We start from the raw sequence: 72,089 nt of genomic DNA on the forward strand, positions 1-72,089 counted from the left end.
AAAGCCAAAAATGGAATAAAAGACACACTTAATTGTATGATCATGATATATTGTATTTTGATTGGGGCTTGTACAAAACATGCATGAGCATATATTATTAATTTATCTTTTGTTTGGCATTGATGTAACATTTGAATAAGGAAAATAAGAGTTTGGGTAATTCGAATAAGATAGTTTCAAATCCAACGTATCAAACGGATTACCCATTTACTAAAGTCTAAAACCCAAAAACTCAAACATGTTCTAATACCATACAAATGCATGAGGTTTTAGCAAATTATTATCTCATATGAATTACCATTGATTATGTGTGATTAATTATTAAGAAGGTGAAAAGGTTTGGGGGTTTCAAATACATGAGGTTTTAGCAAATTATTGTTGGGGGTTTCAAATGCATGAAATTCAAGGGAAAATGCAAGTTTTATAAGTATGTAAGATTCACATCCCTTGGTCAATCTCATAGTCCCAACCGACTAATATGACTTGTTTGATAACTTATGTTCAATGAGATGCAAAAACTTCATAATAAAGTCAAATATTTGCATCGTAACTAAGGGTGTGTTTGGGAGTGCTTTTGGTAAAAGTGTTTATCGGCTTATGGTTTTTTGAAAAAGAAGTTTTGAAAAAGTGTTTGGGTTAGATTTTATGGTGAGAAAAATTAAAAAGTCAATAAGTTGGTTTTAAAAAGTGTTTGACTTAAATTTTTAGAGGTAAAAAGCTAAAAAGCCATCAAAAAGCTAGAATTTTATAGTTTTTTTGAAACTTTCTTATTTTGCCAATCGAATAAGATGTTTGAAAAGCACTTTGGAACAACCCATAACACTTTTTTTAGCTTATTAGCTTTTTGAAAAGCTAATAAGCTAATTTGAGAAACAATCTCAAACACTCACTAAGACATTATGGTTTAGAAAAATACTATGATAATCAATATATAAAATGGTAATATAGCCTCTTGATGCGTTTTATAGGTAAAGCTTTTTTTTCATACACATAATTAATCTCTCTCTCACCTTTCTTTTTCTATTGATGGAGTTTGCTACTCATTTTCTAGATATAAGAAGAGGGTATCGGGAAGGAAGAATGAGAACAAAAGGGTACAAGAGGGCGTCGTTTGCTAATGTGAGTTTTGAGTGGCAAGCACTGTTGATCGGTGGAGAGACGTAGTAGTTTTTTTTACGGGTCCACCACCCCCACCCATTACCACCGTACCACATCCATCTTTTTGGAGTGTGATTTGTAGGAGAAATAAAAGGATGAGGTTAAAGGGGGAATTGACGCAGAACGAAACCAAAGAATATGGAGAAACTCAAATTATTTTATTATCAAAAATCAAGATGCCTCAAAAAGGCTTACAATAACCCTTTATAAAGGGTGATGCTAAATTTGGCAGGTACGGCCAAATTTGGAAAACTGAAATTGACAATAAATTCTAATAAATAACCTTGTAAATAGGAAAGGGATATTCAAAAAATAAGTAAAACGGATATTTTGTAATTAAAACAGAATAAAATAAAAAGGGAAATTGTTCGAAAATTATGGAAAACTGATATGTAGGGGCCAAAACAGTGGAATTTGAGGGTCGACTGTGGGGCAGGTCGACTTCGTCCACCTGTGAGGAGCTCCGGATCGTCGATACTTTTCCGTCGATGTATTACATGCTTCAAAATTCGTTACAGATCAAAAGTTATGATCATTGTTTGGTCTCTTTTGGTCATGCTTGTTAGGAGTGAGTATTTGGACCAGGCCGACTCTTGGACCGGACCGGTTTCTGAGAATATTGTGGACCGTAGACCGGACCAAATGAGATTTATCGGGTCTAGGTCCATGTCCGAGTCCAGGACCAGGTTTTCTGGTTCTTGGACCTGTTTGGACAGGTACAACTTTATATGCATACGGTACAACTTGTTAAAACGCGTTTTTGGGTTTGATACAACTCGTTAAAACAAATATGTTGTTGGGTTTGATACGTTACAACTCATTAAAATGAATACTTTTTTGGGTTTGATACGGTACAACTCGTAAAAGTGAATATTTTTTTGTTTATTGTGCCATTTGGACCGGTCAAACTTTGATTATTTATACTTTATATCATTTGTTTGAAGGATTGTAACTCATTAAATATAACACCAAAAACAACAAAATTATAGTCTAAAATTATTTACAAACTCTAAATTACACGTTGGAAAAAAATACATATCCAAATGTTCGGTTCGGTTCGGTTCGGTCCGGTCTGGTCTGGTCCAAAAAATTGGTTCGGTTCGGTTCGGTCCGGTCTGGTCCACAAGTCCAAATGTTCACCCCTGCTTGTGTTTCTCCCATTTTGTCCATAAAGGTTTCAGCCAAATAATCTATGTGCTCCGTATCAGGATATATATATATATATATATATATATATATATATATATATATATATATATATATATATATATATATATATATATTACCAAAAAGTTAATTTACTAGCTTTCTAATAACGAGTTCAATATGTTATAGTATTATTTAACGTACCTAAACTTAAAAGTTAGAATGATGTAATTTATGAAAAAAATGATTTATTAACGGTTTCCTACCACAATAAGCTAAGTTTAAATGTTTGGCTAAGAATCTTTAAAAATCAGTTTATTGTGGTAGAAATAAGCTAAATAAACTGATTTTAATAAACATCTCCCCCCTGCTTATTGCTTTTTCCCACCACAAACACTTTTGCAAAAACTGTTTATTCTCACCGCAATAAGCTAATAAGATAAAAACTAATTTATTCAAAAACCCACTTAAACACCTGAAAATAATGTAGCGGGGGTTTTTTTTTTGTTAACAAAAATTAACCCGGTGAATCTTTTTATAATTGGCCTACAAATGAGAAGGATTTTCTACATTTTGCCAAAAAAATAAATTTGCTAGTTACATCAATAGTATAGAACTAGTTGTGAGACCCGTATATTATACAGGTTGATTAAAACATAATGTTAAATAGGAGCGATTAAATGAGAAGTTTATTTGAATTTGAAATATGAAATAAATGAAAATTATGAGAAAAAAAAACATGCAAAAAATAAATTAATTAAAATTATGTGTTTAATTGTCAGATCCGTGTACTAAACGAGTTATTATAACAAAATGTTAAATACAAAGGTTTGAAGTGTAAATTTATTTGAAATTGAAATTTCAAATTTCAAATTAATAGTCAGGTTTAATTTATGGAAACTAAATTAATGATATATTGGAAATGAATAATGAAGTAATGACAATTGGAAAATAAATATATCTCAAAATTATGACAAAATGACATGTGGCCAATTGAATGAGAGAATGACAAATGGCAATAAGATTTTCATTTATTATGGTAGATTATAGATATTTTTATGTATATAGACAACGTGGACATGTTATTTTTAAACGGAATATCCAAAAGGGAAAACAACATATACTCGAGTTATTACATGTTTGTTAAATCACCCCTTATCCCAAATATCCAAATTCAAGTATTCAAACGTACTCTTTATTTTAATTTTTTTCATACATCATAATTTAACAAAAATGATAATTTGAGTCGGTAGATAATAGAATTTTGGTAAGAAACAAACGTTAAGGATGTCATGTAGATAATGTGTTGGTTGTTAAAAGACATTATTAATAATTTTGAGGATTAATATCACTAATATTTTACGAACTCAGTCATTGTACCTTTAGGCACAAGTCATCCTCGTATTGTGATTGGACCATGTCTCTCGTTGGTTTTTTATTTTTATTTATTTATTTATTATTTTTTTTGTAGTCTAGGGGTTTAAATTCCAATTTTAAGTGTTAAAAAAATCATTTTAAGAAATACAAAGAGGTCACCAGGTAAATTCTTGCCTAGTCAACAAGTTTGATTGTCATGCCATTAACACTAATCGACAATGTGACTACCATGTCGATGAGTTGATTGGCATATTCATACACCCATGTCATCAATGAGCTTTCACCGCATATCATGTCATCAACATCACCTTCATATCATCTCCATCTCCATCTCCATACACCATTATCATGTTCATCATCATCATTTCCATACACCTATGTTTGTTCATCATCTTCTCCACAATATTTGCTCATAGACTTCACCCATGTTGATGAGTTGAGTGTCATATTCATACACTCATCGATTGTCATATTCATACACATGTGTCATCAATGAGCCTCACCACATCTCATGTCATCAACATCACCTTCACATCATCTTTATCTTTATCTCCATCTCCATCTCCATACACCATTGTCATGTTCATCATCATCATCATCTCCATGCACCATTGTTATGTTCACCATCTTCTTCATAATATATGTTCATCAGCTTTACCCACCTCCAACTAGACACCATTTACACACCTTTGTTCTTCGATTACAATTTCTTGTTACCAACCTGGTAATCAATTGAGAGAGGGAAATGAGAGCCTACACAAACCTAAACGACTTGAAATGGGGGATCGATTTTGAAGGATAGCCTAAGAAAAAAATATACACATCGAAAAAAGAAGAGGATAGTTTGGTGCGATTTTGGAAAGGAAAGAAATAAAAAAAGACTTGTGCTTTTCCTTATTGGTGCTCGAAATGTTGCACGCACAAAAAAAAAGACAAGAGTATGTCTCTTGAATAGGTTTTTGAGGAAGACACTCTTAATCGTATATGTTTTTTTTACAAAAACTTTGGTTTACTGAAATAAGGACATGGTATTCGATTAAGAGTGGTGAGCCCCTGTTTTTCAATTTCTTTGTGACCTGGTGGTCTATTAAGGGAAAAGGGGGGATTGTTCTTTTGCCTTGTTGTAATTTTTCTTGGAGGATTGTCAGACACACACACAAACACACCTAAAGAAGATGTTAGAGGAGGCGATGTGGAGTCTACATGTAACGCCCCGATTCTCAAGTATTAATTTATGGTTTTTATTTTTAGAATTCAAGGTCTACTCGGCGGGTTGGATGCCTGACTCGTCGAGTAGCAGCGGGTTGGGCCACGTGTTTAAGTGACCTACTCGCCGAGTCCAAGATAGGACTCGACGAGTAGGAGCTGTAAGATGAAACCCTAATTTCCGGGGTTTTGCACACTATTTAAAGGATTATATGCCTCCTTCAGCCCCCTTGCACCCTCTTGAGAGTCCAACAAACTCTAATCCGTGTGTGTGCTTCTTCCTTGCGTGTTTTAAGCTTTGGAAGGTGAATTTTTGTAAGAAGAGCTTGGAGAGCAAGTGGCTAGAAGCAAGGAACGTGTGGAGATCTGATATCTACCTCAGTTAGCATCTTTTGGAAGGTATTAAGTCGTTACCTTGACCTCATTTCATTCTATATCTCATTTGGTTAAAGATTAGGGTTTTTCTAGCATATTATGAAGCTATTCTTGGGTATGAGCTCAGATCCGAAGTTGTAACTTCAGATCTGAACTCTCTTTGGTCTCTAAGTTCATAAAGCTCTCATCTTTGGCAAGTATGAACCCCCTCCTTAAGTGTAAAACTCCATTGCAAGCTTGGTTTTGTCATTATAAGACTTTAGAGCCTTGCATGCACATAAAGTTTGCAACTTTACGTGATAAACATGCCTTGGGAAGCTGGATCTGCAATATGGAACCATATGATGGCTTAATAAGCATCTGTTTGGATATGGACTGAAGGGACTCGACGAGTTGGATGGTCAACTCGGCGAGTCCGATGAAGATTGTCGTAGACTCGGCGAGTCAGTAGGGTGACTCGGTGAGTCAGCTAGGGTTTTCCCGACTTTGGACACGTATGAACTCGACGAGTTGCAAGGAAACTCGACGAGTCAGTGGGGGGATTTCATGACTACTCGAGTTCTGGAAGGACTCGACGAGTCGGTGACTGCACTCGACGAGTCCGGTCAACATGGACTGTTGACCTTGACCGATGACTTTGACTTTGACCAGGGGTTGACTAGTTGACTTCTGGGGGCATTTTGGGAAAATTGGAAACTTACGAATATGGTTCTCTGGTGAATATAGGTGGTGAAGTTTATGGCGGTGATCCGAGAGTTTTGAGCTTATCCTTTCGAGTCGACAGTGGAGAGGTGAGTTATCCTCACTATATCAATAGGGTCTAAGGCACCAAGGCCGGCCCTTTGTGGATTCGTATCCGGATTATGGCATGATATGTTTATTGTTTACATCCTGGTAGTTAGGATGGTGATATGCTTATGCTTAGTGACCTGGTTAGGTTAGTGTCCTGGTTATAGGATGATGTTATGTTAGTGACCGGCTAGGTCTGTATCCCGGTTATTGGGATGTTGCTATGATTAGTGATCTGTTAGATCGGTTTGACTGTTATATGATATGAGCTAGCGTATGATATTTATGTGCACATGGTTGTTTGATTGGGGGTTGGGTTGAGGCGGTCATGCTTTGTGCTATAGGCCAACATACCCGGTGAGCGGTCCGGATAGGCTGTAGGCCCTGTGAGGCGGTCCAGTCATGCCGAAGGCTCGGGAGCCGTCCAGATAGGTTGTAGGCCCTGTGAGGCGGTTCAGTCCGGCTGAAGGCTCATTATGCATGTTGTTCTGTATTTGTTGATATGATATGATTATGGTTATATGAGGTTGGTATTTTGGGGGTAACTCACTAAGCCTTCGAGCTTACAGTTTCAGTTTATTGTTTCAGGTTCAGCGGATGACCGCGGGAAGGCGAAGGCATGACCGTACACTTCCTCGATTGATGATTGTGATTTCTGGGAACTCTGATGTTTAAACTATTTTGAAAACAAATTGTAATAACTGAATGATTTAAAATGATTTAAAAAGTTTTAAATTTGCTCGAATTTTATGAATGTTACACTACAGTGACACTAAAATATTAAATATGTTATAATGGGCTAAGTGACCTTAGTAACAGATGAAAACGAACTTTAAGTCCCTAGACTACAAAAAAATTAGGGACCTTTTATAACAAAATGACAGAGTTTGTAGGGTCTGAGTGATATTATCCCATAATATGTGGCTCCTCTCTCTCTCTCTCTCTCTATATATATATATATATATATATATATATATATATATATATATATATATATATATATATATATATATATGCTAAAGGAATAAACAAAAAAATAACAGTTTGATATAGTTGAAATTCTAACAACCATCTGGATTGACTTGTGTAGATACAATCTAGTTTGATTATAATCTCATAAGCTTCAAGGGTTTGAAGGTCTAGCAACCATTTGTAATAACCCCGAGAGGTCTCGTCGGCTCGAGTTCAAGCCTCATTCCCATTGTTCTTTGAATTTCTTTTCATATGAAGTTACATGTCATGCTACTTCAACAAAATTTCTAATTAGCGTGAACCTGAAAAAATGTAAAATAAAAAAGTTGTATAAAAATATTGGGTAATCTGGAAAAAAATATATACTTAGCATAAAACTATAAAAACTTTGTAACTTGAAGGTTTTATTGAAAATTTCACTTTAAAAAAAGGGGAGATGGTGAACAAAATAGAACTAGAAATTTGAATGAAAATTATAGGATTAAAAAAAAAAAAATACTGTAACAATAAAAAAAATTAAAGGAATTCTCGACATTATCCAGTAAATTATACAAAATATAAGAATCCTTTTCGAACCAAATTTAAGAGAATCTTCGTAACTTTTTTTATAACTTAATATTGTTAATGTTTTGTATTTGATCATTCAATCTTATTAAAACATATATCTTGTTTTTTTTTTTTAATTGACCATACAATATATATTGAATGGTCAACATAATTATATGTTTTGTATATTTAACCATTCATCTTCTAATCAGACTTCATTTAACTCCTTAATTATATTTTAGTTTTAAATATTTTTTTATTTATTTACTAATTAATTAATTTAATCAAATATTTAATTAAATTTAATAATTGAAATATAATTTTATATAACTATTTTTATAACTATGACTTATTAGACTTTTCGTCTTAATTTTTTCTAAATTGTAATATATAAGCTCTTTTTAAACAACATATAGTAAGATTTCTAATAATTTGAAGTATGATTTATGTTTAAGAAATAACTAATTAAATGAAAGAGAGGTGGGGGGGGGGGTATTACATATTAAATATTAAAGATTAAAATTAATAGAATAATAAAATAATAATAATAATTCTAAGTTAGTGTATAGTTTTAATACTATAACTAGCAAATAAATCGCAGCTACGCCGCTTTTGGGGTAATATGGGGAAAATCGGCAAACTTTAAAAAATATGTGCTGAAAGTGTAAATCACCATAAATAGGAGAGAAAGTCGACAACCCCTAAAATTAGATGTCAAAAGTGTAGAACAACCAAAGGAAGAGACACTGGCGGAGAAAATCTAAAAATGTTGTGGCAATAATGTGAAAGTTGCCAAAGTTGGGAAAATATGGTGACAAAATTCTAAAGGAGGTTTTTTGTGTTTTTTATGTCAAAATGTAGAAGTTTTGACTATAATGACGAAAAGTGTGACATTCATTAAAGATTTGTGTCAAAAACATCAAAATATAAAACTTTTCACTGCAAGGACGAAAAGTGTCAAAGTTACTAAAGATTTGTGGCAAAACCCTAAAAGCACAAAAACTTAATTAAAACACAAAAATATAAAAAATTTGACTTTAAGACTAAAAGTGTCAAATTCACTAAACATTTGTGACAAAAACCTAAGGACATAAAAGTTACTATTGCTAACTTCCTTTAGATTTAATATATAGTATATAATTACGGTTGAAAGACTACCATGAAAACTAAAACCTGACCAAAACTAAACCAAGGTCCAAAAAGCCTCAAACAAACAAACATCATTTTAGATCATCATCATCATTATCATATGAGTTGGTCACATCATCAATCATGCCATGCCATCCACTTGAACTCTTGAGGCCATGAATTAGGCCGTGTCACTACTCACTAACGATCTTCTTTTTGTTTATTTTCGAAAATCTTGAATTCGGCTGCCGCATGAATATTTGTGTACAAAACTATCCAAATTGGCATTGTTAAATAAATTTAAAAGATATCTTGTGGATAATAAATACTTTTAAAAAGGCATTTTGGTCGTTTTTCAACTGTTATAGATATTTGTTTTCTAAAATTCGGTACAAATGTACCATCTTATCTTCTTTTTTCGTTCGATTTTGTACCACTTTTCATGTTATTTTGTTTCGATTTGTTTTTTGTCTATATTTTCATTTTTATATCGATTTCATATCTTCAGTATTATTTTTTAAGATATTTGGTTTCAGTTTTGATTTGTTTTTTATTTGTGTTTCATACCCATTTCTTTTGTATTTTGATTAAGCGTAATATTACATTTTTTTTTATAATAGAGAAAAACAAATAAAATAGAGATATATACAAGAGAGTCAATTTAACTACAGGACAAACAACTTCATCTAAAAAGCATAAATACGTGGACGGCTGAGATTGTTCCAATTGACAAGCATTGGTAGGTTACTTCTCCCATCAGTTTCCTACCTTCTCGCTGGTGGTCCACGTTTACCCTGTGTGGCCCTACACACAAGGCCCGATATTATCAATATATATAATATATATTCTTTATTTGAATGTCAAATTTTAGCTTTAAACGCTAATTACATTCACTACAATTAAAAGGGAATTAAAACTATTTGTCTTTTAAATTACTTTATGTATATTTTAATATACTTACTTCTTACTTTTTTTTTTGTTTAAAAGAAAATAAACAAGTACAAAATATAAATTTAAAGTGGTTGTTTAAAAATATAAAATCTAAATACGAAACCAAAGAGTGTTTGGACATACATTTCACTCAATAATATAATATCAGGATTTGTCATTATTTTTCATAAAAGACGTAAATTTTTACAATTTTTTTTTAAGCTCATAGTTTATCAAACATTCAAACGAATATTTTATAATTATGTATAATTTTAATCAATATAAATACATCTACATTATACTCTACAATATCTTTTATTGTAATGTATTCCAGGATTTTAGCTATTAAATATCAGATGACATATAATATTGTTTTTAAAATTGAAACAATCAAACAAATAATAACCAGATGGCTATAATACACTGGTAATAGGATAAGATATTAACATATACTAATTTTCTCTACATCCCTTATGTTTGACTTATATAATGAAGCAAATTACAAAAATTGACTAAAAATTAAAAACGCATACCATTAAAAGATCAACACAAATAAAAATATAATTTTCAAAATAAGTAATTAAAGCATTATGTTTGACTTATATAACGAAGCAAATTATACAAAAATTGACTGAAAATTAAAAACACATACCATTAAAAGGCAAACACAAATAAAAATATAATTTTCAAAACAAGTAATTAACGCTTTTGTTCTGTACGATTCTACTACTAATTTGATCGATTGAGGTAACTTTTGATTATTCTTAGGGGTGTTAAAAGAAAACCGAAACTGAATAACTAACCGAACCCAATATAAGGTTTGGGTTATTCGGTTCAGGCTTATTTGTTTTGGTCAACTGAATAAGGAAAACCTTATTTGGTTCGGATTCAGTTATTTTTCTATCTATACAGGGTTAACCGGATAATCTGAATACGATATTAAAATATTACATTAAAAATATATATATCTATATTTTAAGACTAAAAATCATTAGTTAAATAATTCAAAAAAAAGTTCAACTATGTTTAATTAGGTCTTTTTTTTTATTTTTTTTTAATCTTTAACTATCACTTTTTAGTTATCTGATAAAAGTTTTATACAAAATAAAGTATTTATCTTTTTTAGGCTTGTTATTTGTTTTATTTTTAAAAACGTTAAAAAGGAAAATTAACTGTCTGGTTTTTGAATTTTATTCAAAAACAATTAATGTTTTCTGGACTATAAATTGTTTTTTGTCATATTTTTTATTTTATAACTATTAAAATGATTTATGTTTTATTTGGCAAGCCACATGGGATAGCTATTTCTCACATTTTAAAAGCATGAAGCTTGAAGTAGACTTAATTTTTTTAGATTATTTGAAAATTTTGATTTTGAATGGACTTAGGATGATTTTGAACCAAATTATCTGATATTAGAATTATCCAAATTACCCGATACCCAATATCTGAATTACATAAACCCTAACAACCCAAAAACCGAATACCCGAACCTTAGATGGTTCAGTCTCGGTTTGTTTATGCATACCCCAAAAAATTACCCAAACCCAAAAACCGATTATCATGTAATACTTCAAAGTCGGAATTTCATTAAAACTTATATATTTTAAATCTATAATACTCAATAAATAAATAACAATGAATAAACATATTATAACGATTATTCATTAGTAAAATATTATATATTTTCTTCATGATAAAGATGGCTTTAGTTTTTTAAGATTATCAAGATTAAGTATGGAGAATTGGAGATGAACCATAAAGATATACTGAATTAAAAGAAGGTAAAGATAATCTCCCATCCCTTCTATAATTAGAAAGTAAAACACACGGGGCACTTGTCGGCTCCATTAACCCGCACCAAGATTCTTTATTAGGCACAAAAAAGTTCACTGAATCACGGACCCTTCAACTGACCACTCCTAATCAGGCGCGCACACACACACAACCCCTCCCTCCCTCACTCCCAAACGTTTTCTGTTTCATAATTCATACTGTTCATTCAACAACCAATTCAGGTAATTTTTACATTTCCTTCCTCTTTCATTTATTCTTCCACTGTTTCCGGACATGATTTTAACAATTTCCTTTTTCTGATTACTCCAAGTTCAATGAACTTGGTTGTTTTCTTTCGTTTTCTCACGTTATCTTATCGAATTCCCAGTTCTTCAAGTCATTTCACCTTCGGAATCGGGTGAAATCATGTCTTTTTTTATTTGGGTAGATTTGATGTTGCAATTGTAATTCAAAATTAGGGTTTTTGTAAACATACCGATCGTCAAAAGCTTTTTAGAATATAGTGGAAGTAAATTGCAATTTTGCTAGTATGATTTGTTGTTGGTGAGAAAGTCAATTTGATTTACAGGTTGTTTAATTTGACTTATTTTTGTTGAAACAGTAAGCTTTAACTAGCTTTCATACCGATTCCGATTCCAGAGTTTTTACGAGAGAATTATGAACTTCAAAAACTTGGGAAACCAGACGGCGGAGGTGGGGAACGGAAGACCACCAGGAGGCTTCCATTTAGCAAGACAAGGCTCGATATATTCGTTAACTTTCGATGAGCTACAAAACACCATGGGAGGTAGCATAGGAAAGGATTTCGGGTCTCTGAACATGGATGAATTACTAAAAAGCATTTGGAACGCCGAGGAAGTTCAAACAACCGGAACAAACACCGGCGTACAAGAACCCGCCGGTGATGGCGGAGCAAATATACAGCGCCAAGGATCATTAACTCTACCACGAACGTTGAGCCAAAAAACAGTTGATGAAGTCTGGAAAGGTATCTCCAAAGAATTCAACGGATTTGGCCAACCAAATTTACCTCAAAGGCAACAGACTTTGGGGGAGATGACTCTCGAGGAGTTTTTAGTCAAAGCCGGAGTCGTAAGAGAAGAACCTCCGCAATTACCTTCTAAACAAAACGACAATGGTTTGTTTCCTAATTTAACAAATCCCCAAAACAATTCCGGTTTTGGTGCTATCGGATTCCAACAAGCTCCAGCTCGGAATAGTAACCAGATTGCATTCCAGCCAGCTAATTTACCATTGAATGTCAATGGAGTCAGATCAAACCCGCAACAACAACTTTTCCCGAAGCAACCCAAGCTTTCTTATGGAGTTCCCATGGCGACGATTCCACCCAGCAAGCAGTTGGGTAGGAATGGAATCGTGGGTCTTTCCGATCCGGCGATGAACGGTAATCTTGTTTCAAATGGAATGATGGGGGCAATGGTTGCTGTAGGATCTCCGGCAGTTTCATCAGATGGAATTGGGAAGACAAATGGAGATACATCATCGGTGTCACCTGTTCCTTATGAATTTAGTGGAGCTATGAGGGGGAGGAAAAGTGGTGCAGTGGAGAAGGTCGTAGAAAGGAGACAGAGACGAATGATCAAGAACAGAGAGTCGGCTGCTAGATCACGTGCTCGTAAACAGGTTAGTGTCTTTTTTTTTTGCTCTTTTTCTTTTTAAATATATTTTTGGGAATTTATGTTATTTAGGAATTTTAGTAAAGTTTCTTTCTTTCTTTCTTTCTTTTCGGGTATTTAAATTTCTAGGCATACACCATGGAACTGGAAGCAGAGGTTTCAAAACTGAAAGAGCAGAATCAAGAATTGAAACGGAAGGTAAATGTTGCATCTTGATAATTTTATTTGAAAGATAAAGTTACAAAACAGAAATTATGTGAAGAATCTTAAATCTTAAAAAATCAGGCTTTTTATGGAATGGAGGTATCATATATATCGAGATCTTTGAGTTGACATAAGTTACATTTTTTGCAGGCTGAGATGATGGAAATGCAACAGAATCAGGTATTCAAATCATTTTTATGAGTGTTGTATGTATAACTAATGTTTAAAAAAATATTTGTAAAAATGATAGACATATTTAGGAAAAATGGAAAGGAAAAAATAGTTAAAGACTTTATTTCAATGACTTTTTGTGTTAAGTTTTTCTTTTTGTATGATAATAGCAGGTTATGGAGATGATGAACACGCAGCCTGGAGCAAAACGACGCTATATAAGAAGGACACAGTCGGGTCCATGGTAAAGGTGTGAAAAGTCTGATTTAACCCTAGTTGACCAAGGTTTGTTGGCGTTCAACAAGGGCAAAGAGGGAAGTCTTTTTTATTTGTACATATTTGGTAGAAACGGGGTTTAGCGTTTAGAATTAAGAGAGTGAGTCATATATTTGTGTAAGATCGATATCAAGCTTTTTTAAAATCCATTGTCACATGAATCAGGATCAAAAGAAATACAAGGTTAGGTTTACATATTTTTATAGGCAAAAATCTGTTTGTCATGCGTGTTGTGTTTTCTCTATGATATTTGGTATTTGATTGCAAACTCTAACCATTGTTGTGACAATATCAAAAGATTGTACACAATTTTATATTTAAATGCCAAAGAGATTTTGTGTTGATTATTGAAAAGACAAATGGGAAAGAAAATATTTAAGTTTGACAAAATATGCCAAATTTATAAAAGAACTAACTCAATCATTTTTCTGAAACAAAGGCCTGTCGGTGTACATGTTTGTATGTAGTATAAGAGTTGCCATCATAACTTGTAATACAACATAACATCGTATCCTCCTGTTTTGACCATCATTGACTTTCGTTGACCAACAACTTTAGGTGAAGAGAAAATGGCCATTCCAGTCATTTTGTATATAAATTTGTTTTGGTGGATTAACCACCCAATACAAGATTTCTTTAAAATTTGAGGTAATTAACTCATTTCTAACCTCATTTGTAAGAAAATATGGTATCATATGATTGTAACTAAAAGTCCATTGCATATCTGGTCCTTCAAAAGAATATTAGATAATTTTCTCTTTTTCTCTTGTAAATTTATGGTATCCATGTTAAAGTTTAATAGATGTAAAACAATCAAAAAGTTTGCATTAAAAATAGTAACTTTAAAAGTAGGTTGCTATTAATGGTATATAATGGGACACTTGAAAAACAAAAATCATATTTAGGTGATTAATATGTGTTTAAAACACTAATAAATTCGTTGTAAAGTGATAAGCATGAAAATTGGTTATTATTTGATAAGTTTGGAGAATCGTCGAGTATTGAATAAGCATAATTGACATTTAGGTGTATTAGGTTCGAAAATTGTCATGTTTTGAAATTATGCATGTCTTAGAATTAAAATGTGAATTTTACACTTGAGATAAAAACATGTAATTAGTAATAATCTGATCAGTGGATGACAAATACAATGTTGCACAACCGGCATTCAACAAACTTTAGTCCTGTTCTATTCTTTATTGGTTTGACTACACGAATATTCGTATGTTTTTTCATTCAATACAAACATATAATTAAGATATTGCAAAACATATTATTAAAAATAATTATTTTGTGTTTATTAACTTTGAAATAATAAATTTTTTTATATTAAGTTATTATAAGACATTGTAATTATTTTAAACATACAATAAAATAAAACATATTTAATCACATCATCTCGATAACTTTTTTCCTTTGATTAAACATGAAAATAAAAATAATTTTAATTTTAGATTTTTTTTAACTATCATGATGTTTTAGACATATTTGTTTATCACTAATCAACCAATTTATAACCAATCTTAGAATAAAATTGAAAAGTCATATGGTGAAAGAAAAAATACATCTATTATAATATATATATATATATATATATATATATATATATATATATATATATATATATATATATATATAGAGAGAGAGAGAGAGAGAGAGAGAGAGAGGTTCAAATGAGAACCACAAAAGATTAAGAACCCTAAGAACCCTCATTTCATAAGTAATATGTATTGTGACTAGTAAACATGTTAAAATCCTGTTTTTTTTTTTTTTTTTTTTTTGGTAAGAAAATGGCAAAATCGTAATTTTTTAGTCTAATATTTTCATTTATATGTTGAATTATATTTTAACACAAAATTTATATAAAATACAACTTTATAGAGTCCATTTACATTTTAATACATAAAATTCACAACTTAATACAATTTATTTTACACTAATTCACAAATTTAGAGAAGTGAAACTCAAACTCTACCACCGCTACCAAATGCCGCCACTAACCATCTGTGACACCGTTGCAACCATCCTCATTTCAAATCAAATCTGTATATAAAATCATGCAATGACAAGTTAAATACTACATTCATAGTTTAATAAACTTATTAGTTCACTCATTTTAAATTTAACACAAAACAGTTATAAAAAACAATGCATTCTTACGTACTTGTACAACATAAAAAATAAAAATATTCACAAGAACATTAATACAAAAATTCATACATAAATCATTCATATTTTACCATAATATTTATAAAAATTCACAGCAAAATGCAGTCAATTCACAACTTAATATAGTCAATTACCGTTTAATACATAAAATTCACAGCTTAATATAATAAATTAACAATTTAATACAAATAATGACATATTTTTAACTTAAAACTAACATTTATATCTTCATATATGGAGGCTAGTGCTTCTTTCAAAGTTTAATTTACACAAAACTCTTAGTTTAAATTTTATATAATTTATTTAAAATTAGAGAAAATCGTATGTATAATGCTTATTCTTCTCATATTTCATATTAACACACAAAATTCAGAAAAAAAAGTACGAAGCTTAATATAGTCAATTCACAGTTTAATATACAAAATTCATAGTTTAATAAAATAAATTCACAGTTTAATACACAACAATTATATATTCGTAGCCATATTTTCAACTTAAAACTTACATTTATATGTTCATATCTCGAGGCATTTCTATGTAATAAATTGTGAATTTATTATATTAAGCTGTCAATAAAATTACAGCTTAATACATAAGGTTCACAGTTTAATACAGTATATTCACAACTCATTTATAAATATAATTACATATTTCAGCGTATTAAACAACTCATTCACAATTTAATACATATATAAATTATCTCATATTTTATAAGCAAGCATCAAAAGAAAACATATACATGTATCATAAAAGATGATATAACTTATCTGAAATCAATGAAGAAGATGAGTGAGAAATAGAACAACCATCAACCATAGCCACCACCAACATCTTTCCCTCAAAAATCAGATCTGGATAAAAAAATCAGAATTCACAGTTTAATACCACATTTAAGACGCTAATTCACAACTTAGTTTAATACTTTAGACACTATTTCACAACTTAGCGCATAAAAAAATACACATTCACAGCTTAATAAGTTACATATTCACTAATTATATGTAAAAGGAAAAATAATGATTTAACTGAAGAAATGATAAATTTCAGTTGCTCTGATACCAATTGAAAAAAGTGAGAAAATCCAGTGAACCTTAGACTAAAAGAGTCCAAATGTTGAAAATACCGAAACAGAGTTTCAGAATCGTCAAGTGGCAAGTAATGCGGAAAATAAAAAGTTGTGAATCAACCAGTTAATGAAAAAACGTTTCTTATGCTCAAGATCAATGATTTAAAAGTGTCTCATATTCATAAAGATTCATGTTGAGAGAAAAACTTTTGAGAAACACTTGAACAAACGTTAGTACAAGTTATATATATTGTGGAATGAAGTTAATCTCAAAGGATCATAAAGCTCAACAATAATAAGTTAGAGTTGTTAGAGTTGTTAGATGCGTAAATGTAATTGCGGAAAAGTAAAGGAAATGTAAATGACAACAAGTTATATATCAAGTAAACACTAAGCTAATTCTTAACAAGGTTTGCAATCAAACCAAGTTAGTATATGTGATCAGCTTAAAGTGAATGAAGTCACAAGGACTTGCTCCGATGTAACGCCCGTGTTTCTGGGCTAAGCATTAAAGACAATGTAATAGCCTAGGTCAACTATTGTAACGTGTTTTGAAGTAATAAGAATGAATTATGTGAATTTATGTGTCTTATATTTAATTATGATGATATAATAAATTAAGGATAAAAATAAGCGTCGAAAGTAAAATGTTAGATAAAGCCGATATCTATGAAGAAAGTTTTAGTGGTCGAAACAAGGATTCCGGAGATATAAAGAATACCGAAATCCGAGTTATAACGAAGAAGTAATGACCTGTCGAAGTTTCGCGACAGAACCGACATAACGCTGTGTGACGTAAAAAGTGAATTTACAATAAAGTGCTTTTTAGCCTTATCGATCTAAATGAAAGTCGTAGTATACGTTAAACCGAGAGCGTGCATAAAAAGAATGTCCAAATCTGACTTCGTATGAGGAAGTTATGAATTTTCTAAGATTTGGTATAACAGTATGTAGCCCGGAATTCGAATTATAGATCGAGCGATTTTTAGCCGACACAACCTAAACGAGAATTGAAGATCTCTTCGATAGTAGTTTAACGGTAAAAAGACAGACGAAAACGGACGTCGGATGAAGAAGTTATGAATTTTTAACGAACTCTTTCTGTCCCGGCCTGTTAAAAATATAACTTTAAATTGGATATAAAGAACGCCAAAAACGGAGTTCGTATGCGAAAGTTACGGATTTTTGAAGTTTGAAAAATTGTAGAGAACGGTCTCACCTACGCGTCTCACCTACGCGTGGATATAAAGAACGCCAAAAACGGAGTTCGTATGCGAAAGTTACGAATTTTTGAAGTTTAAAAAATTGGAGTACGCCCAGCGTACTCGTGTACACGGTCTGAAGTTTGCCACGTCGCCTATTCTCTCGCATGCAACACCTATCTCGCACATTTGACACATCCGAAGCCACGTATCACTGTACGCCCAGCGTACTCGGTCTACGCCCAGCGTAGAGCCTCGCAAGGCAGTACGCCCCGCGTACATGAAGATTACGCCCAACATAACCTGAGGCTTCGGCCACTATAAATAGAAGTGCGAGGCTGCCCGATCTATGTTTACAAAATTTACACTTTTACACCCTAAACTTTCTTCTAAGCTATCCTAACACCCCCCAAAGTCTAGGGAACCACCCTAACACCCGAAGCAAGCCCCGGAACATCCGAAGACCCCGAGAAAAGAGTTTTTCGAGTCGAAACTCTGGCCGCGCAGAGCCCGGTTTTTGAGAAAACATCCCGGTTTCATAAAAAAAAAGATTGTTTTAAGGGATGAAGTGATGTCGAACCGCCGTCTTATCAGGTGAGTGTATAGTCACTTTCATCTTACACGTAAATATGAAATATTTTATATAAAATACGTGCTATGTGTATATATGTTGTTTGTTTATTTGAGATGAATGTTGAATGAATGTTTTATACATGTTTAGAATGATTTAAACTGTATATATGTAACTTTTTTTATCTACAAATATGTTGGGTATAACATGGGTAGATGAAATAGTTGATGTATGATGAAATAAAATGATGAGAGGTCTCGATGTTGACGATGTTCCAGTCATCTAGCAGAATATAGACTTCGACCACGAACTTTTCTAGACAGTCCAGTGGAACATTAACAGGCTCGTAACCTGTAGGTGTTTTTGAACTATGTGTTCATCTGGTATTTTTGAACTAGGTGTTCATTAGGTATTTTTGAACTGAGTGTTCACTGGGTGTTTTTGAACTAGGTGTTCATTAGGTATTTTTGAATGGAGTGTTCACCAGGTATTTTGATTTAAGTGTTCAGCAATTGTAATCTAAATATCATGGCAGTTGCGACTAATGGATAATATTGGCAGTTGTGCCTAATAGATACAACATAATCCTGGCAGCTGCGCCTAAAGGATAATATCGGCAGTTGCGCCTAATAGAGAACGACATAATCCCGACAGCTGCGCCTAGATGATAATATTGGAAGTCGCGCCTAAAATATAACATTGGCAGTTGCACCTAATAGATGATATTGGCAGTTGCGCCTGGTTGAGAACAACACAATCCTGGCAGCTACGCCTAAAGGATAGCATTGGCAGTTGTGACTAATAGAGAACATTGGCAGCTGTGCTATTGGCAACGATGGACTTTGTGCCTATTCCTTAGGACAATCCTTTGGAATTAATGAGTGAATGATAGAGGATTCTTAGGTTGGAACCTTAAGAAACTGCAGAAGTATCCCTTAAGCAGTGTTGTTAGCCCGATGATGATCCTTAAGCTAGGTCCCTTTTATTAGATGTTTAGGGACAGAAAGTGAGGATAACAAGAACGGGTAATCAGGGTTATTGTTGATTGATGAAATTAATAAATTTATTGTTAGTTGATGAAATTAATAAATTTATTGTTGGTTGATAAAATTAATAAATTTATTTATTGTGGGTTGAAAACCCTATATGCTCACCAGGCTCTCAAGTCTGACCCACTCAGCTTTTATATTACAGGTAGTGGAACAAGAGCATAGTTGGATGATGACGATGGATTTTGGATTATAGGCCAGTAGATGTAAATAACTGTTGTAAGGCCTATATCGTACTGTTTATGCTTTTGGTCTGTATTGGAACATGACATCCCGAGGTTTTGTAAAAAGCATAAACGAAAGATTACTCTGATTTTATTTTAAAAAGCATAAACGAAATCAGTCTTTTCTGGCTGTGAAAATGGGGATGTCACATCCGAAGGAGATATGAGAGTTTGATCTTAATATCTTTGAGAGTAAGTTCAGAAAGATCTTGAGATTAAGAAGATAGAGAGAAGTTCAGATAAAGAGAGAATAGAGATGTAATTGAGAGATAAGAGAGATGTGTTCATTCAGAATAAGAGAACTCTATTTATAGAGTCTCGAGAAAGTACATGGAGAATAAACAACTACTAAATTTCTGATAAAGTGTCCATGCAAGGCACACTGGACAATACACTGTAAACAGATAAGTTAAAGAAACAAAATAACTAGTCGTAATTGCGGATAAGGTTGTTGCGGATGTCATCTTCACTTGAGGTTGCGGTAGCAAAAGATCCATTGTGGTAGAGACGTAGACTTCGGATAATAAGTTTAAGAGGGTCACTTTCTTGATTCAACAATTCCCCCCTAAGTGGCTTCTTCAACTTCACTACTTGTTAAGCTTCAAAAACTTGATCAACAACCACCAAAACTTCCTTACTTTACCCAACCATGTGATCCTCCTTGTAATTTCAAATTTTACTTCATCAGTTCTGTGCTTCGTCCTCTGAACCGAAGTCAAGGTGACTTCCAGTTTCCTGCGGGTTAGACGGTGCATAGTAGTGATGGGGATGAAGTATTTGACGTTGCTGTTAACTCTCTTGAACACAACTCCCAATTCTAGAAAGTTGGTTGCACCTAAGGATCGATCTTGATATCTTTCGGTGAAGAAAGGAGCTGGATCAAGTGCAGGAAGGTTGAATTTTTGAGCAAAGGCCAGATGAATGTCTGCATCAATCTTTGCAAAGTCACACACTGTGGATTTCAGGTACTCACACGCCTTCTCATACGCAATCTTCATCTTGGGATGTTTCTCCGACTTGATCTGAAACACCCTGGCAATCAGAAATACCTCCTCCGGATTCATGCAGGGAAAGTCTGCTTGAGTTCTGACATAATCGTCACCTCTTCTTGTCAGTGTGTACGCCCAGCATACAACCCTCCTCCCAAAAAATATAATATTATTACTCAAATAAGCAACATAAGGAAATACCTGGCAACTTGGGCATTACAAAACATGTCGGGAAATCGAGTATTACATTTACTCTACTAAAAGTCTAGATCTAATCAAAATACAAGTCCAAGCTCTAGAGTTTTCCAAACTCCAAGTATAACACATCAAAGGGAGCAAAAATGACTAAGAATGACCTAAAATCCTCTAGCAATTAGTGTTGGATTAGGTGTCTAAGCCCATAACTATAATTGGTTAAACTTGAATTGATGGTAGCACAATCCTTTTGGGTTGCTCTCAAACCTAGCAATTGGACAAGATTATTTTGGAGAGAGAAATTGATTTATTATTTGAATAATAAATTGAAATAAATGATTTGTTAATATATTATGGAAATAATATATTAATCAGAAGTAGTAATATTTAATTGATATTTAATAAGAAATTAATTGGAATAAATTTGGAGATTATAGGAATTAATTAAAAGTGCAGGGACTGAAGTGCATTTGTTTAATAATTGAGCAAGAGGCATTCTAGAACCATCCATGAGGCTTGGACAGTTTTAGGAGCCTTAGGGTTTCTAGAATTATCCATGGTGGATAATTAGGATGCTGGATAATTACCCGGTTCAAGATAATATTATTATATTGGGTTTGTGCTTATCTAAGGTTTCCTGACTGCACTATAAATAGGCCCCTAGGGCTATGAATTTCGACACTCCTTTCCCTAGAAGACATTTGGCCAAAATTCTTTTCCTCCCTCTCAATAATCCTTAGTTGCTAGTCTTGGGTGTGAACCATCAGAGGCACGACGCTTGTGGTGCTAGGTGCCAAAAGATTTGAAGAAGGATTCAAGGTTGTATACAATAACAATCTTCAAAGTAAGTTTCTTAACCTATTGAATTAGTTTTCATTAGAAAAGTTTTATAGGATGATAGTGATGGGTTTTGAGTGAAACATACAATCATATGTGTGCATGCAACCCTAATTGAAGATCTATGTTTTCTCTAATGTACATACAATAATGAACAACAAAGCATAAACCCTAGATCTATGGATAATAATCAAAAATCACATAATAGGGATGTCATACATACCTTTAAGATTGTTATTGTAAACAATCTTGAATCCTTGCTTGAAAGACCTTTGGTAGCAAGCGCCACAAGTGTCGCGCCTCTAATGGTTCACAAACAAACTCAAGCAACCAAGGAAAACTATAGATAGAGAGAGTAATAGAAGAGAAATTTTGGCCCTTTGGCTCTTAGAAGAGTCATAACCGAAATTTAACCCTAAGGAGGGTTTATATAGGTGTTAGGAAGGTATTGGATAAGACAGGTGTATCCAAGATAACCCTAATCCCTTAACTTCCTCCCTAAGGCATCCAAGGCACCCTTAAAGCCCAAGGAAACCCTAGAGATGCTCTAGATTTTGTTCCCCCCTCATTAAGGAGGTTCTAAAATTGTCCAATGCCCAACTATTGAACATTGTCACCTTTAGTCCCTACAGTTTTAATTAATTCCTTTAATCCCGAAATTAATTCCAAATTAATTTCTGATTAAATATTAATTAAACAATATGATTTCTAATTAATATATTATTTCCATAATACATTAATAAATCATTTATTTTGATTTCTAATTAATTTATTAACCAAGTAATAAATTAATAAATCATTCTTCTCTCTCTAACAGTCATCCTATTCAATTGTCAGGTTTGAAGGCAACCCAAAAGGACAGTGCTACTAACAATTCAAGTTTATACCAATTATAGTTATGGGCTTAGACACCTAATCCAACAGTCTCCCACTTGGATAAGTCTAATAACTATAACTGCCAGTATAACTACCAAATTGATCAGCAAATTGTAGCTACAAAAAGCCGCTGTCGAACTCTGATCCAGTCAGTGACGTGTCCTTAGATAAGTGATCAAATATTCCTCCGTTCTACAAGATATTGTATGGACATGAGACATGGATTATAATCATTCTCTCTGTCCAAGATTTGTTTCCTGATTTCTGATTTATGATGCCTGGTTCAGACTACTAATTGAACACATCAATTCAGTCCAGGCTTGGCCAAGCGCTTCAGATGTCATCATCAAATCACCGAGGGGCCCAAATATATCGCTTTTCCCGTTAGGGCAAAAGGAACGGATAAACTTCGACTTATATGCTTGTACTATTTACTCATCAAATCATACAAAACAACACGTTTTATAACATCAAGTTACTGATGCGTTTACATATTATCAATGCGCAACTGACTCGTAAAAAACAACTCATATATCTCATTTTTCAAGAAGTTAAGATATTATCGTCTCAAAATTACTCGTGATAAAATCGATGAAGTAATTCTTTGAGTGTGGGTTTATCCAATACTTAAATCCCCATTTCAAAAGTACTCATGAATACTACAACAAACCATTGCTATGTCTAACCTCTTAGACAATCTACAGTCTGATTCATGACAGTCTTAATTCACTACTTACTTCCAAAAGTATGATCGACTGTGGACGTTTGAATAATCCAATTATTCGGGAAGTAAAACATGCAAAGTGAAAAACAATAATAACCTAATTAACTATGGTCTCAAAACCATTAAATATAAATAAAACACTTATTATTTAATCACCATATTAATTAGACTTTATTAATTGTATAATGTTTCAATCAACTACACACTTGAATTAAACATCAGTCATGTCATGTTATAAACATGCATACTATGTCACTCTATGGTCCTTCCTTTGTGAACATATCAATTGGACATAATTCCAATGATGCTCATATCACAATTCCAAATCCTTATTACAAGTGTAAGAATTCCAAATTGTTGCCACCACTAAATGTGTTAGAGTCTAACCTTGCATGCAGTACCCTTTTGTGATGATGCGGCGTCAAAGTCACCGAGACTTAGCCAACGATCTCACAAAATTCTCCATTGAAGCTTTGTTACTAAAACAATTTCATGGCGATGAAGTATCAAATTCAAGATACACTCCTTGAACACCTTCCTTGCATTAAGGTTTGTAAATCATATGTAGATTTCAACAACTCCCATTATGGAAACCTTTCCATATTCCCACATGACCGTCAATTCTGAACAAGAGTCACCTTAATCCAAAACATGTCAATATGGTCCTTCCAAACAATATCATACTTCCAACTGTCCACAAGCAACCAATATTTTGGTAAACCTCAGACTGTTCTTGACAGTTGTTTAACAACTTTAGTCACATCTTGTTCTAGTCCTTTTTCCCTCTCAATGCCCTAGGCATTTGGAAAAATCAGAACAAGTGAATATTATAGCATATGTAATCAATCCAATATCCAAGACATATGGGATTCGACACATAATGTCTCACATAAAGACATGATACTTGATCAGTCTCTTGCTATAATATTTTTCATATATATTGAATTTCCTATGTTGTATCATTTCAACATGATATTCATATATCCCCATGACCAAGTTCTTTCAAATCCTTTCAATATAAACTTTTAGATTTGAAATGAAGTATGAGTGCCCTCTCCCCTAAGTCATTTTTTAGCGAAACAATTCCCAAACTTTGCAACTTGCAAATTTGTAAACTTTGTTTCCTACAAATAGTATTGCAAACTTGCAACACTTATCATAACAATTACGCTTCTACTAGCATAAGAATAATAATAATGCTCCCACTAGCTTTGACATGTACCCAAAAATCAATTGGACTTCTAGAAATAAGTATTATTGACTTTCTTACTAAAGTGCACATTTCGGATACGTGATGTTTTGATAAGTCTTCAACTAGACTTCTCAAGCTCATACTCCTTCATTAGATAACATATGTGTGTGTTCAAACTATTTCTTGCCATTTCTCACATTTCGAACTATGAAAAGGGATGTCGCAATCATATGCGAATTTGAGAACGCAATCATCACAACTGCTAACCATAATGATACTAATCAGATTTAAAATCTACTAGCGAAAGTGTTTCCTCGTAATCATTTTTCATAAATTAGAGCAAAACCTTTTACCACCTAGATTTTATGGTGTATGCGTTCCTATCCATGTGAATTTATCAATTCCAACCTACAATCATAAGATAAGGTTGAGCACAAAACCAAAATCAATTTTAGTTTTTTTTTTCTTTCATGGATTGAACTTGCTTGTTCTTAATTTCTTGCCCTCTGGTAGCACGAGAACCTACCAATGTTTCCGTGTTATCAAGCAGCTCACTTTCATTGACCAATGTACCATCACTGACCAATGTGCTCTGCATTTTGCAGTCAAATGAGAACCATAGAACTCATAAGCATTGCCAACTCAACTGGAAGATGCACAGAAACAAGAATGCGTCAACTTAACACGATAGGTTATCATCCTTAAGTCATGTGCTAGTGATAACTAAAAGGTTTATTCTCAATTGACTTCTGAAAATCTTCAGTATAAATAAGACTCCCTCTGACTTCTTGACATATAAGTTTCTCTCTCAAGGAGCATTCCTTGACAGGCAAAACAAATATTCAAAAGTTAGTGTGGATTCTTGTCAAGAAAACACTTCATTGAATTGTCTTAATTTATCCTTTGTTTTACCCAAAACTTCACAACTACCAATTTCAAATGTGCCAAAGTAAGAAAAAATTACTACTCCACATTTCATGAGGTGTTATAAACCTACTTAGTTTGAAATAAGCTTCAAGATACGATATGTAGTTACTAGAGTATGACTCTAAAACTTGATTGGAAAATGAAGTATGACTCATCTCTTGATTAAACCATTTCACCAATATATGATTTCTCTTCTTAGTCATATTAATGCACTAAGATGTTCTTCAAGGATCAATTTGTGATATAGTTTCATAATCATTAAAATGATCATAAAACATGATACTAAAGTACTCTCCTTTCCTTTCAGATTGGAAAAACCTTTATCTTTCTGCCTAATAGATTCTTCTTATTCGTTCTATTACACTTTGAAAACTTTTCAAGGTGTTAGAATTATGCTTAATCTTATAAACACAACCATATCTACTGAACTATCAGTAAATCATGACGAATAGACTTATCGTCCTTTGTGGTGGATCTAAATAGTCAACATCAATGTGTAATAGATCCTTTGGTCCTTCACTTGACTCACATAAACATGTGATCAACGAATTAGTCATGATCTTCCAACGATCAAGATTCTCATACATCACACAATTTGAATTGTATGACTCCGAGTTTCTATCCAATTGAAACTTGGGTGATGAGAATTCCTTTTCACTTGGTCAATCATGACATGACCACAAACGATATAGTTAAGAACCAAATTCACTTTAACATTGCTAATAATAGAAATATAACCACCAATTTTCATAAATGCCATTGCAAGTAAATACAAAGTAAATAAATCAAAATTTCACTTTATTGATGATATGCGGAAAAAATCATCCTTACAATGCAAATATATGAAAACTATGTTTCTAGATATTTCTTAGGCAATCTATTAATCTATATAACTCCTATGATGCAGCATCCAAAATCTGATCATCGAACCATGCGACCGAAATCCATCTCTCACGATCAGATTCAGCTTGCTCTTCTCAAGCTTCCTTCTTTCTCTTAGATCCTCCAAAAACATCAAAATGTGACTATCACATCATGTATTAAGAATCTACGAATAGGAACTTAATAAAACAGACTTAGATAGTGGATGTACCTGAAGTAGAGTCATACGACTTGACTTTACCATCTTTGATATCTTTTAGGTATTCCGGGAAACTTCGTATCCAATGTCCCTTCAATTGGCAATAGAAACATATGGACTTTTCAGGAATAGCACATGAGACTATCTCGGGATTAGCCTTTCTCTTCACCATGTGGTCAAACGGATTGACCTTGGCCGGTCCCTTTCCATTGGGAAGAGAAACCTTTTATCGACTACCAATGTTGCCATTTTCAATGTCCATGGAAACTTGGGAGACAGATCCTTCAAACATATTCGATTGATTTGTGCTCTTAAGCATTTCTGCTTCAGCAGCAATCAATATATATGTCAGATCAATTAGGGTCACATCGTGGTCCCTTTCATAGAAGTCTTTAATGAACTGACTATATGAGTCAGAAAGCCAAAATAAAACCAAATCAATGGACAGATCCCTTGGGAAAACGACACCCAACATCCCTAATCTGTCAATGTGCGATTTCATATTAAGAATATGTGCACACACAGACTTTCCATCTTGATGTTTGCTTGCCAATAAGGCTTGAGTGACTTCGTATTTTTCAACTTGAAGAAGACTAGACTTAGGGAGAGTCACTAGAGGAGGTGGAGGAAGATTTGGAGAAGCATGACTTCCATTTCTACCATTGCTTGAAGAAGGGAACATTCTTTCAACTTAATCAACATGTAGAAGATCATCTTCAGAAGGAAAAACATTTCCAGAAGGACGAGGAAGACCATTGTTTTCTGCTCGACATCTATAAACGGAGAATAGAGAATTCAAGTTAATTGATTTTAATCCTTAATTATTAACCCAAAAATTTAAATTAAGGCTAGGATCCATTTTTTCAATTCGAATTCTGAAGAGGGATGCCGTAATCAAATTCGAATCTATTTTAGGTAGGTAAGGCATTTACCAATTTCAATCTTATGAAACTCCTAGATCTTTTCAGATTCATTAAACTATTCAATGACATGTTAAATCTCGATTATGCTACCACTTTGTGATTGTGATGCCGAGGATCACAAACGAGATGTGAATAACTATGCAAATTAGTTTGGTACTCTCGATATCATTTATCATTTGAAATTAACATGCCGGTTAACCACACGCGCTGCATTAAGTCAATGATAATTTATGAGACACCCATTACCAACAATATTAGTCTCATATTAGTGTGTCGGTTAACCGCACACGCTCCACTAATGACCAATAAGGTGCAATGTGAAATTTCATGGGTTACCATCAAATTCATATTTTTCCTAAAGTAACTAAGAGTGAGATTTTAGAAAATAGCTTAGTTACTTTATATCATTATACTTTTAATGAAGTTATGTCCTATCAAACATGTTCGGCTAACGACCCTCCACTATACAAGAGAGCGGTGAGTAAGAATGGATACCCAATGACGGTCATTTTACAGGCTGCTTCCTTAAACTCTCATTATAGTATGGCTTCATGAATGAGGCACACTAGCGGTTCGACTAACTTTTCTTATACATATAATATATTAAACTCTTAATTTTATATATACACACACACACACACACACACACACACATATATATATATATATATATATATATATATATATATATATATAGTATAAAGAGCATTTTAAAACATTTTATAATAGCAAATGTTTAATCTTTTAATAATTTAAACTTTTAATTTAGTTAAATTTAAACCATATATGGATTTATTAATTATCCTTTAATTAATAATTAAATTATCAATAAAATCCATAAGAATGTAATTTAGGGTTTACATTTTAAATTTCAAAAATTAAACCTTTTAATTTAAATCTTAAACAACCTAAAATTAACATTAATTATTAAGTAACCAATTATGGATATATTAATAATCCTTTAATTAAACAGTTAATTAAATTATTAATCATATCCATAAGGATAACTATAATCAAATAAAATCAACATTATCCAATTCATAATTATCTCATAACATTTAGGTTTTATTTATTTATCTAATATTACCAAAAATAAGATTATGACAGATTTAATAAAAGATAATTACCAAATATTAACCAAATAAATCAAGTTAGGAAAGAAAATCCAAAACCTGGATCTGACGCATAAACTCGCCGAGTTGTAGTCCAACACGCCGAGTCTAAAGAAACAACTCGACGAGTTCGAAGAACAGAATGACGATTCTGTTTTCTCCTCCTTGTTGAAGTTCATATTAGTATCAATTTAATAGAAAACTAAACCTAGGTTCTGATACCACTGATAAGTTTTGAGCAAAACATACAATCCTATGTGTGCATGCAACCCTAATTGAAGATCTATATTTTCTCTAATTGAACATACAATAATGAACAACAAAGCATAAACCCTAGATCTATGGATAATAATCAAAAATCACATAATAGGGTTGTAATACATACCTTTAAGATTGTTATTGTAAACAATCTTGAATCCTTGCTTGAAAGACCTTTGGTAGCAAGTGTCACTCTAATGGTTCACAAACAAACTCAAGCAACCAAGGAAAACTAGAGAGAGAGTAATGGAAGAGAAATTCCGGCCCTTTGGCTCTTAGAAGAGGCATAACCGAAATTTAACCCTAAGGAGGGTTTATATAGGTGTTAGGAAGGTATTGGATAAGGCAGGTGTATCCAAGATAACCCTAATCCCTTAACTTCCTCCCTAAGGCATCCAAGACACCTTTAGAGCCCAATGAAACCTTAGAGATGCTCTAGATTTCGTTCCCCCCTCATTAAGGAGGTTCTATAATTGTCCAATGCTCAACTATTAAACATTGTCACCTTTAGTCCCTGCAATTTTAATTAATTCCTTTAATCCCAAAATTAATTCCAAATTAATTTCTGATTAAATATTAATTAAAAAATATGATTTCTAATTAATATATTATTTCCATAATACATTAATAAATCATTTATTTTGATTTCTAATTAAATTATTAACCAAGTCTTAAATTAATAAATCATTCTTCTCTCTCTAACAGTCATCATATTCAATTGACAGGTTTGGAGGCAACCCAAAAGGATTATGATACTATCAATTCAAGTATATACCAATTATAGTTATGGGCTTAGACACCTAATCCAACAGATAGTTCATAGTATGTTGCCTATATATGAAAGACAAAGATCCTCAATAGGTTGCATGTGCCCTAATCATTTGAATTGTTTGAATGTTTTCCGCTTAGTGCATAGAATTTTTGTAACCTATGTTTTCCATAAGTGGTATCAGATACTTATGGCTATCTTTCATGTATTTGCACATTAGTGAATTGATCAATCAAAAGAAACTAATTTTTTTGAAAAATCCATGCTCACGACGTGAGCTCAGTCAGATCCGAAAAATCTTATCCTTATCTTCCTAATCTGATTTCATATGATAATTATCTACTATATTGACTTGCCAAATCCTATTTTACTGAATATATCATGATAATATGAATGCCTAGAAATTAGGAGATAAGTATTTGACTTGATTAATTATTTGTTGATTAATATGATTGATTTTTTAAGTGTTTAAATAATTAATTTGGATATTAATTGAACTTAATAATTAATGTCAAATATTATTAGGTTTATTTTTAAATTTAAATTAAATGTTTAATTTTCTAAATTTACAATATAAACTAGTATTTTTGAAAAAGTTTAAAATACACCTTATACTATATGTAGAATTAAATGTTTAATTATTACTATACGTATAAGACTAAGTCAGTCGAACCGCTAGTACGCCTCATTCACGAAGCCGATCTATAAGGGGGTATAAGGAAATTGCATATAAAATGGCGGTTGGATGGGTGTCCACTCTCACCCACCGCTTCCTTGATTGGTGGAGGGTCGTTAGCCGAACGTGTTTGATAGGACAAACTAATTCTCATTAATAAGTATAATGAATTAAAAAGTAACTAAATCTTTTTATTAAAATTCTCAATCTTAGTTACTTTAGGAAAAATGTGAATTTGTATGCTAACCCATGAAATTGCACATTGCACTTTATAAGTCGTTAGTGGAGCGTGTGTGGTTAACCGACACACTAATAGAGACTAATAAAGAGTGAAAATGGGTGTCTCGAAAATTATCATTGATTAATGGAGCGTGTGTGGTTAACTGACACATTAAAATGAGATGATAAATGACATCGAGAGTACCAAGCTAATTTTCATGGTTATTCACATCTTGTTTATGATCCTCGGTATCCCAGTCACAAATGGAAGATCATAATCGAGATTAAACATGCCATTGAAGAGTTTCAATGAATATCAAAAGATCTAGGAATTTCATTAAAAACCTAATTCGTTCAAATTTCGTTTTCTTGTGGTGAAATTGGTAAATCGTCGTTTACCTACCTTTATGTAATTTACAATTAGATTACGACGTCCTATTTCTAAGTTGTGAATTATTTAGTTGGATCCTAGCCTTGATATTTCATTTCTGGGTGTCATATTAAGGATTATTCTTATCTAACTAAAACTATCTTTCTTTTATAGATGTCTACTCCAACTGATGCTTTGGGTTCCTCCTCCTCCTCCAACAACAACTTCTTCTTGTTGAACATATGCTCAAAGGTGCAGTTGGATGGCACCGACTATAACGATTGGATGCGCAACATAAAAATGGCCCTTTGTTTTGCGAACAAGGAGTATGTACTTGAGAGACCATTGGATGAGATCGAAGAAGAAAAGGCCACTCCTGAAGAAATGGTCACCTACAAGAAACACTATAATGATGCGACAAAAGTTGCTTGCATCATGGTGGCCACAATGACTCCAAAATTGCAGAGACACTATGCAGATTATTGGCCGTACGAGATGAACAAGGACCTTATGGAGAAATATCATAATCGAGCTCGTCAGGAAAAGTACGAGGTGGTAAAGTCCCTCATTGCTAGCAAGATGAAGGAGGGATAGTCTTTTAGTAGCCACGTTTAGAGAATGCAACGATACGTGGACAGACTCATTAAGCTGAATGTGAATTTTGATGAAGAGTTGGCAATCGACATAGTGTTGAACTCTTTGCCAAGTTGTTATGATCAGTTCATATTAACCTATCATTTGAAAAACAATGAAACTACTTTGTCTCAATTGCACAACCTCCTGCGAACAGCTGAAGCAGGAATGAAGGGAAAAGTATTGTCTTCACTCCTGCTAGTGCTCCTGTTCTGGCCATTGGTCAAGGGAAGAGGAAAAAGAGGAAAGGTCCTCCCAAACAAAACTAGAAGGGAAAGTCCCAAGTTGGGTCATCAAGCACAGGACCCAAAGGAAAATCTAGTTATATAGCTCCCCCTGTCTTTGACCCCAAACATGCCACTTGATTCTATTGCAATAACAAAGGGCATTGGAAATGAAGTTGTCCGAAATACTTGCAGGATATCAAGGATGGAAAGGTGAAGCCAACCTCGGCAGGTATTTACACTATTTTATCTAATAACTCATCATATTCTCATTCTTGGGTCCTTGATACATGATGTGGATTTTACATTTATTCTGATTTGCAGGGGCTAAGAAGAAGTGAGGATGTGGAGCATGGAAGGATGAACTTAATCATGGGGAATAGACGATCTTCACATGTAACCAAGAGTGGAGTTTATGGCTTGGTTCTTAGTAGTAGGCTAGGATTAGATTTAATAAATTGTTGTCACTCGTCAGAAATGACATGAAACATAATTTCTTTTCATGCATTGTTTAAACAGGATTTTAGATATTCTTTTTATGATGAGAATGGTTCTATTTCTACTTATAAAAATAAGATTTTTTATTTTGAAGCTTTACATTGTGATGGTGTGTATGAAACTGTGATGATTGTAGACAATTTAGGTAATAATGTTTTTCAAATTGATTCGTCTAATGGTATAGACAAAGCATGTTTGTGGCATTGTCGTCTTGGACACGTTAACAAGAAAGGTATCGCCCAACTCCAAAAGGATGGAGCTTTGAAATCATTTGACTTTAGGTCAGATGATACATGTGAATCTTGTCTATTGGGTAAGGTGACAAAATCACCTTTCACTAGTTCTTGTGAAAGAGGTGAAGGATTGTTGGATCTCATACACACAGATGTGTGTGGGCCCTTCATATCTACCATAAGAGATGCAAATCGATTCTATGTGACTTTTACTGATGATTATAACAGATATGGCTATATCTACTTAATCAAGCATAAGTTAGAAACCTTTGAAAAGTTCAAAGAGTTTAAACATGAAGTCGAGAATCAATTGGGCAGGAAGATAAAGATGCCTAGATCTGATAGAGGCGGCGAGTATCTTAGTATCGAGTTTCACGACTACCTCAAGGAATGTGGAATAGTTTCACAATTGACACCTCCTAGGACAACACAACTTAATGGTGTGGCTGAGAGGCGCAATCGAACCTTGTTAGACATTGTTCGTTCCATGATGAGTGGAGCTTCTCTTCCAATTTCATTCTGGGGGTATGCCTTAGAGACTGTCGCCCACATTCTTAATCTTGTCCCAACTAAGAAGGTTGCTAAAACATCTAACGAGATATGGACATGGAAGGTTCCCTCGTTAGCACATATCAAAGTTTGGGGAGCTTTCGTTAGACAAGAGACTCACGAAAACCTTGAACATTGTAGTGAGAGATGTATTTTCATCGGGTATCCACAGAAGTCCTTTGGATATTTGTTCTACAGACCTAGTGAGAACGTGGTCTTTGTAGCACGAAGGGGAGTTTTTCGTGAGAGAGAGCTCATATGCAAAGAGGATAGTGGGATTACCATTGATCTTGAATAGATTCAAGAGTCAAACAATGAAGGAACCTCTGAAGACGTTAGGGTTCAACCAGAGGAAGAGATTCCAGTTGAACCAATTGACGAATCATTACCTCTAGGCGTTCCAGTAGAGTTAGAATGCCACCTGAGTTCTATGGTTTCCATATTACTACAGTTGGTGATACGTTTATTAGTGATAGTACATTAGTAAATTTAGATGAACCTTCTAACTACATAGGTCGCACCGAGCCACTCCATCTCTCGTGTTGCGACCCACAGAAACCCCCAAAACTTGATAAATCCAACTTAATAACCAAAAACATGTCGGGAAATCGAGTATTACTTTTACTTTACTAAAAGTCTAGATCTAATCAAATACAAGTCCAAGCTCTAGAGTTTTCCAAACTCCAAGTATAACACATCAAAGGGAGCAAAAATGACTAAGAGTGACCTAAAATCCTGTAGCACTTAGATCACTATATCAAACACTATAAAGGTTGGAACTTTGGCACTTACAAAGGTCCAAATGACACTTAGAAGGTTAGATCTTCACTAGGGATTGCTTTCTTGCATCAAGATTTCATTCATTCTTCTCCAAAACTCATTCACAAATCTTCCAAGATCAAGAACACTCAAATGGGAAATGGTAAGTTGCTCTCACGGTTTCTGGAGGTAGAGGTTGCACATAATGAGAAACCCTAGAAGTTAGTGCCCATAAATAGGTCCTAAATCTCGAGAAACTAGGGTTAGACATGTCAGCTACGACATGTCGTGTTGGACATGTGCCTCATGCGCCACGCCACAAATCTCACACACCACGCCTAGCGGGTTTTCACCCTTTTACCTTGACGAAAATTCCAATAATCGACAAGTAGGAACATGTTGAAAACCAGGCGTTACAATTAGGGATGAGCGTAGGGCGGGTGACCGCCCTAATTATCTAGAACCAGAACCAGAATCGACGGTTCCAAAAATGTTAGAACTAGAACCGGCGGGTAGCAGTTCCAATACCGGGTACCCGGTTCATTAAATTTGTTGAATTTTTAAAACTTATAAAGCTATATCTACTGTAAACTTACAAAAAAGTTATCCATAACTTCAATACGTATTAAAAATGCAGATTAGAAAATATAATTAGCTTGAATTACATGACGAAAAAATATGTGCAGGGTTCTTAAAACCTATAAATAAACTCCACTGATTTCATGTATCTTAAATTCATACTTTTGATATAAAAATTTCAAAGAATTGAAGTCCATAACTAAACGAATATTTCTATTAGTTAGAATTTAACATGAACATAATAGTACATTATGTCTATTATCTACAAATTCATTTTGAATCGTGAATATTTTACATTCAAAGTGAAAATTATACATGGACATTTAAATATTCAAAACAAATTACGTAAATGTATGTTTGTGTAAATTACATGAATGAAGCTTCCGGTATAGGTTAATTTGTGTGGTTGGTCTCTAACAAATTTTGTTACTCGGATAGTCCTTATAATTTGATTTTATTGCTTCTTTGGTCCCTAATCGACTTAAAATGTCAATTCTACCCTTAATGGTATTTTTTATAGTTCTATTTTATTATTATATAAATTAAATCATTAAATAAAATCTACCCACCCCTACCAAACCCCATCGCTCACCCTCCTTTTGCCTTTCACCCCCTATTCATGTTTGTAGTCTATGTTACTTCCTTTCCTCCTTAAAAGCCTTCATCAGTCTCATTCATCACCACCAATATTGGCATATCGCCACCGTAGGTGACCACCTCTTACTGATTGGTTTCGTCTCCAACCATCCATCATCACCTCTTTATTCCGCCTTTCCCTTTTATCCACCTCTTACTCTAGCTGCGAATTGACGGTGGATTGTCATTTCAGAGAGATATTATCCATGCACACGTATTATCCAAGCACACGAAGGAAACAAAATGGTGGTAGTGGTTCACCAAAGGTGAAGGACCATAATAAAAAGGGTGTTGAAGCGAATCTAGAACTATCAAATTTTATGAAACAAGTTATGGTTTCCTTAAGAATTCCATTTTTAACATGTGGTTGCTTCGAGATGATTTGTTTTAGCAAACATGGCAAAATGGGGTTCTTCAATTCGAACATATTGCTCCCGCTCGACATCATCCAAGCATATGACGCCCTCTGTCCCTAATGTCACCATGGTGGTCGACCGTCTGTCAAGATATGTGGAAGATAGGCCATTTTTTGGCTAGTTTAACCAAATCATCGCGATGCCATTGACAATCAGCGTATCAGATAAAAAAAATTAGATGAAGAAGAGCAAAATGATGTCGACAATCGTTGAATTTCTTGGTTCCAACTTTAGGGTTCTATCATGGGATGAGAGAAGATAGAGGTATATGTGGGAGCTATTAAAATTTTTAAATATATAATAAATAAATAAATAAATAACAAAAAAAATTAAAGGCATTATAGTCATTTTAGGTATGGTAGGAACTAAGTCTGAAATAAAACCAAATGTCTAAGTGGGGATTAAGCACCCTAGGTGTCGCTTAGTTGGCTACCAACCATGAACTGCCTGTCACCTAGTCATGATATTTAAACACCGCATATATAAGAAAAAACGTTATTAGGTAATCATACCAATCCCTGCATAGGCCCCATTTTAAATGCATTAGTGAAACCCTATATCGATGTGTATGAAATATTATATTTTGTTTGGTGCGTTGCAAGATTTCAAGCTAAGGAAAAGAGAAACATTAGAGCTTCAATTTATATAGCAGTAATATGAATTCGTTTTGAGAAAACGACATGCACACCAACTTAGGGGCCGTTTGATAGTTGTTGTTTGGAAAAATGTTGTCTAAGAAAGTGTTGTTTGGGAAAGTTTATTGACCGGGAAAGAAACCATGTTGTTTGATTGTACATCTGATTGACTGTGTTGAATGATGAAAATAACCATATTACCCTGTTGTTCTATACTTGTTGTTCTATACTGTGATGGATGAAGTTGTTGAATAATTATAAAAACATACAAATTGCTATACAAAAATCAAAATTACACAATAACCATTTAAAAATCCAAATACAAATTGTCATACAAAATCAAAAATTACACAAAAATGTATGTTAGAAACAAAATTTTTGATTGAAACTTTATATATATAAAATGGTCCTCCAAAATACTATGCTCGAAAATCAGAAGAAAAAAGAAAGTTCGTGCCTAATACTCTCCAATAAGAAGAAACAAATCAGAAAAAATAAATTAGAGATCGGATGATTACATATGAGGTGGAGCTGGTGGTTGTAGCACTCAGGCGGGGGAAGGCTAGTTGGCGACGAAGTAGAGAGCTTGGCAAAGAGAAGAAAGAGAGAGACGAAGTTTGAAGCATAATTGTCTTTTCCGGCCCATTCAACGAAACAGATATGGTTTTGGGGCTTTATGGAAAAAAACTCATTTCATTGTGCAAATCAAATAGTTTTTCTGACCCATTCAACCAAAAAGATCCATTTGCACTTGGAAAGATGTCTATCAAATAAGGTATTAGAGTCTTTTTCTTTATTTATTGGGTTGATTTATCGTTGTGTTCTAATATTTCACCCACAACCCGAATAAAAGGATTTTAACTCTAAAATATCCATTATGGTTTTTAACTCCTTAAACTTCTACACATTGGTAATGACGTTATTCATTGCGATTATAGTTGTAGAATAACAGCTAATGAAGCATAAATTTAATCTAAATATCAGTTCAAAGAGAAGTGGGTGAGATACATACAGACATAAACATCTTTTGGAAGATAAGTATTTAACATACTGTATTCATGCAGAAGATCATCCAAAGTGGCGTGTCAAGTATAGTTATTGGTGTTGTATTACGAATATAAAAACATTTCCAGACATTAAAACATCAGCGATTTGAAGATTAATCAGGTTCAACATAAATGACATGACAAAACAATTACATAATCATGGGTATGGCTAGCAAGGGAAACCAGGGGTGCAACCATTGTGCTTCCAAGAGATGATTTTCCTATGGTCCCTTCCCCTATAACTTCTTGCAACTAGCCTCCCATTAACCGGTTTACACAACCCAACATCCACCACACTAGTAGTAGTACACCTTCCCTTTTCACTTTCACCCAATAAACCTCCTCCTCCATCATTCATATAAAAATCAAACAGCATTGCTAGACAACAGACCTGATGCCCCAATACATGATTTTCTTCCTCCCATGGTATCATATTTACCACCTCAATATTCACCTAAAACATACATACAAACCAAAATTCAGTTAAAATGCAAGAAACATCATCCTACTTTAAAAGTAAAATTTCATAATACAAAAAGTCTCAATTACTTACCTCGGCTTCCATGGCACGAAGTTCATTAAACCACTCATTAGCCTCAGTCTCAGTCTGAGTCTCAGTCTCTAAATTGGCGGCTCTAAAAAGATTCAAGGAAAAAAATGGCGGCCTGAGGGGATACTCCATGCTGACCGCTATCTGCAATAACAAAATTTTCAAACATGACTTAAGAGTGTTAACATGTTGTAAAATTACGATTATGCCCTTACTCCATGTTACTTCATTTTTATATATACCTTGGCTTCTAGTTTCATGTACCCATCACCGTTGTTCACTTTTCTTGTTAGAAGAAGACGATATTCCCGGGTCCCACATGCAATCCACGTGTCATCAATTACCTTTATACCCCTGGGTCCCGTTACTTCATCGGTCTCTGGCTCGGTTTGTGGAGGCTCATCCACCTCACTGTCGGAAACCATCAAATCCAACTCTTCATCAAGCCTTCTGAAACTTGGTGATTTCCCTTTGCTCATTGGAGAAGCCATGGATTTAGTAATCAAAGAGAGACGTTTCGAGTGCTCGATTCCTGATCCTTTCAAGGGCGTAATCGTAATTTGACTAATTTCGTTCGCAATGGTTGCGGGATTTAGAGATGGAAGCTCCCCGTCTTCCCTTATGTTCTCTGTCTCTGGTTTTGAAGTATCGGGTTCACCAACTGTCTCCACTTGTTGTGGAGCTTGAATTTGTTCTTCAATGGCTGCAGCAGAAGGGTTGGCCAAGGGCTTAATTGTCCAACTCTGCAAATTGCAAACACGTGCATGTGAAAACCAGGGTACGGTTTGACAAGTCAAACCAGGCCATTTAAGCTTTGTTAACAGCTCAATCTGCTCCCTGTAAGTCAACCAAAGATTTCCAACTTTTCAATATAACTCAAAACATAAAATTTAATAACTTTATTGAAATCTATTCTATAAGGCTGCATCTATACAAAAGGGTATTCACGTCTTTTTGTCCTACCTTTTTGGGTAGGACAAAAAGTTGCAAATCTTGTGTAACAAACCGGGCCCACAAGACACAAACTCAAAATCCAACAGAAATGCAGATTAAACATTCAAAGAAACAATAAAATTCATTCATTTCAAGAATTCTAACAAGTCAAGATTCGGTCAAATCAAATGATGTGCAACATGTTGGATTGAATCAACTACATTTGAAACCCTAGATCCATAGCTCTAAAAATCTAAAAAACATACAGTGTAAAGACTCACGCAAGGGCCAGCTGTGCCTTCTTTCTAGCACGAATCCTTTGGACAACTGTCTGTACACGGTTTTGCTGGCGATATACTGATAATCCAGATATGACAGCAGATTGTTTTGTTGTTTCACCATTAATGGATTCGCCACCTGGCGTAAGGAGAGGTGAAACCTCTGGTAAAAAATCAATTCCAGCTAAATGTTGTGCCCATTTATATGGACGTGAAGATCTTTTTTCATCAAATATCGAGCTATCACCACTCCAAAGCTTAGCTGACTGCATGAATCATGATATCAAATATATATAGTCTAACAAAACAATATAAAAAATATAGGAAAATGAATGAAAACCTGATGAGGAAGCTCGAGTCCTGTGTCATTTGGGAAGAGGTTGCATAAGATATTACTTTCTGGACCTTCATTTGATCCTTCAATGCCAACACAAACCACATTTAACTTCAGCAAATACTCAAATTTCAATACGATAAGCTTTGTAGACTTTGGATCAGAAGCCTCATCATCATGTATTTGGAGGGTGAGTTTAAGAGGGTGGGTTTGATATATTCTTGCAGGGTCAAGACTGTCTTTTACTTGGATTTTCTTTGGACGCTTTCTCCTTCTTTGACCATCATCTTCTTCATCAACCACATCATCTTCTATCTTGGAAGTCTCTATACTAGGAGATATGCCTGTAGGGGTAAAATGGGAAATGAAAAAAATAAGATCTTGCAACAGATGGAATGACACCCACGAAAGAAAGAATAAGATATTGTAAATGGTTGCCAATTACCGTTGTCTTTATTGGCTTGCTGTCTGGCAAAAGTATGAGCATCTTTCATGCTTCCCATGATTTCAAGATCAATACTCTCACCAAATGCTTCTTTATGAGCCAATAACTGAGAGTATATTACATAAAGAGGAGGTGGAAGCAACTCTGCAGACTGGTGTTGTTTTAGCTTCTTTGTGTGAAGAATTCCCAATTGGTTTTGTACTGGAAGAGATGCCTTCTTGAGAGACTTAAGATGAGAAGGAAGACTTGATAGAAACTTCTTCCTGTTAGCAATTGTGTCTTGAAGGACTTTCTTTTGCTCTTCCAACTTCTCATGGAGTTTGGACAATTCTTTGCGCTAACAAGAGATGCATACAAGTTATGAAAATGTTATAATTTATAACAAACATCAAGGATTAATATTTGCTTTTTCAATAAACGCAATATACCTGGAATAGCTCAAAGTTGAGCCTTTTAAGCATCAGATCATGGGCACTGTCATTTGACTGTACAGAGTTCTTAATGTCTTCTGGTGCATCTCTGAAAAATTCTTCCTCAGGAACAAGTTCGATATCTGGATACTTAGACTTAAAGTCTTTGCAGGCTTTTATTGCTTTCACATAATGATTTTTCTCATACATAAGGTTGTGGAGTTGCAGTGTTGTGAAGTCTACAGGTGCTTTTGCATGTTCTGTCTCTGATTTTACAAGATCTTCTTCAAGCAATATGGAACGATTTGCCTGCAAGAAAACACAATAAACTGAGGAAGCCGGAACGCATTATCTGATAACTATTGACTAACTCATGTTAACTTGGAATAGTAGATTTTTAAGTCAGGTAAACAAAACGCTGAATATCACATTCCCCTAATATCTTGCCAAATCTTCTTCTCAGAAACCCTAATACCTCTACTCATCGGTTTCAACAATTGAAATACACACACATGGATACTGTCTGAAATGGGAATTCCATGAACATTAAGATATATGTTAATGTAAATGATAAACTTGAAGAGATTAGGTCATTTTACAAAAGAAGGAAACCTACTTCGGATAAAAAAAATAAGTTTTGTAACGTAAACAGTAACTACCAAAAGAGGGACTGAATCACAATCCCGCAGCAGATGCATCAACTGAACTTCACATTCACTACAAAATTTAAAATTTCATTTTTTTTCCACAATCGCTGTCTGATTAGGGCAGATAACACAAATAAATAACTATAGATGCAGATAGGATAAAATAAGGGACCTTCCGAAGGTTCACAAAGTTGAGGAGCATTTGCGTCACGAGCTCGGGGAGTTGTGATTTGGTACTATCACCTCCTCCTCCTCCTTCTTTCTTAATGAAAAGCATCTGTGCAACTATATCCTCCACGGAGGTCTTAGTCGTTTGAAGCAAATCGTACGCCGATGTATCTATCTTCCGATCTGGTAGAATCTCGCCGGGTTCCGCCATATTCAAGTCCATTCTTCGAAACGCCCTCTCCAAGACTCCAAGTCTCCAAACTTCGCCGGTCCGTCGATGAGTTTCAAAGTTTCAGTGAAGTTGTTATGGCGTCCGTTAGCGGTTAGCCTACTAATTGGGCTCACTTCTGTGGAGTGTAGTTGGGCTCATTACTTTTATTGGCCCAGTTATACTTGTTAAGATGCTTGGCCCAAAATAGTTTCGCCAAAACATATGTTGTTTTTTTGGTCGACCGGATTGTTGGCCAACAAAAAGTTTATTTTATTTGGTTTTTTAATATTTTTTGTGCATTTGAAATGATCAAACTTGTATTTGATTTTTTAAATGAATGTTTGGTGGAAAGCGTGATTTTGCTTATATGACATGGATTATTTGTGTCACGACTGTGTATTAACCCTTATTAAATTACAAGCTGACTATCCCTTCATACGATCAAATCTTTTTTCGTTCCCTTTTATTAACACCCATGTTTATAGAATCCTTACAAAACAATGAATATATCTTCACAAATCAGTCAAGGACAAACAACTATTTTACATATTTGGAACCCCAACTGCGAGGGGTATCCCTCTTTCCTTGTGCCCTCGGCCAACCTTAATTCTGGATGGCAGTTGTTATAGATGATCCAATTGGAAAATATGTATTTTAGTTATTGGGATATCTTCATGTTAGGGGTGAGTGTGTTTATCGAGTTATTAAACACTTTCATATCCCTTTACATGTTACTAAGGGGTGAGCAAGACTACCGAAATTTCTGACTCAAATTGGTATCGAATCGGTACCATTTATGTTAATATGGGATAGTACTCGCTACTCTAAAATCATAAAATTCAGGATTTGGTACCATCGATACTGATGCTAGTACCGAAAACCGGTATCATACCTGGTACTGATAATGTTAGTTCGGTTTAATACTTTTTTTAAACGACGATTTTATAAAAAACGAACCCCCTGCCTAAGAGAAAAAAGGCAGGAGAAAACAAAACAAACAAAATTACAGAGTCTTAAACGGACAACATAACTAATCTGACCAATTACAAATACCAAAATTACCACTATTCTTGACCCAATTGAAAACTATAGAGATGATGGTATCCGCCGTTTTGGAAGGGGAGCATTGCACGTTGCTAAAAAGTTTGTCATCCTCACTTTCCACACGCTCCATAAAAGATCGTACACAATCGCCACAAAAATGGTTCTCTTCTTAGGGCAGCGACCCCAATTAGCCACGTAGTCGATGACTTCTTTAGTAGTGTTGAAACCCGGAAGAGGGATGTCTCACCATTTAAAAACCCAGAATAGGACCTCGCGAGTAAACGAGCAACTTGCCATGATGTGATCAATGGAATCGAAGCCAATGGAGCAAAGATAACAGGATGTCGAAGGGATATTAACACCACGATGAATAAGAGTGTTAGCGGTAGGGATGCGATCGAGACTCGCTCTCCATATAAAGCACAAGACTTTGAGGGGAACAAGATTAATCCAAGAGTCTGGAATTCTACACGTGAGGTTGGAGTCAATAATGTACCGGAGGTTGCTCACATAGAAATCACCATTGACATTAAGTTTGGAGTTCCAGACATCATTTGCATCAGTAAGGTTGTCGGTGGAGGTAAGATTGTTTAGTTGATCAAGTTCCAACGATTCAGGCGGTCTTCGAGGTATTCTTTTCCAGCTCTAAGTGGGGACTGAGGTTGACATTCTATCTGAAATAAGGCATGAATTTTTGGTGTCCAGTTTACGAAGATGAGGAAATCTTGAACCAAAGGAACCTCCGCCACACCAATCTTTGAGCCAAAAAAGGGTTTGGTTCCCACTTCCAACCTGGCAATTCAGAATCTGATTAAATTGGATACCAAGGTGTTCTAGGTCCTTGATGATTTTGACAATATTCCCCCAAGTACCGAGGCGACACAAATTTTAGCAAGCTTCGTTACCGATTTTCTCTTGAGATTGTGTATGTTGTTGATAACTTGACTCCATAAATATGTGTCTTTATTCTTGAATCGCCATATCCATTTAAAAAGGAGGGCAATATTCTTGAATCGGTAATTGATATCATTTTTTCAACCATTTGAATACTTAAGATTCTCTTCCTTGTTATAATTTCATTTCTTCTAAACTTGTTCCCTACAAATAGCTTATCATGTAAGCTATAATTTTTGGTTTTAACAATATCTTTCATTCATCACATTTAGGCATTTTGTGTACTATTTTCATTACAATCATAAAAGGGGGCTTTTGTGCATTACTTTCATTGTAGTTCATATAATGAGTCTCTTGTTTATTAATTCACCAAAGACACAAAGGGGTCCCTTTGTGCACAATTTCCATCAAAGTGACACAATGGGTCTCTTGTGCATTATTTCCATCAAACTGCACAGAATGCGTCTTTTGTACACTGTTTTTCATCAAAGTGCATATATTGGGTCTTAGACGTGTATTTAATTAAACAAATAGACTTTTAAATTCATAATGATTCATAAAAAGTTTTATTAATTGAATTTCCATATGTTGAGCATAAGACCAAAATACCTTTGAATCACATCACTGTTTCAATAAAATTTCCACTGTATTTTTTGGGCTACTAAATACAAATACAATCATTTTAAGTACATAAAATTTTTGGTTGTTATAGGAAGACGATGCACCGATTAAGTTTGACAACAGTCTTCACTAATCACGCCTTATGATAGCCAAGAATCACATCGATAGATCTAACAATTAAGTTTGACAACAGTCTTCGCTAATCATTCAATTCCATTATTACTTTTGTGTCTCGCATCTTTCTTTCTGTTTGATATTGGTACCATTGATTTTTGCTTCACTCATCTTTGGTTCGTTTGACATTGAATCAATTACATATTTGATAACCGAGTTTTAGTTACAATATTAGACTTGAAAGAGAGAGTTTTTCATTCAGGTTAGATTTTAGGCAAAATGCAAACGTAACAACTTGGTTCTTCTAATGTAAAATAGCTAAATTTACATTATGATCTAATATATATATAAAAAAACAATCTACCATGAAGTGACCTTAAGAACAATAACAACAATAAAGTATATATTATGTAGATAATATCATATTAGATATTGTTATTAAAGGAGAAACAAAATTCTCCCCTTCCTCACCGTAAGCCATCACCATCACACCCCTTCCCACCACAGTAGATTTCGGTAACTCAATCACAAATTTTGACGATAATCCATCGTTCAAGGTATCAACTCTTAATATTCCTATATAACAAAAGTCAACACTTATTATTATTATTTTTTTCACTGATATTGAATTAACATAAATAAGAAATGTCACTCTCACTCTGACGACCACCATCTTCTCCGATGAACCATATCGACCCCCAATTTTAACCTCTCATCTTCCATGTTTGTTGTCCCCCACCTCACTCCACCTTTTGACAGAGACACAATCCTTCCATTTTTTTCTTTGATGAGGAATTAAAAATACAATCTTCTTCATAAATTTTAACAACGTATAACACCACTTTACTTTCTCAAACTCATGGTGTTGAAATCTTGTTCGACCAACTAAGATCAAAATTAAGAAAATTTTATAATCTTATACAAATACAGTTTCTGAATTTGAGAAAAGCGAAATGTAATTGGATCAACAGACAATAGTGAAGCATTGAAGAGAGAGAAGGAGAGATAGATAGGATATCAAGGAGAATGGTTTGCCCGTAAAATAAAATGAAATGAAATGTCGTAACTATATAGAGGAAGAGATCGAGTGGAATCTGAATTATATATATATATATATATATATATATATATATATATATATATATATATATATATATATATATATATATGAAAATGATGGTTTTCTTTTTTTGGGAAAAAATTAAATTGAGCGTCGTTTCTTTGATTTGTATTTTGGTGGCCGAATGTATTCTTAATTTCATATCGATCTTAGGGAGGTGGAAGAGGAAGCATCCCTAAGGCTATCCGAAGTACTATCCACGTCAAGGACATGAGACCATCGGTTTCCTTCTGGATTACCATCAAGTTCACACCACACCCTTGAGGGTGTGGTCTTCATGCCATCCGAAAAAAGAGAAAATGAAAGCATTGTAGGACACACACAGAGAGAGAGAGAGAGAGAGAGAGAGAGAGAGAGAGAGAGAGAGAGAGAGAGAGAGAGAGAGAGAGAGAGAGATTTGCCATTTGTCATTGCATTGGATACGGACCGCCATGCGACCATCGTGATGGTGTGCACGACTAGTCTTCTCCACATAGACACCGCATCACCAGCTTGGTGAATACTTCAAGAGGCAAATACAAATACAAAGGGGAAGCATGAGGATGTGTATTGTTCAGTGGGTATATTTTTATATTTGCAAAATATGAAAAAGAGAATAAAATAAATAAAATAGGGGAAAACGTTAATTAACAATAGTTTAACCATGAAAACTAACGGTGTTGGTCTTAGCCTCTTAGGAACCAAATCCATAACCAAATTACGTCTATTTCTGTATGTTGAAATTTTTTTAGACTTTGCTCAAAGAAAAATGCAAGTAAAAAAAAACAAAAAAAAAATCATCATTCATGTTTTAGCAACGACATGAATATTTCTAATTTTAACTAATTTATAAACCAAAGGGTTTTTAACACAGATATTCCGTGTTGTCTTCTCTCTTTGTTCAAGTCTCGTAGTTGACATAAATGAAATAATTTAGGAGTAGTTTAGTATATTTGCGGTTTAAAAAAAAAAAACTAATTTATAACTTGTATTTAAAACTAATTTATTGATGTACCAAGTGCATTAAAACTTGTATTTAAAGCTATGGGGTGATATGGGGGTCTCTATGCTATGAAAGTATTTTCCAAAACCTTCATTAAAGTGGAGGAGCCAAAGCTTTCAAAGCCTTCGATAAAGTAGAGTAACTAAAGCTATCATTTGTGAAATATCATTTTCTCAACCAAAAAAGTTAACAGAGATGAGGGCACACACAACATCAACAAAGTTTTTATAATCGTCTTAAATTATTTTGCACATATATAACAACAAATACTAAAAATAGGCGGTAAAAGTAAAACAGTCAAAATGTTATCATTATCAAAACTTTATAGTCAAACTCCGGGTCAAACTAGAAAATATAAACGCAATATAAAAATAAAATTTTTATCAGATATTGTCTGTCAATCTGTTGTAGTTAAACACCAGCATCACCATGGGCGTAATTGTCTCGTTCCTCTCTCCACCGATCTTCGTGTCACCATTTCTCTTCCACTATCACTCTATTTGATAATGCAATCCAAAAACTCAATGATACAGACCTAAATCTCTGTGTCATCTCACATAGGAGATTGAGATTCTCTGAGTCACATATAATTTAATATTCGTCGACTGATTAACAACAATTGAGAACTGAAGCAACGACTAATTGATATTCGACAATGCCGGAGTTCGCAATTCTTGATCAACATAATAGGCAGTTACGATCAAGTTACGACGGCGGCGGCGGCGGCGGTGGTAGAGGTGTTAGTCCTGACTCTGTTATACACTCCGTCGAGTCGAGCCTCAGTCTCTTCTCTTCTTCGGCTTCCGCTTATGCTAGCATTGAGCGTTGTTCATCTACCTCCGATGTCCTTGATCACGAATCGTTCGTCTCCGATATGTCTTTGGTAAGTTACTTATGTATCATCTTATGAACTCGTAATTCTCAGGAAGTTTCTATGTAGTTGCACTTTATCAGTTTTCTGTATTTTAATCCAAATGCGCATGCGAGAATTGGCTTGATTTGATTGACGTTCAGTGAAGAATTTTAGTAGTCTTATGAAAATGATTTGCTATCAGCAAAACCTAGGCATGATTTAATTACGAATTCGTCTTCTCCAAACTGTTTGGTTTAAAACGTAATTTAATTTTTGATACAGCCTGGAGGTTTCCGTGGTTCTTCCTCAGCGAGGAGTTCAGATCCAGATCCAAACAAGAATTCCAAAGTACATGACAATGGAGGTCCCTACCTGATAGGAAAAAGGGTGGAAAAAGCACAAGGTATGCATATGATGTAACCTTCCTAATTCCTTAATAATAAAAAGATAAATTGAGGCTAAAAATCTTTTCGCTGTAAATAAATTCGAAATTTATAGGTCACTTTTCTTTTCCAATTATACGCAGCTATAAAAGAATACATTGATGCAGAAACTGATGGAGAAAATCAGTCTCTATATTCAGCAAGAAGCTCCTTCTCTCATACCCCTAAAGGTACCAGTTGGATTTTATTACTTTCAGCTGCCATTATTACCAACAATAACAGTTAATCAGTAGTCCAAGCCATAACAGTTTAGAAATTAACATCATACTCTTTGATTAGAATGCCAAAACCGAAAGTCAAAAACTGAAATTCTACTAAGGAAGCCAGACAGAAGAAGACCTGCATCTTTGGATCTGAACAATCAGACGATGAATACCAGTAGCTCTTCACCAAGATTAGGAGAGGCGATGAAAAGCTCTATTTCAGCCAATAGAAATGGCATGTTTCCAAGCCCAGGAACGCCTAATTATCCCTCAAGAACTGGTTTTCAGAATGGCTGGAGCTCAGAACGCGTGGCTTCACATACAAGGGGTAACCGGATACACTCAAGCTTCTCATTGATGCCTTACAACAATGGAAGGACACTTCCTTCCAAATGGGAAGACGCAGAGAGGTGGATAATAAGTCCAGTTGCTTTAAAGCCTTCTGTTCAACAGCCACAAAGGCGACCTAAGTCAAAGAGTGGACCACTTGGACCTCCAGGGTCTACCTGCTACTCCATGTATTCACCTGCAATGCCTAATTTTGAAAGAGAAAATGCCAGAAGTTTTGTCAACGAGTCACCACTTCCAAACAGAGTAAATGCCAATGCCAATAACAATTCCTTGTTTCAATACCAAGATGGGTTTGAAAGGTCATTCAGTGTACATGGTTGTTCTGAAGTGTCAAATCAGTCATTGTTGCAGATTACTCAAGGTAAATCAGTACATATGGTCTCTATATATTACCCTGTTTCTTATTTTCTTTATTGTGTGTGATAAAATGTTAATCACCATACAGATGATAAAACTAGTGGTTTAATGGATGTTTCCACCAATGATATCTCAAGGAGAGATATGGCAACCCAAATGAGCCCTGAAAGTAGTACCTATTCATCTAAGAGAAACTCTAGCTCCATCTCAAATTCTATCCTAGCTGTGGAAGATTCACAGCATGTTCGCTCTTCCAAAGCAGATATAAGAGATGTACAGGTAGATGGTAAGGTCACTTTGACTCGATGGTCTAAGAAAAGTAAAACTCGAATTCCAGGTAGGTGGTCAGACATTCTGGATGCCAGGTCAGCAGATTGGGAAGCATCAGAGATGACAAAAAGCCTCTCAAAGTATGTCATTCCTTTCCCTTTAGGACACAACAGGTTGTAGTTGTACTGTGTTTGACATGCACCGGACTCACTCCACTGTCAAAAGACGTGAATGCCCTCGAAGTTTGTCCAGTCTGGTCTTGTCCCGTGTAATAAACCCTAACTATAATGGAATTCATTGACCAGGGTTAAGAGGGAGGAAGCTAAAATTACTGCATGGGAGAATCTGCAGAAGGCAAAAGCAGAAGCAGCAATACGAAAACTAGAGGTTCCCTTTTCACATTTATTGCATATTGGTTTAATATATATAGATAAGTGGAATTGGTTCTTAATTGAGCTTATATGGTTCAGATGAAATTGGAAAAGAAGAGATCATCCTCTATGGATAGGATTATGAACAAATTAAGAACAGCTCAGAAAAAGGCTCAAGAAATGAGAGAATCGATGTTATCTAACCAGTCTTGTAAAGTTGCTAGATCTTCACACAAGGCCATGTCACTCATCAAGACTCGCCACATACGTTCCTTGAGTGGATGCTTTACATGCCCTGCATTTTGACAAACCTTTTGCATCTGGTGTCACCCTCATACACCAGGTAATCTTGTGTTTTCAATCTAAAAATGTGGTAACACTGTCGAATACTACTACCAAAATGTTTTAATAAAAAGCTGCTTGGGAATCTTAAATATAAAAAATCCATGTTCTTTTTAGTGAATAACATACCAACTAAGCATATGATCAATTGTAGTTTGAAATCTATGGTTTGTTATCGCTATCTCTTGCACACAAATCCCATTAGATGCATCCATGTGAATCGTGTTCGCGTTGCTTGTTCAGATAAGACCCATCACCTGAGTAGATTAAAATTATAACGAAAACCTAATATGTAAACATGGGAAATAATGACTAATTTGGTTGAGGCAAAATTCTCACGCAACAAACGCACAACAGACACAACTAGGGTGATACATCGATCATGTTTAAATTGTGACATACAATATACATAAAATGAATAAAATATTGATACGGAACCAAAGAAGTATCCTTGTTCATGTTCAATTTGCCAAATGTCATTTTATGGTTATTTTGAATTAATTTCTTTTCCACATGTCATTTTATGGGTTTTTCTACTTTAATAAATTTCACATAATATTTTAGTGTAATAATTACAATAAACATAGTAATAAATGAATATCAGTTTCATTAATAGACTTACATTCTTATTTCAAAATTGTCAAATTAAAACTCATTAGCTTATTTTATTTATTTATTTAAATTTAAAAGATAAAAAAAAATTAATTTTAATAATTTATTATTTTTCTTATTTTCTTATAAATGCAAAGTTCTTAAATATTTAGACATTTATATTTAATTTTTTTTAATTAACTCATGTAATACATGGGTATTACACAAAGTTATATAAGATACAAAACATCTTTTTTCCTATTTCTATTTAAAAAGGATATACCTTTGTTTCGCGTGTTCCCCGGGAGGAAAGTTGTAAAAAAATGTACAAAGTTATGCAAAAAAAATTTATAAAAAATATTCTGTTTTAAAAAACATAAAAAATTAAAGATGAAAAAATGGCAAAATTTCTAAAAAAAAAAGGATGTAAAAGGTTGTACAAAAAAATCTAAAAGAGATAAGTTGTAAATATATACAAATATGGGAAAAAATTGTAATCTACAAAACTTTTTGACCAAGTTCTAATTTAACATTGGGCAAAAACTCATAGATAACTAAACTGAATTCATAAAAATAATTAAATGTTTGGAGAAAACAACAAAAAAGGAAAAAAGTTGGTAGAAAATTCGAGGGTGTTTGACTTGTCTTTTTGAGAGGCAAATGTCCTTTTTGGAAAAGATAAAAGGTAAAAGATGTTTGGTAAAAACATTTTAAAAGCTATTTTTGGATTTTGAATATAAGGAAAACTTACTTTTTGGAAAAGTTAGGAAAACCTGACTTTTTGTAACTTTTCCAAAAAGGACTTTTGCCTCTCAAAAAGACAAACCAAACACCCCCTTCGTAAAAGGGAAAAGTGAGAGGGGTATAATTGGGTTTGGAACTCAGGTGGGTCGGGTTTTTTTAGTTTTAGAACCTTAGCGGGTTTAGTCTTTGACGGTCTTAAAAAGATGAAACTTTTGCTCTTAAATGGATTTGAACACTCACTTCAGGTTCAAGGGCACAACTTCTTACCACCAAGCTAGCTTTAGTTACACATTAAAACTGGGAAGAAAATTATATAAACATATGTTCATTATGTTTTGCAAATTGTAAGGGTTATATAATATAACAAATACATTTTCTAGTCAATATTGTTTTCCTTTAGTTACAGCACAACCGAATCAAATCATTCATATCTCAAATCATAATTGTTTTGGAATTATTAGAATTCAAAAACAATATAAGAATCAAGCATCACAAAAGGTAACATATTAAACTTTTTCTTATTCCTAAAAGTTGTATCCAATTAAGAACAACATATATGATGTTTAGAATCCATTACCTTGATTTGTAGGGATAACTTGATATAGGAGACGACGATCCAAACAGATCACGACTTATTAGTATCCACACAAGTGATATGAATCGATGTTAGACACCAACAATCAAAGCAAAGCTTCTTGTGTTCTTTTCTTGTTCTTGATTGTCGATCAGAAGGAGAGAAATAAGGGAAGAAGGCGTCGTAAAGGGAGAGGGAACAAAGGGATCATCTAAGGTTTTTAATATACAGTTAACATAATCCATAATTTGCATTTCTTTTATAATTGCAATGTTGGGGGACTTTAGGGATTGACTAAATAATTGCCCGAGAAGCGCGATGCGACCAAGGATAGGTCGCAACGCGGGGACTAAGTTGGATACGTGACTGTTTTGTCACCTAATGGTTACGACGCGGTTAAGGTTTTTAATATACAGTTAACATAATCCATAATTTGTATTTCTTTTATAATTGCAATGTTGGGGGACTTTAGGAATCGACTAAATAATTGCTCGAGAAGCGCGATGCACCCAAGGATAGGTCGCAACGCGGGCACTAAGTTGGATACGTGACTGTTTTGTCACCTAATGGTTACGACGCGGTTAAGGACTGACCGCAACGTGTTTGACCTGTTTGACCGTTGACATTGACCAGTTTGACTATTGGTTAAACTTTGAAGGTTATGAGTTTTAGACTAAGTATCAATCTATGGTTGTTATTAGGTGGACCATGTTATTAGTTTATCGATGGGCTCGCGTGTAACGATTGCGGTTGACCTGCTAGCTTCAGGCGAGTTTACGCACTATGCTACGTGTGACATTGTATATCCTTTGCATGATAGGATATACGTAATGTTAGGGTACGAGTATGCTAGTAGACTAGGTAGTCTTCGTTATGTATGTGTTTGACTGATTGTATGATATTGTTATGTGTTATGTTTGGATGGGTATTGGTAATATTAATTGATCGCTAAGTAAATATCGTAAGGATTGTAGGTAGTTTGAATCGGATAGCCTGAGAACTCTGGTCTAGGACTTATTGCATGGTTATTGTTTGATTTATTGCTTTCAAGTAGGATCATCCGTTCGACTATCTATCTTATTCATTAATTACATATGATTATGTATTCATAAGACGACCTATCAATATCTGTAATGGCCTTGGTATGGTTGTGGGACAGCTGGGTGCCAATGAAGGGTTGAGGGCGGGATGCCTTTGGTTGATATGTATGTTGATATATTATGATGATGGATTGGTTAGAGCCGAGAGTCTTTTCTTGTATGTATTGTATGTATGGCGAAATGTGTGGCATACTAGGGAACTCACTAATCTTTGTGCTTACGTTATTAAGTTAAATGTTTTTTCAGGTTGTTTTTGGAAGGGCACGACGTGACTGTACATTTGCATTGAAGTTTTATTGTTATTTGACTTCCGTTGGTTTTTGTAGTTCAACTATGTTTAGTATTATGCTTTTGAAACAAATGGATTTTATAATATGTTTTCTGAATTGGGGTTTAAATGTTTAACCTGATTTTTAAATGAAAGAAATTTGATTTGATATTTGGGACGTTATAAGTTGGCATCAAAACCTTAGTTTGAGGAATTCAAGCACATTTTATAGTGTGTCTGAATTCAAACCGATGATTGAGAGATTTTTCTAAACTAATTTTTTTGAAAAAAACACTTTTCTACCAAAAAGAATTTAAAGAAATTAGTTGGGTTAGAAATATGAACTCGGTCTTTTGTCATGTTCTTGTCCGATTGTTGTCTTTGGATCATGAACGTGGTTTTATGAGCTGATTTTAGCTTATGCAATGAAGATGTGATGTGTACAACCATCCAAGAATCAGAAAGCAAATCGATTCCCAATATACACATATTGTTATGTATGTTATTTATGTTGTGGATATATATACATGCTAGATTGTAGGCGAAGGATCTATTCATGAATTGCATGCAATAATTACATGATTTGTGTAAATGCTTCGTATGCTTGTTATGTGTTACTTGCTTTATGTTTTGTGAATTTATCAGGATACCAATATTGTCATAATATATCACTTTGAGATTTTCAATGCCCCCGTACTACTACGTTGTTTTAAGCAATTAAATTTGCATTTTACATGCCTTCTAGAAGTTAATATGTGATTGTGATGTATTATAACTTCTTTATATATATATATATATATATATATATATATATATATATATATATATATATATATATATATATATATATATATATATATATATATATATATATATATTATCTAGCTCGATTACGAGTGAACCGTAAGAATCATCTTGATTAGTTTTGAAGTTCACATCAATGTACCACTTTATAGTGATCTCACCATCCAGCAATGTGTACATGTAAACTAGGGATATATCTCTAATACTTCATAAGTGCTAAGAATATTCATTATAGTGATATGGTGACATGCATTAGGATTCTTTTTTTTATCTGTTAGTCATGTACAAGGCATATTAGATACCTGGTATTGTACATAGCATGTCTTATATGATGAATTTAGTTGATGCAGCTAAAAGAACTCCATTCATGTGTCTTACCTCACTATGTGTGGTGTCTTACCTCACCAGGTGCGGTGTGACATTGAGACTTCCTCAATTATAATCTCATGCTATATTAACAAAATTCTAAACTTGGAGTGGTGTGTATTAAACCATTTCAGGATTTTGTCAATATTTATACTTTGAATGAGACCAATTTCGTCACGATGATCTATCCATATAGATCTTGATTTTTATATTGTATTTCATGGATCTTTTGCAGTAAGGGATTTCCAAGGCAAGACTAACACTATGCAAGGTTGCGAATCATTTATTATGATCAATATACCAATAACATACAAGATGGGAATGGTAATAATGCTCCTATTAGTTTTAATGAAAACATAGAACTTTTCTTGGGTATGAGCAAGATCAAACTCTTTTAATCTCCTCAATAAAAAAAAAGACTTATGTTCTTAGAAGTTTGCTTTAACGAACATATAAAGCTTATACATTCTATTAGGAGACCTACGACTTGAAAACACATTTTGGTGCATCATATCTATGTCATCGTTCATGTGACCATTCATAAATGTGTTTAGAAATCCATTTGTCATGTATGATAATCTAATTATACAACTATAGCAAAAGACGTCCATTTAGCTTTAATGCTTTCTACCTGGAGAGGGAAAATTTCTTTAAAATCTACACTTTGGAAAATTTTCACCATGAAATGAGCCTTAAATGTATATACTATTTGTCTGCATAAATCTTTACTTGAAGGACCTATTCCATTTTAATTCTCTCAAATCTTTATATGACAATGCAAATTATCCTCCACCTTATCATCAAAATACTCATACTTATACTAAAATCATATTATCACTCCTTACTATTGTGACTTTAGTAAACTTTTCATTCCCACTTTTCACACATTAAGTTTACATGGTTATTATTAATTCCCTAATTGTTTCTTTTTTCTTCATGAAATTTAATTTCCTTTTTAAATATCAATAACTTTATTAAAAACACTATTGTATTTCCTTCCTTAAATTTCCCCCTTCATTTGTACATGATTAATATCTTGAAGATTCTCTCCATTTTATCATTTTTCTATTGGTTTCTTGTTCGTGTTCATTTCAAAGTTATTGTTACTTTATTATTTTTTTAATAATTTTTTTCTTTTCATCCACTCCCATTACTAGTCACATATCATGTTTTACAAAGCATAAAATATTAGAAATTATTTCATCATACTGGTTGGGTAATTTATATCCTTAAACATTAATTTCATCATACCAAATTCTTTTCAGATTTATTTCATCAATCCTAATTCACATTGTTTTACAAAATTTGATACATATGATGGGTCAAAGTCCAATGAAAAATTCATCTTCTAAGAATCCTATACATATCCTCACATGTATGGTTTGTTCTCCATCTTCATTCCTTATCTATCCTCTATTATGTACCATGCCAATACCCTTTTCCCAAATCGTCATGCAAAATTCATTACTCTTTTCATGTATCTCTAATTTTATTTCTATCACATCTCATAATTATAAGTTTTTGTTAAATAATATAGCTATTGACAAGATTTATTAATTGATATACACCACTCTTCTTGGTCCATACCTTCTAACACTTCAAGTTATTAGCAACTTCATTCTTATATTACCAAATATGAACTTTATTCCATCAATCATTAGCTAGATGTTTTCATTCCATAAGTTTTCAATTTGGAACTTTATTACTTTAACTAATCCAACACAATAACTCACTTCGTTTTTACCCTTTAACATAAAAGACTTAACATAGATAGTATGGGGCTAGAAATTCCACATGACTTTTCTAAAAGCTTTAACGGATCATTATGACACTTGTATTATCGAAACCTTGCATAACCTTGGTGATTTTGAAAAAGTAACACTGAAGTACGGGGCTAGAAATTTTGATATTTAGGTGTGAAGTTTTCAACCCAGGAAATTCAATGAGACTTTAAAATATATGAAACCTGTGTTAAAAAACACATTGTGATGATAAATTTATTGTAACGTCCCAATTTTCAAGGCCAAAAATTTATTTTAATTAAGTAATTCATAAAATAGTTAACCAAAACATCGCCATTGTTACATCAATCCACAAAACCATAATATCGTATCTCAAAACCAAATCACCAAAAGTAATGAAAATCAGAGTACAATCCCAGGAGTTTCATAGTGCTGAATCCAGTGTGTGTGTGATGTGCTGCTACCGCGCCGACTCTTTCCCCTTCGCTGAAGAGGTACCTGAAACCAAAACTGTAAACCGTAAGCACAAAGCTTAGTGAGTTCCCCCATCATACCACATACCAAGTAATGCCTATCCCTCGGTATCTTTCAACCGGTACCTGTCTAGCATAACCGGGAGCTAACCTCCCCTTCGGTATCTTTCAACCGGTAACCGGGAGTTAACCTCCCCTTCGGTATCTTTCAACCGGTAACCGGGAACTAACCTCCCCTTCGGTATCTTTCAACCGGTAACCGGGAACTAACCTCCCCTTCGGTATCTTTCAACCGGTACTGCCTTCGGTATCTTTCAACCGGTAACCGGGGGCTATTTCACCCCTACCACTATCACATAATAACATATCATATTCATACTACTAGGCATGCATGGGTACTATCTGCCCCCTTCGGTATCTTTCAACCGGTAACTAGGGGTCATATCACCCCTATCACTACTAACACATATATCATAGCATCCTAGCACATAAAGTATATCAGATAGCAACACACCAGATAAGTATCACAAAGATAATAATCTATCATACAACTCCTACTGGTGGGCCGACATTGTGGCCGTAAACCCACCACTACCGGAAGGTAACTCACCTTGATGTCGTGTAGCGTCTGAACTGTCCTCTTCGTGAAGTTCGGCTCTCCCCGACTCCTCAATCCCTACACGATAACCTTCAAGTCATCAAACCGAACATACAACCCTAACCAGGGTCAATACCAAAACCAGGAAAGGTCAACATTGGTCAAAGTCAACACCCAGTTGACCTGACTCGCCGAGTTAGTCTACCAACTCGTCGAGTCCATACTCCACTAACCCGATCTAACCCCGACTCTAGTCGTCGAGTCTAGCAAGAACTCGACGGGTTCTCCTTCATTCAAACCATCGGGACCATCTTCATCCGACTCGCCGAGTTCATCCTTGAACTCGTCGAGTTCATCTCCCTCATATGAATGTGTCCAGTCTATGACTCGCCGAGTTGTATGAACAACTCGTCGAGTCCATCTTCAAAGATTGGGAGATTGCCTTGGACTCGCCGAGTCTGTTCATACACTCGCCGAGTCCTATGATTCCCAGGTCCCTTTACACGCCTAAACAACTAAGGTACTTCCCATCCTAACAACTGGTCCATCCACAGAAGGGATTTGGTGGTCAATACACCCCGGCTCGCTTAGTCCCAAGAACGACTCGTCGAGTCCAACCTTGGTCATCACTATACAGTCGATTTAAAAGGGTCTCAACACCTCAAAACCATAGATCTGGCCTTCTAATGTCCATTTTACACGTAAAGCTCCAAACTTGGTGCACATGCATGGGGTCTTTGGCTCAAAAAGCCATAAAAGGTGTTCTACAAGATGCATGGGGCTCTCATGGCCTTAAAGTTGGCACCTTTATGCCATGAGACTCCTCCAATGACTCAGATCTAAAGTCAAGATTCCATGTACACCTCACAAATCGAAAATGGCTTGGAAAGCCCTAAATGTACCCAAAGTCCAAGCTTCTAAAGATGAATAAATACATGGAAGAACAAAACAGGGGCATTTTACCTTGATTGAGCTGGATATGGACCAAAACCTCTGGATCTCCAAGCCTCAACTCGAACTCTCAAGCTTCACCAACCTCCAAATGCACCAAAATGGCCTTAAAACATACAAAAACGGCTAGGGTTTCGATATACAGCTCTCTGGGAGTGATAGGGATGATGGAGGCTAAGATAAAGTGTTTAAATAGGGTGCAAACCATCAAATTTAGGGTTTCACTCAAACAACACCTACTCGTCGAGTCAGTCTCCGACTCGTCGAGTAGGTCACTTAAACTTCCCGCGGATCGTGTCTCTACTCGACGAGTTGGGCCACCAACTCGTCGAGTCCTAGAGAAAATACATACAATTCTTGAATAAAATACATACCAGGAATCAGGTGTTACAAATCTCCCCCACTTATTTTAGACTTCGTCCTCGAAGTCTGCCACTGGGTTCTGAAAAAGCTCGGGGTAATGCTGTTGGATTAATGTCTAAGTCCATAACTATAATTGGTAAGACTTGACCCGACCCGGCATGGTCCATTTGGGTTGCATGGCATCATGCATTTGGATAGACTATAATGAGAGAAATAACACTTAAGGTTGGTTAATATATTATAAGTTCTAATATATTAATAAGGTTATTTAATTAGTATTGATCAAGAATTAATTTGGAATTAATTAAGTGATCAAAAGGAGACTAATTAAATATATGGGTTGATTGTGTAAATCATTCATTCTTATATATGTGGGCTTGTGATCCAAGATTCCTTATGTTGGACTAAGTCCATGGGGTGACCCATGGATACTCCATGGAGGTTAAAATCCATGGAGCATAAGGAATGGGTAAAGTTATGAGTTACATGGTGTAACCCTAATAGCCACCATATAAAAGAATCCCATGGCTCAAGAAATCGTGCACTAATGTGTGAGTGTGAGGGCTAGACGATTTCAAGGAGTGTTCAAGTTTCTCTCAAGTTATTCCAAGTGTATTTGGTGTTGTGTGAACCATTTGAGGTGTCACACTTGGGGCACCAGGCACTCAAGCTTCATGAAGACATTCTACATCAAAGAGGTATGTATTCTATCTTGTTATATTTATTATTTTGTATGCTAGATTAGGATAATACCTTGGATGTTCATAATTGTATGTATAATAGAGAAAACATAGATCCAAGGTATTTAGGGTTGCATGTACACTTAGGAGTGTTAGAATGCTCATAACCCAACAGTGGTATCAGAGCGTAGGCTTGTTTTCTTGTTATACTTGCAAAAGTAGCTGAAAAATCGAGTTGGATGCATATATTCGATTGTTTTGGCTGGAATTGGACTAGGAACATTACCCTAAGATGTTTTTTGACTTATAAACTTGTTTTTGATGTGGTAATGTTCATGCTAATCCAATTTCTAAGATAATTGTCATAATTTCAAGATTTGTATTAGTTTGTATGTTCATGCTAATTTCTTGAAGATTGATGATTTGAATTATCTTGTTCTTATGAGGTTCTTAGATTAATAGAAAAGTTGTGTGAAATAGTTGTTTTCAATCCATTTTAATCTAAGAGTTGATTCCAAAGTGTGTTTTTGTAACTTGTCCTCAAGTTATATGAAAAGTCACATTTAAGAATCATAAAACTCATAAAAGTTGGCAAAGGTTACAAAATGAAGAGTCTAGTTCTAATTAAATGGTTTTATGACTCCATAACTTGTCCTCAAGTTATGGAGGTTCAAGAATCTCTTCATTAAATTTAAAAAAAAAGTGTAACCTTAATTAGTTCCATAAGTTACAATAAAAAAAGTTATTTTTTTTATTAATTAGTTTAAAGTCTTCCATAACTTGTCCTCAAGTTATGGAACTTGAAGAGTTTTTTTTTTTTTTTTTTTTTTTTTTTTTTTTTTTTTTTTTAATTAAAACTACTTTAAACTCATAAGTTATGGAATTAATTAGTTTTGAATAGTTTCAAAACTTGCCCTCAAGTTTTGGAATTTGAAAAGTTTTCACTTATTAATACTTTAATTCCAAGTTAGCCCTTAGAATTTTAAAAGTTAAAATTCAACCCTTATACTTTATAATATTATAAGTTAATAATATTTATATATATGTATAAGAGTAAAGTCAGTCTTACCGTTAGTAGGCCTCATTCACGAAGCCGGTCTATAAGGGGGGTATAAGGTTACAGCCTATAAAATGGCAGTTTAATGGGTGTCCACTCTCACCCACCGCTTCCTTGACTGGTGGAGGGTCGTTAGCCGAACGGGTAGGACAAGGACTATAATTCTCCTTTCATTAAAAGTATTAATGATAAATACTAAGTAACTAAACTCTTATTAATACCCAATCTTAGTTACTTAGGAAAATGTGAATTTGGTGCTAACCCATGAAATTACACTTTGCACTTTGCTTAAGTCGTTAGTGGAGCGTGTGTGGTTAACCGACACACTAACCTGGACTTAACAAGGTAGGCAAAGGGTAACTTAATATTTATCATAGTATCGGTGGAGCGTGTGTGGTTAACCGGCACACTGATTAAGGGGTAAATATTAAGGGTACCAAGTATATTTGCATGGTTATTCACACCTTGTTTTGTGATCCTCGGCATCCTAGTCACAAAACCTGAAGGGCACACTCGAGATTGAAACATGCCTTTGAACAGTTCAATGAATCTCAAAGATCTAGGACTTTCAAATCCAATTAAAACCTAATAAATTATTTCGTTTTTCATGGTGGAAATTGGTGAATCGTCATTCACCTACCTTCAAATATTTTATAGCTTGGATTACGGCATCCCTCTTCTAAGTTATAAAATAGTTTGTTGGGTCCTAGCCTTAATATTTCATATTGGGTGTCATATTAAGGACTTTAAATCAACTATCTTGAATATCTCCCAAAACGATGTCTGGTCTAGACATTTATGATCTTCCCAAATCTCTTGAAACAAGCTTTCCTAAATGAAGATGATGTCCCATGGATATCATACTTCCTCCACCTCCTCCAATTATTCTCCCTAACCCACAAGTTCTTGAAAAGTTTAAGGTCACTCAAGCCCTATTGGCAAGCAAAGGTCTATGTGTGATCACATCTTGGAGATGTAGTCACATATTGACAAGCCGGGAGAGTTGGGTGTCAAAGTCTTGAGAAAGTTGGTGGCTCAACTACTTTCTAAGTCACATAGTGAGTTCCTTTGGGACTCCTATGAAACAGACTATGACAAGACCCTTAATGATCTTATCTATTTGCTAAGATCAACTTCCTAAAACTTTATGGACATTGACAATGATGACATTGGATATCTAGTAAAGCTCTCTCTTCCCAATGGAAAGGGATCGGCCATAGTCAACTCGGTTGACCAAATGGTAAAGAGAGAGGCTAAGTCTTAGATAGTCCCATTATCAAGGGTCCATTGCCAAAGGAAGGGGCATTGGTTGCGAAGCTGCCAAATTTACCTAAGGATGTTAAAGTCAATAAGTTTGACTCTACTTCAGGTAAAGTCTATTGTCTAACTCTATTAAGTTCCTACTTGGAGATTCTTATTACATGATGTGACTGGGTCACATGTTGATGTTTGAAGAATCAAAGAAAAGTGAAGAAACTTAAAGAAAGAATATGCTGAATCTGATCGGGTAGATGGATTTCTATCGCATAGTTTGAAGATCGGATTCTTGAGCTACTTCTTAGGAGTTATGATATATTGCTTAGGAATAGATAACAACAAAGTTTTCATGTGCTTTTGCACTGTAAGGATAGTTTTTTCCGCAAAGTTTTTAAAATAAAAGGGAAATTTTTGATTTTATTTATTTTAAAATATCCTTACAATGGCATTTGTGAAAATCTTTGTTGCTTATAAGATTCCATTAAGAGCAAGAGTGAAAATATGAATTTGATTCTTTCATTTGTGGTAGTGTCCAAATTTACCAAATAAGGAAAGATTCTCATCACCCAAGTTTCAGTTGGATAGAAACTTGGAATCATGCAAGTTGTATAGTATGATGAATGAGAATTTTCAACTTTGGAAAATTAAGACTAGTTCCTTGTTCACATGTATATGTGAGTCAAGTGAAGGACTAAGGGATCAAGTACACATTCTTGTGCACTGATCAAGTCCACCATAAAAGATCGATAAGACTATTCGTCATGATTTACCAAGGCTTAGTAAATATGATTATACTTACAAGCTTAAGTATAATTCTGAGACATTGGAAAAGTTTCAATGTATGACAGAACGAATGAGAAGAATCAAATGAGGCAGAAGGATAAAAGTTTCTCAAATCTGAAAAGATGGGAGAGTACTTTAGTATCATGTTTTAAGATCATCTTAATGATTTTGAGACCTTATCACAATTCATCCTCTAAGTGCATTCTGATAGATAAGAAGAGGAGTTATGAATTGTTGAAGTGGTTAAATCAAGAAGATGATTCATACATCGTTCCAAAAACAATTCTTAGAGTTATACTCTAAGATTGTAACTTGAGTGACATGTCTTAAAAGATGTTTAAAAACACTTGTCAAATGTAAGAGTAAATGTTTTCTACTCTTGTACATTTGAAATTGGGAATTTGTGATGTTTTGGATAAAACAAAGATCAACTAAGGCCAATTGTGTTAAGTGTCTGTCTTGATTAGAATCTACACTATCTCTTGAATATTTGGCAAGAAAGTCTTATAGGTCAAGGAGACAGTGGGAGTCTAAAAGAACCTGAAAGAATTTCAAGAACTAATCAAGAATAAAACCTGAGGTTCTTCACTAGCACACGACTTGAGGTTTATAACCTATCATGTTGACATATTCTGTGCCCATTCCAGTTAAAGTTGGCTTTGCATAGGAGTTCTGAAAGTTCTCAATTGGTTGCATAACAACTTGGAAGCAATGGCAGGCCCTGTACTGCCAGGTGGCAAGAAGTTAAGATTGCATAAGTTCAGTCCATATGAGTTTTGATTTGTCATTATCCTTGTCTTGTGACTATGGTTTTGACGATTCACATGGATAAGAACACATACACAATAAAATCTAAGGGTCATAAGGTTTCTCTCCGATTCATGAAAATGATGGTGAGGAAACACTTCCAACAAGTAGATTTGAAGCAGATGGCAAAAGGTCTAAACAATTGAGACTATGATTACGGCATCCCTTTTCATAGTTCTGAAATTGTTTAGACACACATGCATGCTATCTAAGGAAAGGTGTATGATTTTGATAAAGTTTTATCAAAGCATCTCGTATCAGAAATCTGAACTTTGGTAAGGAAGTCAATAAAGTATTGATTTCTAGAAGTCCAGCTGATTTCTGAGTACATGTCAAAGCTAGTGGGAGCATAAGTGTTATGCTAATAATCATCATGTTAGTGGGAGCATGATAATTATTGTTAGTGTTGCAAGTTAGCAATGTTAATTATAGAAAACAAAAGTTTCAATTCGTGTGGCCGCAGGGATTGAAAAAGTTGTTTTGCTATAATTAAGGGAGAGGAAATTATACTTCATTTCAATTCTAAAAGCTTAGATTGAGATTTTAATCGTATTTAATCAAGGATATATATATGAATTTCATGTTGGAATGGCTCAACATAAGGAAATTCTATATATGGGTCCATTATTTGCGTTCTAAAATTCGATTATGATTACAGCATCCCTTTTCATAATCTGAATTTTGAGAACTTGGCAAATTGAAATGGAAATATTATAGCAAAAGACTGGTTTAGTCTTTATGTGAGACATCATGAATTGTGTCCCATATGCTTCGGATATAGGATCGATTACATGTGCTATATTCATCCTTTCTAAAATTTTCCAAATGCCTGGGGCATTATGAAGGGAAAAGGTCTAGAATTGGATATGACTAAAATGATTAAGCAATTGTCAAGGACAATCTAAGGTTTACCAAAGATTGGTTGCTCAAGGACAGTTGGAAGTATAATGTTAATTCTGGAAGGACCATATTGACATAATCTGTAAGGAGGCAACTCTTGTTCAGAAGTGATAGTCAAAATGGAATATGGAAATGTTTCAAAGTTAGAAATTATTCAATCTGTGTAAGATTAGGAAACTTAATGAAAGAAGGATGTTTCCAAGGAGCTGATCTCCTTTGGAATGCTCTGTAATGATTGTTGTCAAGTCTTTCTGACTTCGTGCATAATCATTAAGAGGATCAATGCATATAAGTTTAGAATCTAACAGATTTCAGTAAATGACATGAATTTGGAATTCTTGCATTTGCAGTAAGGATTTGGGAATGTGAAAAGAGGATCATTGGAGTGATGTTCAATTGATCTATTTTACAAAGTAAAGATCATAGACAAACATAGTATGCATACTTGGTGTATGGCATGACTAGTGTTTAGAAAACATAGTGTACATGCTTGGAGCATGGGACAACTATTGTTTTAAATTCAAGTATAAAGTTGATAAAACTGAAACAATGAATAATGAGTAATCAGTATGGTGATAAATAAAAGTGTTTATTTATATTCATAGGGTTTGATACCATATTTGATTCATTTATTCTTGTGTTTCACTTTGCATGTTTTGACTTCCAGAATAACTAAGTCGCTCTTCCTGAATGATTAAGTTATTCAAACCATCCACAGTCGGTCATATGTTGGAAGTAGATATGAATCAAGACTGTCATGGGTTGGTTTGTAGAGGTCCAAGTTGGGAACAAAAGTGGTGCTACAACACTCATGAGTGCTCATAAGTTCTGAGTATTGGATTCAACCCACGCTCATTTGAATCACTTCATGGATTTTATCACGAGTGATCATGAGACGATAATATCTTATATTCTTCAAACCTAGAGATATGAGTTGTTACTATGAGTTGGTTATACATTGATTGCATGAAAACGCATTGGTAACTCGATGTTATAAAATGTGCCTTTGTGTATGATTCAACAAGTAGTAGAACAAGCCATATGACTCGAAGTTTATCCATTCCTTTTACCTTCGGGATAAAAGCGATATCTGTGGGCCCCTCGATGATTTAAAGATGATACATGTGAGTGCTTGGCCAAGCCAGGACTGATTTGATTTGTTCAATCAGTCAGTCATCATGAATCGGAAATCGGGAAACAACAAATGGACAGAGAGAATGATTGATAATCCATGTCTCAGTCCATATGATATCTAGAATGGAGGAATATATGATCCCTTATCTAATGGACAAGTCATTGACAAAGGTCAGAGTTCATCGACAAGGTCAGAGTTTGACAGAAGCTTTTGAGAGCTACGATTGCTGATCGGTTCCTGAAGTCATACGTAATAATAGTTTTAGACTTATCCAAGTGGGAGACTGTTGGATTAATGTCTAAGTCCATAACTATAATTGGTAAGACTTGACCCGACCCGGCATGGTCCATTTGGGTTGCATGGCATCATGCATTTGGATAGACTATAATGAGAGAAATAACACTTAAGGTTGGTTAATATATTATAAGTTCTAATATATTAATAAGGTTATTTAATTAGTATTGATCAAGAATTAATTTGGAATTAATTAAGTGATCAAAAGGAGACTAATTAAATATATGGGTTGATTGTGTAAATCATTCATTCTTATATATGTGGGCTTGTGATCCAAGATTCCTTATGTTGGACTAAGTCCATGGGGTGACCCATGGATACTCCATGGAGGTTAAAATCCATGGAGCATAAGGAATGGGTAAAGTTATGAGTTACATGGTGTAACCCTAATAGCCACCATATAAAAGAATCTCATGGCTCAAGAAATCGTGCACTAATGTGTGAGTGTGAGGGCTAGACGATTTCAAGGAGTGTTCAAGTTTCTCTCAAGTTATTCCAAGTGTATTTGGTGTTGTGTGAACCATTTGAGGTGTCACACTTGGGGCACTAGGCACTCAAGCTTCATGAAGACATTCTACATCAAAGAGGTATGTATTCTATCTTGTTATATTTATTATTTTGTATGCTAGATTAGGATAATACCTTGGATGTTCATAATTGTATGTATAATAGAGAAAACATAGATCCAAGGTATTAGGGTTGCATGTACACTTAGGAGTGCTAGAATGCTCATAACCCAACAAATGCTCCCTCATCTCGTCCTCCGGCTCCCATGTCAATTCCGATCCCTTGCGGTGCTGCTATTGTACCTTTACCAGCTCCACTCTCTTGTTTCTCAGGTCCTTCGACTTCTTGTCAAGGATCGCCACTGTTCGCTCGATGTAATTCAGGCTGTCATCAACCTGAATATCCTCTAAAGGCACCACTGCCGAATCGTCCACCAGACACTTCCGCAGCTGGGAGACGTGAAAAGTGCTATGGATCTGACTGAGTTCGGCTGGCAGATCCAGCCTATATGCCACCTTGCCCACCCGGGGTTCAGCTGTTGGATTAATGTCTAAGTCCATAACTATAATTGGTAAGACTTGACCCGACCCGGCATGGTCCATTTGGGTTGCATGGCATCATGCATTTGGATAGACTATAATGAGAGAAATAACACTTAAGGTTGGTTAATATATTATAAGTTCTAATATATTAATAAGGTTATTTAATTAGTATTGATCAAGAATTAATTTGGAATTAATTAAGTGATCAAAAGGAGACTAATTAAATATATGGATTGATTGTGTAAATCATTCATTCTTATATATGTGGGCTTGTGATCCAAGATTCCTTATGTTGGACTAAGTCCATGGGGTGACCCATGGATACTCCATGGAGGTTAAAATCCATGGAGCATAAGGAATGGGTAAAGTTATGAGTTACATGGTGTAACCCTAATAGCCACCATATAAAAGAATCCCATGGCTCAAGAAATTGTGCACTAATGTGTGAATATGAGGGCTAGACGATTTCAAGGAGTGTTCCATTTCTCTCAAGTCATTCCATGTGCATTTGGTGTTGTGTGAACCATTTGAGGTGTCATACTTGGGGCACTAGGCACTCAAGCTTCATGGAGACAAGCTACATCAAACAAAGGTATGTATTCTATCCATTTGATTACCCAAGTATCAAGTATTGTATGCTAGATAGGGTAATACCTTGGAAAGTTCATAATTGCATGTATAATAGAGAAAACATAGATCCAAGGTATTTAGGGTTGCATGTACACTTAGGAGTGTTAGAATGCTCAAAACCCATCAGTGGTATCAGAGCCAAGGCTTGTTTTCTTGTTATACTTGCAAAATTAGCTGAAAAATTGAATTTTGGAACCCCTGACAGCATATATTCGACTGTTTTGGCTAGAAATGGACTAGGAACATTACCCTTAGATGTTTTTGGACTTATAAACTTGTTTTTGATGTGGTAATGTTCATGCTAATCCAATTTCAAAGATAATTGTCAATAGATTCATGTTTTGTATTAGTTTAAAAGTTATGCTAATTACTTGAAAAAAAAAATTTGATGTGAATTATCTTTGTTCATATGAGTTTATTAGATTAATAGAAAAGTTAATTGATTATGTGTTTTCAATCCATTTTAATCTAAGAGTTGATTCTAAAATGTGTTTTTGTAACTTGTCCTCAAGTTATATGAAAAGTCACATTTAAGTTTCATAAAACTCATAAAAAGTTGGCAATGGTTACAAAAATGAAGAGTCTTGTCCTCATTAAATGGTTTTATGACTCCATAACTTGTCCTCAAGTTATGGAGGTTCAAGAGTCACTTCATTAAATGATAAAATGTGTAACCTTAATTAGTTCCATAAGTTACAAAAATAAAGAAAAGTTACATTCTTTTATTAGTTTAAAGTCTTCCATAACTTGTCCTCAAGGTATGGAACTTGAAGAGTTTTTTTTAATTAAAACCACTTTAAACACATAAGTTATGGAATTAATTAGTTTTGAATATTTTCAAAACTTGCCCTCAAGTTTTGGAATTTGTAAAGTTTTCCCCATGAATACTTTAATTCCAAGTTAGCCCTTAGAATTTTAAAAGTTAAAATTCAACCCTTATACTTCATAGTATTATAAGTTAATAATAAATATATGTATAAGAGCAAGTCAATCTTACCGTTAGTAGGCCTCATTCACGAAGCCGGTCTATAAGGGGGGTATAAGGTTACTGCCTATAAAATGGCAGTTTAATGAGTGTCCACTCTCACCCACCGCTTCCTTGACTGGTGGAGGGTCGTTAGCCGAACGGGTAGGACAAGGACTATAATTCTCCCTTCATTAAAAGTATTAATGATAAATACTAAGTAACTAAACACTTATAAATTCCCAATCTTAGTTACTTAGGAAAATGTGAATAAGGTGCTAATCCATGAAATTACACTTTGCACTTTGTTTAAACCGTTAGTGGAGCGTGTGTGGTTAACCGGCACACTAACCTGGATTTAACAAAGTAGGCAAAGGCTAACTTAATATTTATCATAGTATCGGTGGAGCTCGTGTGGTTAACCGGCACATCGATGGAGGGGTAAATATTAAGGATACCAAGTATATTTGCATGGTTACTTCACACCTTGTTTTGTGATCCTCGGCACCCCAGTCACAAAACCTGAAGGGCACACTCGAGATTGAAACATGCCATTGAAAAGTTCAATGAATCTCAAAAGATCTAGGAGTTTCAAATCCAATTAAAAACCTAATTATATTATTTCGTTTTTCATGGTGGAAATTGGTAAATCATCATTTACCTACCTTCAACTATTTTATAACTCGGATTACGGCATCCCTCTTCCAATTATAAATAGGTTGTTGGATCCTAGCCTTAATATTTCATATTGGGTGTTATATTAAGGACTTTAGATCAACTATCTTGAATATCTCCCAAACGATGTCTAGTTCAGACATCTATGATCTTCCCAAATCTCTTGGAACTTTACTTCCTCCACCTCCTCCAATTATTCTCCCTAACCCACAAGTTCAAAGTCACTCAAGCCCTAATGGCAAGCAAGGTCTATGTGTGATCACATCTTAGAGATGACGTCACATATTGACAAGCTGAGAGAGTTGGGTGTCAAAGTCTTGAGAAAGTTGGATGTTCAATCACTTTCTAAGTCACATAGTGAGTTCCTTTGGGACTACTATGAAACAGACTATGACATGAACCTTAATGATCATATCTATTTGCTTGGTGCTGCTGAATCAGCAATGATTTGGAACGATAGTAAATCAAATTTGATTAGAAGATCAACTTCCCAAAAACTTTATGGACAGTGACAATGGTGACACTGGAAATCTAGAAAAAGCATTCTCTTCCCAATGGAAAGGGATTGGCCATAGTCAACCCGGTTGACCAAATGGTAAAGAGAAAGGCTAAGTCTGAGATTGTCCCATTACAAAAGGATCCATATGTTTATTTTGCCAAAGGAAGGGGCGTTGATTGCAAAGCTGCCAAATTTACCTAAGGATGTTAAAGTCAATAAGTTTGACTCTACATCAGGTAGAGCCCATTATCTAACTCTGTTAAGTTCTATTCTGAGATCCCCATTACATGATGTGACTGGGTCACATGTTGATGTTTTAAGAATCAAAGAATAGAGAGAAATCTTAAAGGAAGTATATGTTGATTCTGATCGCGAAGGTGGATTTCGATCGCATCAGAATTTTGAGCAAAGAATAGATAACAACAATTTTTCATGTGGATTGTAAGGATAAGTTTTTCCGCAAAGTTTTAAAATAAAAGAAAATTGTTTAATTTTATTTATTTGAAGTATCCTTACAATGGCATTTGTGGAAAATTATTGCTTATATGATTCCACTGACAGCAATATTGGAAAATGGATTTGATTCTTTCATTTGTGGTAGTGTCTAAATTTACCAAATCAGGAAAGTTCCTCATCGCCCAAGTTTCAATTGGACCGAAACTTGGAATCATGCAAGTTGAATAGTATGATGAATGAGAACTTTCAAGCATTGGAAAATCAAGACTAATTACTTGTTCACATGGATGCGTGAGTCAAGTGAAGGACTAAAGGGATCGAGTACACATTCTTGTGCACTGGTCATGTCCACCACAAAGCTCGTTAAGACTATTTGATTTACTAAAGTTTAGTAAATATGGTTACACTTACAAGTTTAAGTATAATTCTGAAACATTGGAAAAGTCTCAATGTATGGCAGAACGAATGAGAAGAATCAAATTAGGCAGAAAGATAAAAGTTTTCTCAAATCTGAAAAGATGGGAGAGTACTTTAGTATCATGTTTTGTGATCATATTAATGATTTAAGAACCACATCACAATTGGTCTTCTAAGGACATCTTAGTGCATTCTTATGACTAAGAAGAGGAGTCATGAATTGTTGAAATGGTTAAATCAAGAAGATGAGTCATACTTCGTTCCAAAACAATTCTTAAAGTCATACTCCAAGATTGTAACTTGAGTGACATATCTTAAAGAAAGGTTTAAAACACTTGTCAAATGTAAGAGTAAAAGTATCCTACTCTTGTACATTTGAAATTGGTAAGTTGTGATGTTTTGGATAAAACAAAGACCAACTAAGGCCAATTGTGTGAAGTGTTTGTCTTGATAAAGAATCCGCACTATCTCTTGAATATTTGGCAAGATAGTCTTATATGTCAAGAGGATAGTGGGAGTCTTAAAGATCCTAAAAAGAATTTCAAGAACTAATCAAGAATAAAACCTGAGGTTCTTCACTAGCACACGACTTGAGGTTTATAACCTATCGTGTTGACATATTCTGTGCCCATTCCAGTTAAAGTTGGCTTTGCATAGGAGTTCTGAAAGTTCTCAATTGGTTGCATAACAACTTGGAAGCAATGGCAGGCCCTGTACTGCCAGGTGGCAAGAAGTTAAGATTGCATAAGTTCAGTCCATATGAGTTTGGATTTGTCATTATCCTTGTCTTGTGACTATGGTTTTGACGATTCACATGGATAAGAACACATACACCATAAAATCTAAGGGTCATAAGGTTTCTCTCCGATTCATGAAAATGATGGTGAGGAAACACTTCCACCAAGTAGATTTGAAGCAGATGGCAAAAGGTCTAAACAATTGAGACTATGATTACGGCATCCCTTTTCATAGTTCTGAAATTGTTTAGACACACATGCATGCTATCTAAGGAAAGGTGTATGATTTTGATAAAGTTTTATCAAAGCATCTCGTATCAGAAATCTGAACTTTGGTATGAAAGTCAACAAAGTATTGATTTCTAGAAGTCCAGCTGATTTCTGAGTACATGTCAAAGCTAGTGGGAGCATAAGTGTTATGATAATAATCATCATGTTAGTGGGAGCATGATAATTATTGTTAGTGTTGCAAGTTAGCAATGTTAATTATAGAAAACAAAAGTTTCAATTCGTGAGGCTGCAGGGATTGAAAAAGTTGTTTTGCTATAATTAAGGGAGAGGATATACTTCATTTCAGTTCTAAAGGCTTAGATTGAGACCTTAATCATCTTTAGTCAAGAATATATATATGAATTTCATGTTGGATTGGTTCAACTTAAGGAAATTCTATCTATTGCGTTCTCAAAATTCGATTATGATTACGGCATCCCTCTTCATAGTCAAATTTTGAAAAACATGGCAAATAAAAATATTGTAGCAAAAGACTGGTCTAGAATCATGTCTTTATGTGAGACATCATGAATCGTGTACCATTTGCTTTGGGTACAGGATCGATTGCATGTGCTATAATATTTGTCATTTCTAAATTTTTCCAAATGCCCAGAGGCATTAAGAAGGGAAAAGGTCTAGAATTGGATATGACTAAAATGATTAAGCAATTGTCGAGGACAATCTGAGGTTTACCAAAGATTGGTTGCTCAGGGACAGTTGGAAGTATAGTGCTAATTTTGGAAGGACCATATTGACATATTCTGAAAAGAGGCATCTCTTATTCAGAAGTGATAGTCAAAATAAGAATATGGAGTTATCTCCATAGGTGTAAGTTATCTGTGTAAGATTAGAAAACTTAATGCAAGAAGCATGTCCAAAGCAATGTACTTTGAATATGAGACTTAGTTTCCATGGAGTTGATCTCCATTGGAATACCTTATAATGACTGTTGACAAGTCTTTGTGACTTTGTACATATTCATTACAGGAGGGTCAGTGCATATAAGTTTAAAATCTAAACAGATTTCGATAAATGATATGAATTTGAAATTCTCACATTTTTCGATAAGGATTTGGGAGTGTGAAATTAGAATCATTGAAATAATGTTCAATTGGTTTATTTCACAAAGTAAGGATCATAGACAAACATAGAGTGCATACTTGGTGCATGGCAAAGCTATTGTTTAAGAAAAACATAGTGTACATGCTTGGAGCATGGGACAACTAGTGTTTTTAATTCAAGTATAAAGTTGATAAAACCGAAACAATGAATAATGAGTAATCAGTATGGTGATAAATAAAAGTGTTTATTTATATTCATAGGGTTTGATACCATATTTGATTAATTTATTCTTGTGTTTCACTTTGCATGTTTTGACTTCCAGAATAACTAAGTCGCTCTTCCTGAATGATTAAGTTATTCAAACCATCCACAGTCGGTCATATGTTGGAAGTAGATATGAATCAAGACTGTCATGGGTTGGTTTGTAGAGGTCCAAGTTGGTGGACAAAGTGGTGCTACAACACTCATGAGTTCTCATAAGTTCTGAGTATTGGATTCAACCCGCGCTCATTTGAATCACTTCATGGATTTTATCACGAGTGATCATGAGACG

The 72,089-nt window shown here is 34.4% G+C and overlaps 3 protein-coding genes and 1 long non-coding RNA gene across 7 annotated transcripts; 2 read left to right on the forward strand and 2 right to left on the reverse strand.

Moving 5' to 3' along the window:
• The first annotated feature begins 11,443 nt into the window (after positions 1–11,443).
• On the forward strand, positions 11,444–13,936 carry LOC145107019 (ABSCISIC ACID-INSENSITIVE 5-like protein 5). Of its 2 annotated transcripts, none has more exons than XM_079043922.1 (5): positions 11,444–11,645; positions 12,026–13,068; positions 13,191–13,259; positions 13,416–13,445; positions 13,607–13,936. In XM_079043922.1, exons 2-5 carry the CDS (start codon positions 12,082–12,084, stop codon positions 13,682–13,684), a joined length of 1,164 nt encoding a protein of 387 aa, XP_078900048.1. In that variant the 5' UTR covers positions 11,444–11,645; positions 12,026–12,081; the 3' UTR covers positions 13,685–13,936. The 2 variants fall into 2 exon arrangements, with proteins under 2 accessions (XP_078900048.1, XP_078900082.1); XM_079043956.1 differs by having other exon boundaries at positions 11,445–11,645; positions 13,610–13,936.
• A 23,499-nt stretch (positions 13,937–37,435) lies between these two features.
• Positions 37,436–41,419, reverse strand: THO5 (THO complex, subunit 5). The gene is made up of 8 exons (XM_079044010.1): positions 41,119–41,419; positions 40,318–40,608; positions 39,890–40,226; positions 39,451–39,788; positions 39,114–39,376; positions 38,142–38,736; positions 37,903–38,043; positions 37,436–37,803 (listed from the first exon to the last, which is right to left on the reverse strand). Exons 1-8 carry the CDS (start codon positions 41,335–41,337, stop codon positions 37,519–37,521), a joined length of 2,469 nt encoding a protein of 822 aa, XP_078900136.1. The 5' UTR covers positions 41,338–41,419; the 3' UTR covers positions 37,436–37,518.
• Positions 41,420–44,378: 2,959 nt separating this feature from the next.
• LOC145104401 (uncharacterized) lies at positions 44,379–45,029 on the reverse strand. Its single transcript, XR_013707078.1, has 2 exons — positions 44,657–45,029; positions 44,379–44,574 (listed from the first exon to the last, which is right to left on the reverse strand). It is a non-coding gene; the product is annotated as an uncharacterized LOC145104401 (long non-coding RNA).
• Positions 45,030–46,497: 1,468 nt separating this feature from the next.
• Positions 46,498–52,710, forward strand: LOC145107203 (uncharacterized). 3 transcript variants are annotated; one of them, XM_079044129.1, is made up of 8 exons: positions 46,498–46,983; positions 47,236–47,356; positions 47,480–47,566; positions 47,676–48,311; positions 48,396–48,717; positions 48,883–48,964; positions 49,048–49,291; positions 52,546–52,710. In XM_079044129.1, the coding sequence occupies exons 1-7, from the start codon at positions 46,756–46,758 to the stop codon at positions 49,252–49,254; spliced, it is 1,683 nt and encodes a 560-aa protein (XP_078900255.1). In that variant the 5' UTR covers positions 46,498–46,755; the 3' UTR covers positions 49,255–49,291; positions 52,546–52,710. The 3 variants fall into 3 exon arrangements, with proteins under 3 accessions (XP_078900255.1, XP_078900321.1, XP_078900192.1); XM_079044195.1 differs by lacking the exon at positions 52,546–52,710 and adding an exon at positions 51,215–51,417; XM_079044066.1 differs by lacking the exon at positions 52,546–52,710 and having other exon boundaries at positions 49,048–49,406.
• The last annotated feature ends 19,379 nt before the right edge of the window (positions 52,711–72,089 follow it).

Source organism: Lactuca virosa, chromosome 1 (genome assembly GCF_052849685.1).
Source record: "Lactuca virosa cultivar CGN04683 chromosome 1, Lactuca_virosa_CGN04683_v6, whole genome shotgun sequence".
Lineage (NCBI taxonomy): Eukaryota > Viridiplantae > Streptophyta > Magnoliopsida > Asterales > Asteraceae > Lactuca > Lactuca virosa.

Coding starts and splice junctions, on each gene's coding strand:
- LOC145107203 (XM_079044129.1), top strand. CDS start 46,756: ATGCCGGAGTTCGCAATTCTTGATCAACATAATAGGCAGTTACGATCA. Junction 47,357..47,479: donor AAGGGTGGAAAAAGCACAAG/GTATGCATATGA, acceptor AATTATACGCAG/CTATAAAAGAATACATTGAT. Junction 47,567..47,675: donor CTTCTCTCATACCCCTAAAG/GTACCAGTTGGA, acceptor CTCTTTGATTAG/AATGCCAAAACCGAAAGTCA.
- LOC145107019 (XM_079043922.1), top strand. CDS start 12,082: ATGAACTTCAAAAACTTGGGAAACCAGACGGCGGAGGTGGGGAACGGA. Junction 13,069..13,190: donor GATCACGTGCTCGTAAACAG/GTTAGTGTCTTT, acceptor TTAAATTTCTAG/GCATACACCATGGAACTGGA. Junction 13,260..13,415: donor ATCAAGAATTGAAACGGAAG/GTAAATGTTGCA, acceptor CATTTTTTGCAG/GCTGAGATGATGGAAATGCA.
- THO5 (XM_079044010.1), bottom strand. CDS start 41,337: ATGGACTTGAATATGGCGGAACCCGGCGAGATTCTACCAGATCGGAAG. Junction 40,609..41,118: donor ACTTTGTGAACCTTCGGAAG/GTCCCTTATTTT, acceptor GTTTTCTTGCAG/GCAAATCGTTCCATATTGCT. Junction 38,737..39,113: donor AAGGCACAGCTGGCCCTTGC/GTGAGTCTTTAC, acceptor GTTGACTTACAG/GGAGCAGATTGAGCTGTTAA.